Genomic DNA, 72089 nt, shown 5'->3' with positions numbered 1-72089 from the left:
AAAAATTGAACACAAGTGATATACACCTCGTTATCAGTCAATAACTGCATATTATGGTTGACAACCTTTCGTCCAATAGATATAGAAAATGACCAAGCATATATTACAGACTGAAAAATTGTGTGTGTGTTGGGAGGGGGGAGGGGGGGGGGGTCACATCGTTTTTATTTAATAAAAGCAACAGACAGGGGGCGAGCGAGATAGACTGTACTTTATTTCTTAGAAAATGTCAATCGACATTTGTGCTTATTGGAACACCTCGGCCATTTTCCATCGAAAACATCCTCGGATGTATGCCGGTGCTTAAGTTTAAGTAGTTCGTAAAATAAAATAATAATGACATTTGTTGATTGTTGTGCTTGAACGTATAATTTGTTTTAATAAGTTCAAATTGATTCCCACTGACGTGTATAATGGCTTGAATGATTAAGATTCCTAAGAGTAAAGTCCCTAGGCTTTACTGCTGATTTGAAATTACTACGCGATCTACTTGCAGCGTAGTGAAATGTTACGAATTCTGACACTGTAAACCGTCCATACATCTGATGTTTGCAATGGAAAATCACCGGGGTGCTCCCATAGTGTGTGTGCATTCACAAAATTAAATGTAAAACAAAACGCATGGTAATACTAAACCCTTCTAGCAAATGTATAAACATTTAACTTATGAACGACGTAAGATAAACTCTCTTTTAAATTGAAACTTAATCCTGTTGAACAAAAAGGTTTGCACTCTACGGTTGTAGTAACTTGCGGGTTTCTTTCGGTGAGGTCGAGAAAGTAAAACCTATTTAGCGGGTCTGTTGGGTATTTTCCACCGCGTTGCAGGTGTCGTCCTCGGCCTTGCCGTTTGACGTAATACTCGCATTTAGGTCATAACTAAAAAGGTGCCAGTTATGCACGTACATTTGTGTACACATGTTAATAGCTTTTGAACAGTATGTACTTATAATAGACAGCATACATTCGTTCTTATCAACAGATATAAAGTCAGTGCTTCCAGAGGAGTAATTTTCCATTCAAACTGCACTTTATTCCGTCTCCTGTATAATTTATATAGCATTGCGGTTAAGCAGAGTCGCTTCTCTATTTCTTTAGCATTAGTAATGTACTAGTCAATTGTAACCCCCCCCCCCTCCCAGGTCCGGAAAATAGCGGGGATTTTGACTATCGGTCCAACCAAGCCCGGGTAAATTTCCCGCCCTGCGTAGTTAAACGTAATGAATTCTGACAGTGTAAACCGTCAATACATTCGAGGATGATCTCGACGGAAAATTGCCAGAAGTGTTCCGATTGTGTTTGTGCATGACAGTGTTTCTTACAAAACAGGCACAAGATTAAAACTTTAACAAGTCTAACATTAAGCAAATTATGGATTTATCTCTTGTTTAAGTCGTTATATGAAATCACTTTTTCATTGAAACTAACATCTGTCGAAAAAATGCTCTCCTGAGTGTACTTCAGTGTGGCTTTTCGCCGTTGAGATCCAGAAAGTGCAACCTTTTTAGTTCTTTTTTTGTTTTGTTTACCAGGGGGGAGAATCGAGCTTAACCTTAGCATTCAAACAAGATGGCGGCGCCCATGTAAAAGGTGAGTTTTTCGGCGATTTAAAATTTTGGAAGCCAGTTTAGACACTGGCATATTGTGAAAAACCTGCTAGAGAAAATTCCACACCCATTGATACTTGGATCTCCATGAAACATGCTTTAGTTTTGTCAAACATTCGGACATCGGCATCGACTCGAGAGGAAAACGAACTAAAAGGCACGGCTAAGGTTAGGATCCCTCGATAATATTGGCCTGTTTTGACGATTAGCAACACTATTCATGATTGTTGTGTCAAGTTGGTGCAATATAAATGTGTATTGATCAAAAGTTATCCGTCTAGGAACCCGTAATGACGTATTTGCTTCAAAATTAGTATTTATGCACAATGCTAAGGAGCAGTGCACGCAAATAAGTGGCTAAGGTTAGGTGCCATTTATTGAGAGAGGCGTTCATTACCTACGGTAATTTTGTTTCGTGTTTGTATCTGTTCTTTCTGAGAGATTAAAGGTTTCCGTAACACTGTGCGACATCATCATTATCCAGATGAGGTATTTTGAACCTGCCAAATCTGATTTTGCTGTGTTTTCATCTAGATACAGTTGAGAAAAAAACTACAGTGACGCGATGTTGTGGATGAAAATCGTCTATTTTGTAGTTTTTGGTGTACCTGTTTAAATTTGAGGATGCATTTAAACAAGCAATAAAGAAATATTCACATTCATATTTAATCAATCGTTACCAGAAGCGAAACTGATCGCACTAAATTAGTACTTAAATTGTCAACGGTAGATCGGTCTTGTCAAAAATGTTGACAAAAGATTGTAATGATGATAAAGGTTTAAAGTAGATGAATGATGTTTCCTGTATACTCGTATTTGAAAATAATGTCTGGCTCGATCAAACATAGTTTAAACGGTTGCAGGCATAGGACGAATACAGTTATTCACATTCAATTGTGTACGCATGTTACTATAGTGACAATATGCACATGTGTAGCAAAGCCCATAACTATGTCTTTAATGATGGTCTAATTTATGCCACTTAAAAAAGTCAAGATTACATTATAACTTGACTAATCCCTGTGGCCCCCTGAACTCTGAACATTGATTCATTCGTACATAATCCTCTTTAGATCAAATATATATCCTAACGTGTATACATTTTATGTGTACGCAAAGAGTTTAGTGGGATCCGGGCAAGGCTCCCCGGTTATATATTAGTTATCTTTGTTGCCACTGGTGAAATATATGGTACTTCGGCTGTTAATTTCGCCGTAACTTCAAAACTGATCAAATATGTAGATTTTTTTCTCATTTTATGATCTTTTTCATTTACAGAGGTACTAGTTATTGGGAGAACGTTGTCACAACCCTTGATGAGAAAACTGAAGATTAATGACAATATACAGTCGACCCCCGTTTGCTCGAACTCGCTTGGCTCGAACTGGATGTAAAGGACCGATTTCTTTATACCGAATGTAATAATTCCCGCTTGGGTCGAATTTTCGGAGGCCGGAGATAATTTCCCCGGTCCCTGGGAGTTCGAGCCAACGGGATTTGACTGTGTGCCATTGTAACCACAACACAATGATAAACTAACTTTAATACAAACAGACGATAAGCGTCTGTTCCTGTCGAAATGTCAAATTCAATGTATTGTTTGTTTATATTGTAAATAAACCCATTCTTATATATGTCCATAATGTTTAAGCACTTAAAAATAATATACCTGAAATATAATGCTTGAATCCTATATAATAGTATTTATATTATTTTGCAATTAAGCACTTAAAAATAATATACCTTAAATCATATGAATTGATATTTGATTGTATTTTAACAAAGGTGTAAAATTGTACCTGAATGTACATCATTTTTGAAAGGACATCGTGGATATTTTGTCCCAGCCCTCACAGTGTGCGCGGAAGCTTAAATTCAGCAACAGATTCAGCCAGAATTCAAAACAGAGAAAAACATTATAATTATTAGTATTTTCATTGAGTTAAACAGTTTTACCCTACTGAAAATTTTGTATAAACCACAAAGTATAAATTGTCCAAACGCAAGCGTGTTACGAAGAATAAAAAAAACTTTTTCATATTTGCTTTCATAACGTTCATGTAAGAGTTCATATGAAGGATAATTGTTTATATCAGTGTTACAGAGTCATAAAGAAATAATGTGTAGGAAGTGAAATAATCCGTTGGTTGTCTTATGGTTTTTTTTGCGGGAGCAAGTTAATTATTTCTGTATTGGAGCTTTGGAGAGACCGGATATCCAAAAAGAGGGAATGGAATCTGTTATTGCATAGTCTTTTGATTTTGTTTCAGTGTACTTGCATATACATATAAACCACGGACATATACACCATATGTATATGTCCGTGGGACTTGTGAGTAAAATCTCAATAAAATTACCTCGTGAACACCACAAGTAAGTCAGTAAAGAGGTAAAAGAAGAGAGCTAGCAGTGGGAAAAGGATAATTGATAAAGAGGTCAAAACAGGTTGAGACAAAACAGAGAGCAGTAGAAAATGGTGGATGGGGAGAGGCTTCCGTGAAGAGATGGAGGAAAGGAGAGAGCAATGAAAAGGGGGGGGGGAGATCAGTGAAGAGATGGAGGAAAGGAGAGAGCAATGGAAAGGGGGGAGAGATCAGTGAAGAGATGAAGGAAAGGAGAGAGCAATGGAAAGGGGGGAGAGATCAGTGAAGAGATGAAGGAAAGGAGAGAGCAATGAAAGGGGGGGGGGGAGATCAGTGAAGAGATGGAGGAAAGGAGAGAGCAATGAAAAGGGGGGGGGAGATCAGTGAAGAGATGGAGGAAAGGAGAGAGCAATGGAAAGGGGGGAGAGATCAGTAAAGAGATGAAGGAAAGGAGAGAGCAATGGAAAGGGGGGAGAGATCAGTGAAGAGATGAAGGAAGGGAGAGAGCAATGAAAAGGGGGGGTCAGTGAAGAGATGGAGGAAAGGAGAGAGCAATGAAAAGGGGGGGGGGAGATCAGTGAAGAGATGGAGGAAAGGAGAGAGCAATGGAAAGGGGGGAGAGATCAGTGAAGGGATGAAGGAAAGGAGAGAGCAATGGAAAGGGGGGGGGGAGATCAGTGAAGAGATGGAGGAAAGGAGAGAGCAATGGAAAGGGGGGAGCGATCAGTGAAGGGATGAAGGAAAGGAGAGAGCAATGAAAAGGGGGAGAGATCAGTGAAGAGATGGAGGAAAGGAGAGAGCGATGGAAAGGGGGGAGAGATCAGTGAAGAGATGAAGGAAAGGAGAGAGCAATGAAAAGGGGGGGGGATCAGTGAAGAGATGGAGGAAAGGAGAGAGCAATGGAAAGGGGGGAGAGATCAGTGACGAGATGAAGGAAAGGAGAGAGCAATGGAAAGGGGGGAGAGATCAGTGAAGAGATGAAGGAAAGGAGGGAGTTATTGAAAAGAGGGGAAGAGACAAGTAACGGGAGGGGAGAAATAAGAGAGAACAGTGGAATAGGGAGATGAGTGAAGAGATCAGTAAAGGGATAAAGGAAAAGATATAGTTGTGGACAAGCGAGGTTTGGGTGAAGTCAGTGAAGGAATAAGGGAAAAGAGAAAACAGTGGAAAAGAGAGGATGGGGGAAGGTCAGTAAAGGGATGAGAGGAAAACAGGAGGAGAGGGGAGGGTTTGGAAAGGAGTGAGTGATAAGAGCAACGAAAGAAGCAGAAAAGGGAGAGCGATGAAAAGAGGGCGTTTAAAGGGGAGTGGAGAGGCGACTTCAAGATATAGAGTATAGATTTGACAGTTCTAGATCATACGCATCTTACAGGAAGGGGACAATTGGAAAAGAAGACAGATATTGTTTTACAACATTTTATGACGATTCTAAAAAAAAAAATCAATGCTGAAACGCCCCCCCCCCCGAATTCGGATCATCAGTTCACTTTGAACTGCCAGTTAAGTGTTGCCTTGTGAGTCATATTTTATTGTTCTCTTGTGTTAACATCAAGACATTCAAATTGTACTAACACTTACAAACACATCACAAAAAAGAACAAATATGTTGGGCTACACGTAATAACATCATAAGTTTCAGCCTTTCCAAGAAATCAAGGAATCTCGCCAATTGTTTGTAGTACACTTAGCGTATGCGGTAAGCACGTTTCGTATTTGTTCACCATTCGAAACACCTCGGCCATATTCCATCGAAAACATCCTCGGATGTATGCCAGTACATCAATAGAAGAAGTTAGTAAAATTAATATTAGTTATAATTAATTGTAGTGTTTTTACGTGTATTTTGTAGTACTAAGTTTAAACTGATTACCGGTGAAGTGTATCATTGCATTAATAAGTAAGATTCTCAAGAGTAAAGGCATTAGGTTTAACTTCAAATTGAAATTATTACGCCATCTACTTCCAGCGTAGTAAAATGTAAAGATTTCTGACATTGTAAACTGTCCAAGGTTGTTGTCGATGCAAAATGGCAAAAGTTCCGATTGATTTGTTCACAGGTATAACATCTAATTGCATCCTTACTTTACAAAACTGCGTTTGTAGAAGTATTTGCTAAAACGTAGTAGGCTAAACTGATGTAGCTCATGTCGTATTTTATTCACCCATGAGAAGTCCAGAAAATTCGGAACCCTGCTGGATTATGATTGTGAAGGCTGAGGAATTGTCGATGTATACCGAAGTGTACTGCTTTTCCTGAATGTACAGATAAATGATTGTACAACTATAATTTAAAAAAAGGTATACGACAAATATTCACATATTTGAAGGAACTCGCTCATCTTTTTGTACAAATTTGGTTTCACAATCAAGTATCTGAAAACACTTATTTTACAAAAAATCTCGTTGATACCGAAATTGTTGAAAAACAAAAAGACCAATTGAAGTATTAAAAATCTGATTCTAGTGGGGAGCGAACCCTCGCCGGTACAATTTATTTTTTTTTGTAGAAAAACAACAAACCTGAACGCCCACTAGGACTCTCTTAATTTGTGTGATAGTTCAACCTTTAAGTCTTTTGTTGAAAAGCGTTACTTATGCTATTCAAAATTGTGGACTTCAACGCCAATATTTGAGCATATTTCAACATTTATTGAATGGTTCCATCCCTCATTATCTTATTTTTGACTAAATGATTTACCAAACATTAAACATTCGTCATTAAAACATGTGCGTTTTACAAAACTTGATCAAGTCCCTTTAACAGATTTTAGTCAAGTTTACACCAAGTCGTTTCTGCTCGACAGCGAAGCCAGTTGTTATCTGAAATTAAGCACTCTGGACTCTATTTTTGCTGTAGAAACCTATTTAAGAGGCAGATATAACATGTCACTGGTTGGGCTTAAACCAACGACCTTATTGGTAACATGTGGATACCTAGACCACTCTCACCCTTTCACACACAATAAATAAATCTATGTCTCATTAGACCGACTGTTCAGATTTTGGTTTGAGTGGACAACGCGTTATCGTTGTTAAATTTCAAATTTGTATATCTCTGGACTGGTTTTCAATGTTGGATTTAATTAGATCTAAGAAAGATGAAGCTAATCGGATTACTTGTTATTAACTAGCTTTGATACTTTTTGAGTTATCACAGGACCAAATTGGCTATATTTTTAATAAGTCAAGGGTCATAACTCTGCATAACTTTGTCTGACGGAAAAATAAACCAACGTGCATAATCTCCATATTGCCCTCTTTCCACATACTAAGTTTCATTAACCTAGCTTTGATACTGTTTGAGTAATCACAGGATCAAATTGGTTATGTTTTTAATAAGTCAAGGGCCATAACTCTGCATAACTTCCGGCATATTATTGAACATTTACTTTCTCTCACAAATTAGAAAAAGCTATGAATATATCCCAACTTCGTACTTTTCAGAAGAACAAACACACGATACGCCTCAGGAAAAACATATTTATACCGAAAACGTTTGATGTGAATGGATTCCTGAGATGGTGTTGACCTGTTAAAAAGATAGTGATATTTAACCTAACAAATTCAAAAAATGATAAATCTGAAGATTTTTTTTTAACAATTTCGGTTAAATGTCACTAAATGTTTATCAGGTAATATGACACTAAAGCAGGAGTTCATTCAAATTAAACTACTGTAATTTCTACCAGTGAAAATCAGATCATATTCAATAGTTCGATCGCGACCTAGTCAAAATTAAACACTAGCGCACCAGTCAATTGTAACCACGGCACCCCCAGGTCCGGGGTTATACCGCGAATAGCCGGGGAAATGGGCCGTGTTTTTACCTTTCAGGAGGCCCCGCAGTGCCGGGTGAATGCGGCGGGTTTGTCTTCGCTTTAAATATAGCTGGGAATGGGCCTTACCTAGGGTCCCCGGGGTGCAGAGGGCATTTTGGCGGGGATTTTACCATCTGTCCCAGACTCCTCGGACCTGGGGGTGGGGGCGTGGTCAAAAATTGACTGGTGCGTAGTATACACTTTGTCATCAGTCAATAACTGCATAGTCTTTGGTTTACTTCGTTTTTACTACATGTATAAACAAAACCTTATCTATGCAATACCAGACATGCAGATTATTGAGCTATGACGTGCAGCCGACAAAGAAAAGAACATGTAAGATATGTAAAAACACGTACATGTTAGCACTATAATAAGCACTGGCTACAAAAGTAAACTGCCATCGACCGGCCAGGAAAACCCCCCAGAGATGTTTAACTCTGGAAACCTGTGCTCATTTGCAAAGTGTCGGCTCACAAAGTATGAATATTCAGCCTCATTCATTTGTCTGGATTCATTTTATGATTCACATACGACATAATGTGCAATGCAAACAAAATAAACGATGTAAACAGCGTGAAATCGACTGCTAAAATGACCACATAACAACTTCGTGAAATCCTCGTGCAAGACTGACCAATCAACACCTTACTGTTAAAACCCTCTCGTATTCCGATAGACAAAAATGTCACGCTATGCTATCGAAACACATGAAAATAGATATTATGGTTGATCACGTGACAACCTTTAGACAAATAAATATAGATATTGACCAAGCATATATTACAAACTAATAAATTGTGTGTGTGTGTGTGGGGGGGGGGGGGGGGTAACATACATATAGACATTACTTTATTCCTTAAAAATTGGCAATAGACATTTGTGCTAATAGGTACATCTAGACCACTTTCCATCTAAAACATCCTCGGATGTATGCCGGTGCTTCAGTTTAAGTTATTCGTAAAATGAATAATACTGACATTTATTGATTGTTGTGTTTTAACGTATTATTTGAATTAATAGTTCAAATTGATTCCCACTGGCGTGTATAATGGCATGAATAATTAAGATTCCTAAGAGTAAAGCCTCTAGGCTTCACTGCTGAATTGAAATTACTACGTGATGTACTTGCAGCGTAGTGAAATGATACGAATTTTGACATTCTAAACTTTTCATACATCTGAAGTTTGCGATGGAAAATCACCGAGGTGCTCCGATATTGTTTGTGCATTCACAAAATTAAAATGTAAACAAGACCAACAAAACCCATGGTAATATGTAACCCTTCTAGCAAATGTAAAAACATTTCGCTTATGAACGAGGTAAGATTATGAGTATCTTCCATGGCCGAGAGTGTAAGATAGGTTCATCTCAACCCGAGCGTTAAGTGTTTTGCGGAAACGAGGTTTACCGAGTTTCCGCAAAACACCCTACGCGAGGGCTGGGGTGAACCTATCTAACACGAGCGGCTATGGTAGATGCTTTTACCCCACCTCAGTTAAACAAAATTAAGTAAAATGTGTTTTTTGCTGGAACTCTGTTGTGCGTAGTGAAAATAAAAGCGTATGGATATGAGATAATTCGTGGTTGTCATGGATATGCGCGCAGTGATTCAGATTATGTTAATAGTCAAATCGGTCTTTAAATAGTTCTGAGGAGAGTGCAGCATTATTTATTGAAAGGCGCGTGAAAATTATTTTATGGTGACATTTCAATTGAGAAATAATTTATAAGCATTCTAAATATAACCACAAGACAAGGTTTCTTTGATGCTGCAGACGACAGACTTCAAAAAGGGAGGTAAATTACAATGTGATGACCATTAAAAAGGAGTTTCTTATGGGTACTTGTTTAATCTTTGCCCGTGGGCAAGATAAGAATTCAAGCATTGTTTAATCTTTGGATCTACTTATCTGAGGTGTAAGCAAAACTCTCTTTTAAATTGAAAGTATATCTTGTTTAACAAAAAGGTCTGCCCTGTACTGGTTTTTTTTGTAACTTGCTGATTTCTTTCCTAGGGGTCGAGAAAGTGCAACCTATTTAGCGGGTCTGTTGTATTTTTCCACAGCTCAAGTATCGTCCAAGGCATTTCCGTATAAGGTAATACTCGCATTTAGGTCTAAACCAAAAGAATTCCAGTTATTCACGTACACTTGTGAACGCATGTTAATAGATTTTGAACTGTATGCACTTGTAATAGACAACATACATTCGTTCTTATCAACAAATATAAAGTCAGGGCTTCCAGAGGAGTAATTTTGCTTTAAATTTGCACTTTATTCCATCATAAAATTTGTATCCTGTATAATATATTTTTTATAAACCAATGCGGTTTAGCAGAGTCGCTATTTTGTTCCTTTAACAATGGTGAACTGACATAATGTCTGCAACACCTCGTCCATTAGTAATCGTAAACAACATCTGATGTATGATGGTTCAACCCTAAAAGTAGTTTGTAAAAAATGAATAATATTATATTAATTATTTTTAATGTTTTACTTTTATTATGTCTTACTAAGCTGAGGTGTTTTATTACAAAAATAATTAAGAACTTTTTTGATAGAAAGGATATTAAAATATTTGTTAGCCTAAGAAGACAATGCTATTTTCTGCTTCTACACGTTTAAAATATTTACGAATTACCAGCATTTTGATGATGCAACATATTACGAAATAAAATCAGCGTTGCAACGTTCTTTAAAATTCCGTAATGTTAAAATTACGTCAGTGATTCAATCATAAAGATGGCATGAATGCACAGTTTTTTATGGGCTATGAAATATATTCATATCTCTTTGTCACAAAAGTTAATTAGAAACTAACGTCACTCACTTATTTATTTACATCGGTTGAAACCTGTGGTGACCCATGTGAGAGCCTCTTTGAAGTCACGTGATTCCTCACCCTGATTTTGCTTATGTATGAGGTAAAATGAGATCCGTTTAAATTCAATTTGTATCAAGTTGAACAAAACTTGGTACTGTTTCTGATGTTGTAACTTGTGTTTTTTTGTGAGATTTAGAAAGTGCAACCTATTTAGCTGGTGTGTTGGGAATTTTCCACAGCATTGCAGGTGTTGTCCACGGTCTTGCCGTATAAGCATATACTCGCATTTAGTTCATGACTAAAAAAGTTCCAGCTATTCACGTACACTTGTGTACGTGTGTTATTGGCAGTTGAACGGCATGTAGTTATTATTAACAACATTACATCCGTTCGTATCAACAAATGTAAAGTCAGGGCTTCAATGTCGTACGTTTATGCATCAGTCAATTGTAACCACGGCCCCCAAGGTCCGGGGGTATAGTGGGGATAGCCGGGAAAATGGGCCGTGTTTTACCATCCTGGTGGCCCGCAGTGCCGGGTGAATGCGGTTGTTTTGTGATCGCGCAAATATAGCGGGGAATGTGCCTTAATTAGGGCCCCTGGGGTGCAGGGACATTTGGCGGGGATTTTACCATCAGTTCGTTCACGCAGGGCGGGGGTTTTACCCGGGCTTGGCTAGACCGAAAGTCAAAGTCCCCGCTATTCCCCGGACCTGGAGGGGCCGTGGTTACAATTGACCGATGCATTACGAAAACCCGTAAGTTTTACATAAAGCCTATACTTATCGCCTCATTTTATTAACAGACATATCGACATGTCATTTTCATTCCAAGAGTTTTGGTCACTCGTTATAATTACAAGCATTTCTTAATCGGATCTATAAAAGTAATTTTGCATTCAAACTGTACTTTACCCCTTCATTAAGCTTATATCCTATATAATATAACTCTTATAACATTTTGGTTTAGCAGAGTCGCTACTTAGTTCCTTTAACAGTATAATGACATATTGTCATTCGGAACTCCTCGGCCATTTTAATCGAAAACAACCTCGGAAGTGTCGGTACATGAGTTGAAATAGTTCGTTCATTTTTGAATTGTGTCATTAATTAAATGTAGTGTTTCAGAGTTGTATTTATTGATCTAAGTTTAAACTGATTGCCAGTGAAGTGTATTATTGCAAACATAATTAAAATTCCCTAGAGTTCAGTCATAAAGTTTAACTTCTAAATAAAATTACTACGCGATCTACTTGCAGCGGACTTAAACGTACCTCTTTTTGAGTATGTAAACCGCCCAAATACATCCGATGTTGTTTTTGATAAAAATGACCGAGGAGCTCCGAATGGACATATTGTTTGCAACACCTCGTCCATTGGTAATCGAAAAACAACATCTGATGTATGACGGTGCAACCGTAAAAGTAGTTATTAAACATGAATAATAAATCAATTATATTAATTTATTGTAGTGTTGTAATGTGCAGTTTATATTTAATACCAAGTTCAAATTGATTTCACTGAAGTGAATTATTGCATAAATAATGAAGATTCCTAAGAGTAGAGTCCTTATTAAACTGCTAAATTGAAATTTCTACGCGATCAACGCGTAGTTAAACGTAATGAATTCTGACATTGTAAACCAATATACAATTTAACATTCGAGGTAGATCTCGACGGAAAATGGCCGTGGTTTTCCAATTGTGTTTGTGCATGACAATGTTTGTTACAAAACAGACATAAAACTAAAACTTTAGCAAGTCTAACATACCATGGTATTATGCAACCCTTAGAGGAAATTATGGATATTTCGCTTGTACAAGTCGTTGTATGGAATCGCTTTTTCATTGAAACTATAATCAGTCGTAAAAATGCTCTCCTACTATTGTGTACTTCAGTGTGGTATTTCTCCGTTGAGATCCAGAAAGTGCAACTTTTTTAGTTTTTTTTTCTCGAAATGTAGACTGTGAAATTTATTTTTCACAATTTAGGTGTCGAATCCGCCTTGTCGTATTAGGAAACACATATTCTTATTCATAACTAAAATCGTTCCAGCTTTTCACATTGAATATTGTAATCATGTAACTGGCAAGGCATACAACTATGTATTTAATAATGGTCTACTTATGCCACTTAGAGTTTTAAAAGCAAACAGTATAGTGTGATGGAATCAGTTGTTTGTTTGTTTTTGTTTGTTATCCCCCGCCGAATCGAAGGTTTCTGGAGGGGGAAATTGTTTTGGCGTTGTCCGTCCGTCCGTCATTCCGTCCGCCCTTCCGTCCGTCCGGAACCATATCTTGGTAGGCATTGATCAGAAAATGTTCAAACTTGGTCAGAATGTTCCCCTTGATCAAATCTCGACCACTTGTTTTTTTACGAATTATTGTGTTTCATTCATTTGATTATAATGATCAAAACAAAACAAATGCATAGAGTTATGGTACAGATAAAAATATTAGCTATGTTTTGCCGCTTTTATAAAGTGACACTCTTATTCAAAATTAATACATGTACATGTGTAACAAGCATATATTTTGAGTAATAAACTTTTAACTACTTACTAAATAATGCTTTTATGGAAAATATTAAATACTGATATCAAGACTGTAATAGTGTACTTAATAGCTGAAACGAAAAAAAATATTTAAATGATTGGTGAGTGCTAAAAGATTAACTGTGATCTACTGTAGTCTCATAAGGTAGATATCCCATGTTTTCGGCACCTTTCTTTCAAATTAAACTCGGTATCCATAAGAACCATTGTTTTTGACATTTATTCATACTTTTTGGTATAGCAAAACATTTGTATTTATTGTGGTAAATTTTAAATGGGATTAAGAGTGGATCTTTAACTTAGGAATGTTTGGATTCATAGCTATTAATTAAAACAAAACATTTATAATGGCTTATATTTTTATCTGTACCTAAATTATATTGATATTTTTGTTATAATCATTAACCTATGGATATTAATTGACACCCTTAACCCACCCCACCCGATAATTCGGATCATTGTTCAACATGTATAGTAAATGCACTTTGAACTGCCGGCTCAGTATTGCCTTGTTAGTTTAGTCGTATTTTATTGTTCTCTTGTGTAAACATCAAGACATTCAATTTGTACTAACACTTACAAACAAATCACCAAAAAGAACAAATATGTTGGGCTACACGTAATAACATCATAAGTTTCAGCCCTTCCCAGAATTCCAGGAGTGTCGCCAAATTGTTTGTAGTATACTTAGCGTATGCGGTAAGCACGTGTCGTATATGTTCACCATTCGAAACACCTCGGCTATTTTCCATCGAAAACATCCTCGGATGTATGCCAGTACACCAATAGAAGTAGTTCGTAAAATTAATATTAGTTTTAACTAATTGTAGTGTTTTTACGTGTATTTTGTAGTACTAAGTTTAAACTGATTGCCGGTGAAGTGTATCATTGCATGAATAAGTAAGATTCCCAAGAGTAAAGGCATTGGTTTTTTTTTATGGAAAATGGCCGAGAAGTTCCGATTGATTTGTTCACAGGTATAACATCTTATTGAATCCTAACTTTATTGCTAAAACGTTGAAGGCTGCCACTAATGTTGCTCATGTCGTATTTTATTCACCCATGAGAAGTCCAGAAAATTCGGAACCCTGCTGGATTACGATTGTGAAGGCTGAGGAATTGTCGATGTATACCGAAGTGTACTGCTTTTCCTGTAAGCACAGATACATGAAATGGTTGTACAACTATAATTTAAAAAAGGTATACGACAAATATTACATATTTTAAGGAACTCGCTCATCTTTTTGTACAAATTTTGTTTCACAATTAAGTATCTGAAAATACTTATTTTACAAAAAATATCGTTGATACCGAAATTCTTGAAAATATAAATAATCTCTTGACAATACTAACTATTTCACAGCATAATGTATTCATAAAAAGGTGAACACATGTATATTTGCCATTATATTTGCTGTTTTGTTCTGATTTTGTACTTTTACCAAGCTCAATGTTTTCCCAATTTGCAAGGCACAGGCGGTAAAACTATTTCTGCCTAGACCACTCTCAACCTTTCACACACGATAAGGACATCTTTGACTCATTGGACCGATTGTTCAGAACATCGTTATCGCTGTTATTTTTCATTTGATCTAAGAAAGATGTAGCAAATCGGATTACTTCTTATTAATAATTGACCAATAGAGTGAATGAAGTCAATGATGTATGACCGTAAGATTAATATAAGTTAAATATCAAATACCACTCTGGAAGTTTAATGAACACACGTGTGATATACAGTATTTCTTACAAAATGCAACTGTTCCAGCCGGTCTTGCCTTATTTAGATATGTGGGCACATCATCCGATAGCTCACATTTTGAAGTTCACAATGATGTCGTTAATCGCATTCTTAACTTTAACAAAGTTCGGAAGACTCGCCCCGATGTTTCAAAGCTGTTACCCGGTACAGAAAAACACGGGGATTACCGATGACCGCGCGCATGTGCATTCATTGACATTCTATTTCCGATGTGAACAGACGACAACAGTTAATTATAAGTCTAGTAATCGATTTTGAACCATTTTGAAGCCCATTTTACGACTCTAGACGAAGAAAAGCATTCGAAAAATACGAAACATAAAACTATTGATCCCCTTAAAAATACGATGAAATAAAATGATATCATGTACTTGTATTACCTTTAAATGAAGCAACCCATGGAGGGTAGTTGAAAAATATGTGTTGTTGAAATGCACACCCGCTATGGACTCGATGGAACTGGAAAGAAATTACAATAGCATCAAATTAAGGGCTCTTAAACAAATTAGATAAGCATTTGGACAAAAACGAGTATCAGTAGAGCGTTATTGCTTCAACAAATAAACGGGTATAGCATTATATTTAAGTGCATTAGTTTAAACGATATTTATTTTACAACGATTGTAAAGAACGATATATTAACATATATTAAGTCACTGTTGCTGAAACGATTTTCACGAGTTCCCAGAGCACAACCACTTGTCCAACTTGGCGACCATAAATCAAATTAATATTAACGTGTATAATATAAATACTCTGTAAAATATTGTACTCACGTATTAGTTAGGCATAATGAATCGATGCATATGATAACTCGTATATGTTCGTCACTTTTTAAACGCCCCTTCACTTTTCTTTTTGTGCGCATGCGTAAATGAAGAGTAGCGGTGAACTGGTAAATTCCTTCCTTTGGGACGTAAAATCGTCCTTCTTTGGCATTGAAAAGATCTCCTCTTTGGAAAGAACCATCACCGAAAGGCTGAAAGGTAAAATAAAATATATTTATTTTTTCGAAATATATTTATCAATAAAGCAAGGACGATATCTTAGATGAAAGTAAATAGGTACTACCTGCTTCTCTGTATGATCACTTACTGGATCCTTTTTATAATCGTTCACAGAATTCAAAACATTGCAACGTTTTCGTGATTGTAGATTACAACGAAGTAACATGTTAATGATTAAGATGGGCTCGTTCGCTACACACACTGATCCTATTCTAAAATTGATTTCCTTTATGTCATCGAACTACTAAATAACTTTATACAGTCGAACCCCGTTGGCTCGAACTCTCAGGGACCGGCGAAAATACTTCGAGCATCGGAAAATTCGAACAGGAATGCTTATCTTCAGCATATAGAAATGGGTGTTTAACATCCCATTCGAGCTAACGAGGAATTCGAGCCAAGCAAGTTCCAGCGAATGGGGTTCGTCTGTTTATTAAGACACCGAACGACAACGTTTTCAGCAACAGCAAATTAACCATTGAATTAAGTAATGCAAACTCCATGCACATTACGAACTATTTTTCCACGAAATTGAGCGAATATATATTGCTCCACAATGTTTGTGCAATACTACGACTCGATTCACCATTGTGTTTTACATTACCTGCTGAAATGATTTAAGTTCCATGAATGTTTTTCTTCTCGCCTTGGCGTTATTTTTCAATCGCATTGAAAATCCCGCGTATACCCTGGGTGTCGCCATTACAGTTGATGTCATATCCTGCTGGGGCAGGGCGTGGGATGAGTTACAATATACCTCGTGCTTCAAAAGAAAACAATAGGTTTGATGAATACTTAATTGCTGAAATTCTGAATATCAAATATTACAATTTGTTGTACATTTAAACAAGATGTAAATTTTAATTTGTTATTAGAAATGGTGTACATCGTTGGGTTGAAGGTATAGCCCCCCCCCCCCGCCCCCTCCTCTCCTTTGACATGTGTGTACTAAAAAACCGTTCATGACCAACCCGAATACTGCATCTTGACCTGTGACTTGACTGTGTATAGAAGGGTGTTGAAGCAACAATACACAAAATGCTTTCTGAGAGACTTCCGACGTAGCATTTATGACGCAATTTATCACGTGGTAAACACACACTGTATAAGCTTGAACGTGATTCGATAGCAACAATAAGACAATTCAACACGATTATATCTGAAGTTAATGAGTAAATTGATAATTGACCGCCAAGTAATTCTGAACATACACATGCACATTTATACATACGCAAAGGTTGATGTTACTTTGAATAACTCAATATACACGAAAGAACTTTTACTAAGCTATCAACAGTGTGTGTATACCACGTGATAAATTACGGCATACATGCTACGTCGGAAGGCAACATTTTGCTTAAAATAAAGACTTAAATCAAAGATAACTTTTCTTTTAAAACACTATTTTAAATGAAACAAAGGGCAGTCTAAAAAGCTTAAAGAGCCCCGCTTTTGTTTTATTACTGAATTTGATAAAGTGATCAGTTTCATCAAACACGACAAACCTGTTTCCAAAAATAATGTTTTGACAGTGCTCCGTCAGACGGCTGTATTGTGAAAAGGTTTGTCGGAGTGTTTTAAGAAACTAAACTCTCAATCAAACTCTGGTAAAAGACCGAAGGCAGGGCTCCGTAAGCGGCGTAGACTGCGCCATGTTTCATTTAAAACGGTAAACAATATTGCCTTCCTTCGTGGCATTTATGACGCAATTTATCACGTGGTATTCACACACTGATCAATAAAGATGCCCAAATTTCGAATTGAGGATGCAATAAAGCAATTGTGCAGGTAGGAAAGCAAGATGTACAAGTCAGGATGCGAGATGTACAAGTCAGGATGCGAGATGTACAAGTCAGAATGCGAGATGCACAAGTCAGGATGCTAGATGTACAAGTCAGAATGCGAGATGTACAAGTCAGGATGCGAGATGTACAAGTCAGAAAGCGAGATGTACAAGTCAGGATGCAAGATGTACAAGTCAGAATGCGAGATGTACAAGTCAGGATGCGAGATGTACAAGTCAGAATGCGAGATGTACAAGTCAGGATGCAAGATGTACAAGTCAGAATGCGAGATGTACAAGTCAGGATGCGAGATGTACAAGTCAGAATGCGAGATGTACAAGTCAGGATGCAAGATGAACAAGTCAGAATGCGAAATGTACAAGTCAGGATGCGAGATGTACAAGTCAGAATGCGAGATGTACAAGTCAGGATGCAAGATGTACAAGTCAGAATGCGAGATGTACAAGTCAGGATGCGAGATGTACAAGTCAGAATGCGAGATGCACAAGTCAGGATGCAAGATGAACAAGTCAGAATGCGAGATGTACAAGTCAGGATGCGAGATGTACAAGTCAGAATGCGAGATGTACAAGTCAGGATGCAAGATGTACAAGTCAGAATGCGAGATGTACAAGTCAGGATGCGAGATGTACAAGTCAGGATGCGAGATGCACAAGTTAGAAAGCACGATCTAATTTTGTACCGTACTCGTATGATGCCAAATGTCGATATAATGTGTATTGGGCACCATCCTGAGTCCCGGGTACATTTAAACCTCCAACCCTTGAATACCACGGATCAAAAATAGGGGCGGGGTACAGCTCCAGGGATAATGGTAAAAGTTTCTTAATGACATACAACAAATGAGCACTTTCTAAACACGATCATACCTAAATATCATTAAAAGAGTGTAATGGTTTACTACTTTTTTGAAAATATTTACCATTTCTGACAGCATCAGAGTCGCTCTTTTTTCTGCTGCCTCTGAAATACAACCAAAACAATAAGTTACTATGACGCATGATTTTGGTATTCGAGAAAACTGCTTGGACACACACACATACTTGAAAGTATGATGCAGATCCAAACAGTTGCACGTGGCCTACTTTAAGAAGTTGCCTGGAAAATTGTCAATTATAACCCAAGTGGATTTTTAGTTGCTATAATATGTTGAAATATCGTCTATAAATCATGATTAATAGTTGTTTTGTGTCCCATGACGTGATAAGCAGCCCATACACAGCTGTATGTTTTATGTTCAGGGTCAAGACTTATTTTACCAAACTGAGGCCACAAGCAATCTTCTTATAATAATAACATTTTCTATTTCCAAAGGCACAAATTACTTTCTATGTTTAAGAACGAGGAGCAATGCAAATCTTACATTTTTTACAAAATAGTACACAACAGGATAACGGACATTATGGGGTGTTTCAATTCATATCCAGGGGCATTATTTAACATGTTTTTCATAGAGAATTCATGTTCAAAATTGACAAATATTAGCTTTGTCCAAGATTCAACGCAAAAACCGACACTAAATTACCACGTTAATCTCCTATAAAGTGCTAAGCAATGAACAGAACATAATAACGACTTAGGTTTAGTGGTAAATATTTAATCAATTGCAGAAAATTCGTATCATTAACGTTCCTGAAACCAATACATATACTCATATCTTACGTCTGTGAGTAATTGTTGGCAAGAAAAAATGCTTTGACAAATTGGCTTGGAAAACCTTACATTAAATTTAAAGCTGCACTCTCACAGATGTACCGTTTTTCCAACTTTATTATCTTTTGTCTTTGAATGTGCAAATTAGTGCGTAAATATCTGCTTAGCAGTGATGAAAGACTGCTGACAAAATATCAGATCGCATCTTTACATAGTTCCGTCCCATTGATGCTGTATGCCTCTTTCTTAAACCGCTAGTAACGGTTTAAGCCATAAAACATTAAATTTGAATGGAAATATCAAGATCTGCGATCTGATCTTTTGTCAGCAGTCTTTCATCACTGGTAAGCAGATATTTACGATAAAAAATTCTAATTCCTAGATGAAAAATAAAAAAGTTGGAAAACCAGTACATCTGTGAGAGTGCAGCTTTAAGAACCATAGTACAACAATGTACTTAGAATACAATCTACATTTGCAATCATTCAGTACTAGGCTTCAAGTCTCACTTTTTAGCGATGTTAACTAATTTATTGTATGTATATCCAAATGTCTAAACCTTTTTGACATTTCTGTTATCCAAAGAATGATAAAAAAATGCATTTCTCGCAAGCACAAAAGGCCGAAAGTATAAAATAAATTTAGCGCACACGACGTCATTACGAAATTTTGCACATGACAATTAAGTGTTGGCTTTTATACAAATAATTTCTATTTTTTAACTTAAACTTTTTTGGAAGAAATATTTTTTTTTAAATCAGGATTTTATCAAACATTATCTGAGACTCTTATCATAATTATATACTTATTTTATTTTCTCTATTATTTAATCTTTAGTGGCACTGGGGCTTTAATCATTAAAAAACAACTTTCGAAGTTTAAAGGTCCGCCTACTGCCATTCACCCTATACACACTCACTGCGTCATGAGGTTGTCATTTTATTCGCTACGCTCACTCCGCCCATTCTTAATCATTAATATTTTACTTTATGTCATCTAAATTTAACATAAAACTCAATTATATCGCCTAGTTCAATACCAGATACCCCGAGTAACGTAAAACCTACAACTAACAACTTATGCTGAGAACTATGACTAGCACCTTGTACATCACAAAATGGAGATTTTTTTATAATTAACCCAGTTCATGACTGACGTGTGGCTCGTTAAGCAGATACCTTTACATTCTTTTATCATGCTATCCTTGTGTAATATATATCATTATGTGATCAGACCTCATTTGGTCACTGCTTAAAGGTCACACATTTTAGGTTAAGTTTTTCTAAGGGCTGTTCAATGGATACATACGTCACACGTCATGTAATTAGTGACGTGAGGTTACGAAACACAACTTTTATTGTCTATAATTATTATATACGTGTTTTTTTTAAAGGTTTTCTAAGGGCTGTTCAATGGATACATACGTCGCACGTCATGTCATTAGTGCCGTGAGGCTACGGAACACAACTTTTAATGTCTATAATTATTATTATATTTGTGTAGGCACGCGGATTATTATCTGAAAAATCGACGGAGTTGAAAAATACGTAACGAAGAAATTTCTCTACAATACATGTAGAAAATGTATTTTTGTGAATGTAAGGCTATCATCGTTCAATCTCGTATATTGCTGTTAATTGTATCATGTATGTGTTTGTCTTATATTTGTGTTATTGTTATCAATAAACTTGACTAAATAAGTTTGACACGAAGAAAATATGTAAATATCAGGGAGAATATATTAAAGGGACTCTTATGTGTTGGGTTTTGTGCTTCTATTTTTTGTCTTTCGGATGTACTAAATGTCCGTTGCCTTGAATTTATTCCCCTAGGTCCCGAAGACTTCGACATAACGAGTTTCGACTGCAAATTCTCTTGTAGGGGGTTATTTATGTAAAAACACACATGCACTACAGCAATCCCACATTTGAGGGTAGATACATGTCTAAGGAATGATTTTTATTTTTCGTGCGTTCATACAATATGAAATATGTTTTCAGCAAAAATAAAATAATAAAAAATGACGTCATAACACTGACCGGTTAAAGCAAAATGAGAGTCATATCTTTTCTATGGAAATGTCATGTAAATATGAAGGTTTGTTGCCAGTAACATTGGTCATCTTCGGCGTTATCAATAACTGAAACTACCACCTCTTTAAAACAAATCCATCGTCGGATACCCCCTACGCTATGCTTCGTTGTGTACCGTGGGAAATTTGGCTATGAAAATCTCGTTATAATGAATAATTAATGAGGCATTTTCATTGGGTCCGCAAAGATGCTTAAAGGTTGAAAAATATTCAGGCGCTTCCCGGAGTTAAACCGGGTCCGCCTTCTCAGTACTATAATATTTGGCGGTAATCAAGGCCATTAGGCCACGGACACTGTGATTGTATTTAACAATATTTCAGTGTAACATGCGAATCCATTTGAAGAAGAATTGTCAATCCTGCCTCATGCATATTCATTAAAACGATATTTTGTCAGTCAATTGTCCCACGGTTGCCGACGATGAGGAAAATCGTGATTCGATATGTTCTGTTTCAGGCGTTGGACTGCCTTGGGGCCATTCGTTTGAAACACATATACCAAAGCAATGCTGTATTTATAAGTGATACGTTTCTAATCTTTGGAAAATTATTAGTACATATTTATGCGAATTTACCTTTGATTAATGCCTCGACCTCTCTAAGTATCTCCTCCCTCGACACGCCCTGTCCCGGGGGTCCAGGAGGGCCCGGGGGTCCAGCAGGTCCTTGGGGTCCAAGCTTAAAATAAGAAAAGGATGACTTATTATATTAAGTTAAGAGCTATCCGACATTCATGTACACATAAGAAATAAATTATGTTATAATGTTATTCGCGCACGCATGCACGCACGCACTTACGCACGCACACACACAAACATACACAGACAGTTATTAAAACGGTAGGGTCGGCGAATTTATCACACAAAGAGTCGTGTAACCCGAACCTGATGTACTTTTCGGGCCTAAACAGTTAAACTTTCAAATCATGCTTCAAACAATCAATCAGGGGCCATAATTTGTATTTAGGATAACAAGGAGTTATGTAACCTGATTGTGTGATGGCCCGGAGCAACTGTGTGAAGTATTAGGAGTTATATGTGAAAATAGCAACTTTCCCTTAAACTTTAACCGGACGCCGCCGTCGAGGCGGGTAGTAAAGCCTCCTTATTCTTCGAATAGTCGAGCTAAAACGTGTTCATAATCTTATACTTCATTGCAGTTGATACATTACGGACAGTCGTTCAACTTCCAAGTAAATAAATTTTGTTTCTATAACATTATGCATATTAACTTTATTTCATACTGATCTCTGAATGTGATGAAAATCAATGATTTCCGAGTTCACCGAGATTATCAAAAAAAACTTTACATCACATAATTTATTAGAGTGTTAAAATTGAACCAGTACAGGTAAAAGACTTTCTAAACAAAAAATCAAAAAAGAATAATCTTTTTTTTTAATGGGATTTTTTTCTGAAGATTGGAAAAAATATTGGAAAAAATATTGGAAAAAATATCTTATATTTTGCTTTGGGAATGGGTCCGATAGTCGGACCCGTGGGTACTATAGAAAACCCCCTAATACTCTTTCACAATGGATCTATGAACAATACAATACCAAGAGTTCCACCGAATATACTCTTGTAATTGTCTTTCCTAATAGCTATGGATGTGTGGCTTTTCATGGAATGTCTAAATGTATATTTGATATAAGCCTTGTTTGTCATGTTCTCGAGCGGTTTGAATTTGAAACTTATCATTCCATTTAATCTTAGAACTACTTTCCAATTCTTAGGAATGGCTTGTTTTAATATGTTTATTTCTGCTGTCCAATTGCGTTTGTCTTAAAGCTTGTTTAGAATAGTGTTTGTCTCGATGTGTTATTTCTTTGCTTTAAGCAGCAACCACGTTTTATTAAATGCTAGAAACTAAAGGGCGTTCTTAGCGCTGAAAGGATGCATTAATACTATTAATTACGTGTTCTATATTAATACTCCAAATGTATGAGTAACGATGTACCACACACAGTGCAGGTTACACAATAACAACGATTACTGCGGCAACTTTCCATCGAAAACAACCTTGGATTTTTGCGGTACATCGGTCGAAGTAGTTCTTAATAATATCAATCCATTGTGGTGTTTTAGCGTGTAATTTTGATACTAAGTTAAAACTGAGTCCCCTTGAAGTATATTAATTGCATAAATAACTAAGCTTCCAAGGAGTAAACGTCCTTAGATTTAAATGCTTACTTGAAATTACTACGCGATCTACTTTCAACGTAGTTAAACGTTTAAAATATCTGACATTGTTAACCGCCCATATACATCCGAGGTTGTTTTCGATTGCTATATCTAGTGCGATAAAAGTTCCAAGTCATCAATATAAAAGCCATAGGTTTAGTGGTGGTATAGGTGTCTGCCTGTCACCCAACAGGTTCCGGGATCGATCCCCACCTGGTCCCAATATCTCGAATATACTTAAGTCAAATCTCAATCTCAATCTCAACTCATTTTACCATATAACATCAAAACTATTAAAACTCATATTAATTTTGTTTTTACATCTCTTAAGAGGTCATTTTATCACAATAAATCCTGATTGACCTTTGGTCAAGATTACAATGGAAAAATATTCTGCAGCTAAAAACTTACTTGAGTACAATCCGTTATTTTTATCCATTACTCATGCATATTTTTTTGCTCTACAATATTTTTTATTTGAGATAATGACATTTTTTTATCAACACATTCCATTACAAAAGTATGTTTTCACAAAGAATAAAAACTGCAAGATTTTGAATCATACTTGGTGGAATTATGTGGTAAAATGCGTTAAGTCTGAGATTGAGATTTGACTTAAGTATTTTCGTGATATCGGGGCCCAGGTGTACTTTCATGGCCTCTTAAAATGGACTTAAATACTAGTTTCTACCCAGGAAACGGACTTGAGAGTGATTCAGAAAACTCTAAGCTCACGTCTCACTCGAGGTAAAAGAAATGAGTTTAAACTAATCCGTTAAACACTGTAAGAACGAGAACAGCTAAGGGAAAATCGGCGTTTGTTTGATGTGGTTAACGACTGTCCGAGCACTAGAGCACTGCTTGTTATATAAATTTAAGGCATCTGTGAATAACCTTGACATATTACCAGGGCATTGTTTCCTTTCCGTTTTCGTTTCTTTTTCTTTCTGTCAGACTTATGTTTGTCCAAACGGTTAGAAAACGTCAACCAGCTGCTCTTCGGATCAATCTGGCTTCTCTGGCTTGGATCTGATACCTGAAAAAGCAGCATGTGAAGGTCAAGGTCACTGTTACTAAAAATAGAAAATAAATCATTCCCCTATTTAGCTTGAGCTACGATAATCAAGCTCCTCTGACTTGGATCCGGTTGCAGTAAAAGTAGCATTTAAAGGTCAAGGTTACTATTACAAATGGACTTAAAATAAATGAAAAAAAAAACACATTCTGCTTTTAACTTTGAGCTTTAATTGACGTATGGATCTATATGGGTCATTTGACTTAAGCTGATAACTGAACAATCAGAAAGTTACAATTGATTAATGCATAATGGTTAAGTTCAAAAACCGTTTCTTTATACAGGGATAGTTATTTTTTGTTTGGTTGTTGCTACAAGCAATAGTCACGACGAATACCTTTTGGCTGCGTTCCCAGCAGAGGCCCTTCCAAAAACAATATTGGTCTCCCATAATTGAGCGACAACCATGTCCTGCCAATACGCCTTAAACATGTGACCATCATTTCTCATTGATATGGAAACAGTCATACCAAAAGAGGTTAAAACTATTTGAACTAGTAGTTAATTGGTACATGTGTGGCATGGCTATGTATATGTATGTTTCCTTTGGAGCTCTGGCCTAGGCTGGTCTTCAAGTTTTGTCTTAATTGGATATAACAATGATGTAGCTAATCGGATTAGTGGTTATTAATAACTGACCAATAGAGTGAATGAAGTCAATGATGAATGACCAAAAGATTTACCTAAGTTGAATATTGAATACCACCCCTGGCCTTTGCTGGTATTTAATATTGGTCTTAATTGGATCTGTGACAGATGTAACTAATCGGACAACTGGTTTTTAATAACTGGCCAATAAAGTGAATGAGGTCAATGATGTATGACCAAAATTTTTACTTAAGTTGAATAGTGATTACCACCCCTGCTCTTTGCTGGTATTCAATATTGGTCTTAATTGGATCTAAGAACGATGTAGCTAATCGGATTACTGGTTATTAATAACTGACCAATAACGTACCATAATATTTACTTAAGTTGAAAAGTGAATACCACGTCTTGTGCATCTTTACAGGGGTTTTGTGAAATTGTTATTTACAGGACTTGTCCCGATATATTTCATTACAATATAATAGGTTTGAACGATATATTTTGTTCATTTTTCATTCATTTACGAAAGCGCTTTACTCATAAATTTGATGAAATTTGAAGGATTGTCAAATTCCAAATGGATGCGCACCGAACTTCAAATGACGCATGTAATGATTAATTGCAAATAGTTTGTCTAGAAATACTTCTGATAATGTGTTAATAAACTTCAACTTCAAAATCATGGCGAATCCAAGGGTTATCTCAAAATGTCCCAAGAAACTTAAGATAAGATAACAGAAACCTGGAACTATTTCCCCGTGGGATTAAAAAGCACCGTTGTTATCAAACCAGTGATACGGGAAATCAGTAAGAATCCTAATCAGTTTGGAATACACCACTTTCGGCCTTTTTAAATTATTTATAAACACGTCAATTTAAAACGAAGAAGGTGATTCATGTGAGAATATTGCTGATTTTACAACTTGGCTAAGATGCACTTAACAAACATTTTCTAATTGGTATTTTATGAAATGTTTGTAATTTTGAACATGTAAACACTGAACAATAACTCATTGGGCCGATTGTTCCGATATTTGTTAAAGTTAACAACGTTGTTAACTTCATCGTTGTTAACTTTATCGTTGTTAACTTTATCGTTGTTAACTTTATCGCTGTTAACTTTATCGTTGTTAACTTTATCGTTGTTAACTTTATCGTTGTTAACTTTATTTTTTTAAAGATCCTGAATTTTCATTGAAACTTTGAGATCTTAAGTATTTCTAACAAGATTTGAGACAACTGTGTCAGCTGTTCTCGTTTTATTCCCTATATATATGCACACATCATGAAATAGATTACCTTTTCATGTTAACAAGAATGCAATAACAACGTTATTAACTTTAACAAAAGTCTGAACAATCGGCTCATGAACATATTGAAGCAATAATACTTGTTTTCAAGTGAAACCATATTTGCAATATACAGTAGAAACCCGTTTTGTCGAAGTCGTCGGGACACGTGGAAATACTTCGAGATAACGAACATTCGACCTATTAAGGAAATGTGTAATATATGTTCGATAATTTGGATATCAGAGATCGACATAGCGATTTTTAAATGAAGATGCCCGTCGTGATTAACTAAGTTACAGCCCCTTATACAGTTTGTTTACTTTTTCTAAAAACTGTACAAAAACAACAAATTAAGACACGTCTTGATTTGGAACGCTTTATGCACAAGAACTGCTAAACCATGTAGAATTTTCATTACTAGGGAAGAAAATGGCCGCTAAAATATGAATTAAAAGAGAAATTCTGGGTATAAGATGTGTACGATGATAATGTAGTATGAGGGCAGGCCGAAGTAAAAATGTACGAGAGCTGGGATAAAACTTGGTGTGATGGAAGAAACATTGAAGAAAAAAACTGTTTCCAATGAATAGCTTCAGGTATAAATGACGTATAGTAGTAAAAAAAATTGTATTAAGCTTATGGGTAAATATCTATGGAATTGCCATTAGGTTTAGCTTTATTCGGTATAATTACACTTCTACAATAAATGGGGACAGACGGGCCGTCGGACACAAGGACAAAACTGCAACTTAATGTTCTTCCCAAACAAAAAACCTGTTAGCACAGTCAGTTTTGATAGAATTCAGTGTTGTTTTTTTTAAGATAATGTTTTTTGTTCTACAATCAATTTGGGTAAATAAAACGAAATAAAACGAAAAAACGGAAAACAATATAAATAAATATTTTCCTTGTTATGTATTCCGTGGCTAAAATTGAAAAAAAAAACGGGAACGGAAAAACCTTTCAATTTTTTTTCTATTCAGTCAAAAGAAAAACAATTTGTGTGTTACTTTTTCGTTTTTAATATTCAGTTGTAAAAAACACACGAAATGACGGTGCATTTATTTTACACGGAACGTTACGCTTAGGGTTCTTTAATAGCAACTTGGTCTAGGAAGTTTAAACCGGTTTGGTCAGAAACACATGTTGTTGATGATCAAGTGTTGTTCATGTACTTTTAGGTTGCACAGTCATGCTCTGATTCATTCTGTGAGATGACAAAAAGACACGAAACGGTAGTAAAATAAAACAAAAAAAAACAAAAAAACATTGTTTTCAAAACCTTCAGAATTTCGCAAATTTTGAACAAAAATCGTGTATTATATATTTATTGAAATAAGTTATTGTGTACTTTTAAAAGTGATATGATGATTATAGCACTTAATGCATACAATGACTTTACATAATTATATGGAATATTCATAACAGTGTTCATAAAACATCTTAGTGAAGCCGATGTAATTTAGTGAGAAAAATAATAAAGTTGAACCTCAAGAAAACTAACAAAGTCTTATACCCAAAACATGAACAAAATAAGTAAAAGATTCAAATAATGAAGGGGTGTTAATACAGTTAGTGAAAAAGCGGGTACTTTAAAAAGTCATTGTTACAATTTCGAAAACATTTAATGTGTTGAAAAAACAACAACACTTGGTCAAGGTAGCTTTATGAAAACGACCACTGGACCAAAAGTCATGGACACACGTCCTTGTAGTTCACTTGTTGCTTATGTATGTATGTATGTATGTGTGTGTGTGTGTGTGTGCGTGCGTGCGTGCGTGCGTGCGTGCGTGCGTGAGTGTATTTCTTTTGACCTTACGGTCAAGGATAACACGTAAAAGTGCAAGCACTTATTTCCAACGGAGTCCTTTTTTGATGAAGGGACAGTGGTGAGATACAAGGATGTCCGGGTGCTATACCCTAGCTCTTTTTCGAAGAGACCCCTTGGCTCTTTTATGTGCTCGATGTAAAGCACCGATACACGGGGTACAACTTTCCTGGGTTAAACAAGTACTGAGAACACCACTTTTCCAAGCACTACCCTTTAAATGCCGAGCGCCAGGCAAGGAAGCTACTTGTACCAAGAATGACGCGGCCAGGGATCGAACCCACGACCTCCCGCTCCGTAGACCGACTTTTAACCATTAGGCCACGGAGACGGTTTATATAAATGCATATTCCACATACACGCTCTGATTCATTCTGTGCGATGACATTTAGATACAATGTTGGTAAAATGAAACGAAACGCTGTTCACAAGCCCTTCACGATTTTGCCAGTTTGGAACACAAATCGTGTTTAATAAGGTTATACGAAGGCTTTATGCATACAATGACTTCACACATATGGAGTATTTTTGTAAATATGATATGATGTGTATAGCACTTTATGCATACAACGACTTTACATGTATGGAATATGTATGCAAAAAAACGCACACATTACAAGATATAATAGGCTGATTTTCATAAAACATCTTAAATCATTATCTATCTCTTGTCTTTTTCCTAACTGGTGATATATGTGTTGACATTGTCCAATTCTTATGGACATTAAGCAAAATAATATAAAAACCCATAGTAATAGCTGTATATCTTAAAGCTACACAAACTGATTGTTCAGACAACGTTTTTATTTTTGGTCTTGTAATGAGCCAATTTTTGCTTAACATTTGTCTGGAAACAAGTGATATTTATAAGACCGCTGACAAAAAAGCAGGTCCTAGATTTCGTAATTACGTTTAAAAAATAAAAATTGATGTTTTATGGGTAAAAGCGTTAGTTCAAGAAAATGATTTTTTCCACAGTTTACCAATAATTGATATCTGTTCTATTGTGAGTCTTAAAAGACAGAATAGAAGAGACTAATGCCAAAACGACCTGATTCTGAGACATTTTTTTTAAAAGTTCAAAATTTTCAATTTGTATTTAAAGAGTGCAGCTTTAAATCAGCATATTAAAACCTGATATTTAGAAGTTAAAATTAGAACAAGTAAACAAAAACTCCTAATTGAAACTGATAGCTAGAATAAAACAGCTCTATTAAAATGCAATAGTTTCTAGAAATTGAGATAAATAAGGTGGTGGTGTGTAAGCTTATTTATACTCGCACTCGGGCCTTGCCCATTCGGCGAGTGCTCCTATTACAATGTTAGTCATTTTAGTTTTTTTTGGAGCAAAGCACACAGACAGAATGTAACCCTGGTTAGAGCTACCCTGGTTCTTTAACGTAGTGTACCAGTGTATAGCACTGTCACACGGGACCCCCATTTAAAATCCCTCCCGGAAAACGTTTATTTTTTTATTTTATTTTTAGTGTTGCGGCGGGGAGCTATACCTGCGACCCATGGATTTACAGTCATCCCAAAATAGGTGATGACTTCCATTATCTTTTCGAGTGTAATCTTTTTGATGAAGAAAGGCAGAAATATTTTAAGCCATACTTTTTCAGTTACCCTATTTTCTTTTTAAACTAGAGAAAAAGTATGAAATCCCATCATAAAGGACAGATGTTTTACTTAATATTGTTTGTTAAAGCTGCACTCTCACAGAATGAACGTTATGCCAACGTTTTAATTTTTTGTCTTGGAACGAGCAAATTTTTGCGAAAATTCATGGAAACCAATTATATAAGACTGCTGACAAAAAATTAGATTGCAAATTTTTATATTTAAGTTATTTTTTTTTTATGTTTATGCCTTTTTCTTAAACCGTTAGTAACGGCTTAAGCCATAAAGCATTAATTTTCGAACGTAAATATGAAAATCTACGACCTGATGTTTTTTGTCAGCAATCTTTTATCACTGGTTTGCAGATATTTACGCAAAAATTTGCTCTTTCCAAGACAAAAAAAAAATCGTATATCTGTGAGAGTGCAGTTTTAAAGCATTTTTAATACAACATAGATGTATGACTTCACTGTTTACATATTTAAACCTTGTGCCATTTTGCTTTTAATTATAATAGCGTTTTATTGAATCTCCATTTCATTATATTTATGGTTTAAAAGGTTAGATATAAACAAACATGTTGTTGTTTTGGTCAAATATTGATATAAATGTCATACTAGTCAATGACGTAGTATTAAAAATGTAAATGGATAGCATATGTAATTATAATTAACCAAAACGTAGTAAAACAACTATTCCATAACAAGAAAACAAAACGCGTCACTCAGTTTCAATTTTATCCTTATTTTTGCATGATCGCGTAAATGACAGTTATTGAATATATTAAATACAACTGTATACTACACGTGGTTTCAAATAAAAGACACCTACTTCAGCTTTTGAAATGAAACTGATAGGGTTTAAGTGTTAACTCGTGGCCAAATGAACAGGTATGGAGTTGAATAGTGTTACATTGGGCTGTTTCTGTGTCACTTTTTAACTATCAGATAGTGTAGATGTATTTTCATGCGTCAAAGTATAATTAAATAACGTGAGTAAGTGACGAATGCCCCCGAAGTGCCACCCAGCTCAATGGAGTATGCAATTACTAATATGCCTTCTTTCAGGAATAACTATCATAGACATATGCGGGTCCCCATGATGGTTGACGTCAAGTGATGTAATAAGACGTATGAATATGGATCTTGCACCTTATTGTGTTCACATGTACCTGCGCAAATTAATACTAATATTCCATCCAGTGGCGTAGCTACATATACGCCTTGTAGGCCTAGGCTTACAACTTTTGTGAAAAATGATAAAATTTAAATAACTCAAAAATGCATTAAAACTAATAGCTATTCAAACACTTTGAACATTTTTTAACCCTGGCAAGTTTGTTGTTTATTCCAACTTCATGTACTTGTAGAGTGTTTTACTTGGCTTTATTGTAATCATTGCAAGTATAATTGAGTGTGTGTAATGTGCTTATAAAAGTCCCAAAACTCACATAGAATCATCGGGCCTACAAGTTTTTAAGGCCCTAGCTACGCCCCTGCCATCTCTGCATGATAAAGTTACAACCCCGACATGGTCAACTATACTGCCAGGCGTGTCCTGACTGTACGCAAATACGCAGTTGCGTAATGACATATTGACTGGTCGAAGTTTTTGTCACACACAAATAAAATCGAATTTGGAATAAAAACCGAAGGGGGGGGGGGGGGGGGGGTAAGGCATCGATCTGCGTAATCCCAACTTGGTCATAGATACGCACCTGACTGCACATGTCTATATGCAGCATTCCATATATCTAAACCAGTAAGTTTGGCCTTGAACTTTGAGGTAGGGACGTGGCTCTTTGGTGTGACGTACCACACGAATGTAATGGTTTTATTATTATTAATTAATGTGTGCCGCGAAACCTGTACAGTAACCGACTATAAGTTTTTCTGTCTAATTATCATTATGCTGATTAATGATATCCGCGCTATGGATCTGGACTAAGGAATGATTTTGCAATTTTGTATCGAGATAGTTCAATTTGATTTGGATTTGAAATATTGAGAAGGAATACGAGCAGAAAGGCCATTCAAATCCCGGATTGGCGAAATAAGCACTCAGAAACATTGCATTAAATAACATGGTAAATCTAAGAGCCCTTTTGCAAACACGGCGTAAGGTCAACTTTTAATTGAAAATTAATGGTCTATTACTTAACCGTAATGACGAGGTCTGTGAACAAAAACGATACATTGATCAATTCAACAATTAAAACCTATCGGATTTCTTTATAAGCACGGGCGTGGCTCTTTCGAAAAATGACACTTTAGTTTGAAAGAATGGAGCTTTCTTTTCAATGATTTGACAAAAATTCGGTGAATTTAGCAATTACCCAAAACTATTTAATAATATGAACAGTGACAAGTCATTGCACAATCGCAATCATGGTTTTAGGCCTGTTTGATTATTTCCTCTTAAGATATGACCATTTACTCTTTGTGTTATTAGTCAGGTGCGTAGCTTACTATACGCGAGTACGCGGCTGAATCCACATGATTCCAACATAAAAAATAGCCAAAGTTGCAGTATGCCTACTACCACATGATCCTGAAACTGTCCATTTTCCAGAACCAAATAAAGCACCCCAGAACGCCTTAAATGCACCAGATCCCAGTATGGTTTTCAAAACTTTCTGAGGGGGCATGTCCCTGGACACCCTTAGCACAATTATGAATCCACATGAAAAGAGGGCTAGCTACGCCCCTGTTAGTATATGTTTATATCATGTTTGTCGCTATAATTATGTTTGTGACGGCCATAGACATTCATATGCTGTTTGTTGCCAATAAACGTTGCCCTTGAATTGAAAGACTGCTATTTTCATTCCGCCAAATTGGAATGATCCCTATACTGGATTGTGTGCTGTTATTAGTATGACCGTACTTAAACTTTCTATAAATTGTCACCTTCTACAAACACTGAAAATTTAATATTTTTAAAACGATTTGGTTCAACTTACTTTTTTCATATAATACTGTAGAAAATAAGAATGTTGTTCATCCTGCCTTCGCCAAAAGCCTCTCATGCCAGAGAGATGGACTCAGGATAGAATGTTAAAAATACAATAAAACAAGCCCAGTGGTCCATTATTGAAAAATATACCCTGCTAAGGGGCACAAGGTGATGGCTAAAACGAAAATTTACTAAAGGCACACACATATAAACAACACATGCACAAATGCAAATACCGCAAAACCACACACTCATCAAAAGAGCTTTGCCGATAAATAATGGATTACCGCCTTCGAACCCCAGTCTACTAGGGTATGTACTACGCGGATATTTGAGTTTGCATTATCATTTTGCTTGTTTGTTAATTCGGGAAGTTTTCTAAAACGTGTTTGAATTTGAAAATACCTAAAACTATTTTTTTTTTTCAAATTTACAGAAGACCACAAAACATGCTGACTCGAACTCGCTTTGCTCGCCTTCCTCGTTGGCTCGAACTGGGAGTAAAAACCCTAATTTTTTCTCTACTAAATTTAAAAATTCCCGCTTTGCTCGAATTTCTTGAGGCTCGAGGTATTTTCGCCGGTTCCTGGGAGTTCGAGCCAACGGGGTTCGACCGATGCTTGATTTTGAAGTAAAAAGCCATGATTAATTACTAGTTTGTTGACTATACCCAACCCACGTCACAAAAAGTGTGTTTGTTTTAGTTGTTGTTTAAACCCGCTTGTAAGGAAAAGCAGTAAGTAGAAGGAAACAAATATTACCACCGAAATATATATAAAAAAAAACAAACACACACACACACAAAGGGATTGCGGGTATTGTCGGATAAGGTAAAGGAATTTAAATTACCACCAGAGAGGACAATAAACATATTGGGTTCGCCGGTAATTTTGTGAGTCGGTCGAGTTCAGCCGAAAAAGTAAAAAAAAAAAACACCGGTGAAGATGAAAAAATAAACAGGTATTTTTGTTAGTCGGTCGAGTTCAGCGGAAAAGTAAACAAATAACACCGGTGAAGATAAAAAAACAAACAGGTAATTTTGTAAGTCAGTCGGGTAAGGCAAAAAAAGGTAAAATATCACCGAAGAAGACATCAAACATCTCGCGGGTATATTTGTAAGTCGGCCGGGGGTAAAATAAACACATCAGAGAAGACATCAAACAGTGAGTTCGAAGGTATATTTGTAAGTCAGTCGGGTAAGGCCGAAAAAGATAAAAATAAAACCGAAGAAGACATCAAACAGCGGGTTTGCGCGTATATCGGTAAGTCAGTCGGGTAAAGTAAAAAAAACACCAGACATCAAACGTGTATTCGCGTGTATATTTTATTTTTATTTTAAGTCCGAAAAGGGTAAAAATAAAACCGAAGAAGACATCAAACATCTCGCGGGTATATTTGTAAGTCAGCAGGGTAAGGCCGAACAAAAAGGAATAACATCACCGAAGATGACATCAAACATCGGGTTTGCGGGTATATATGCAAGTCGGTCGGGTAAGATTAAAAAATGTAAAACCGGAAAAAAACGATAAACAACTGGTGGCTAAAAAGACCTAACAGACTAATAATTAATTGTGTTCTGCAACTTACTGGATACGAAAAGATCAGGACATCCAGGACCATGGTATACCATTGAATTAATGTTTAATCATCATGACCATTAATTGCATACTGATACTCGAAGTAGACAAACAATTCACACAGTATCAATGATATCAATCCGGGCTATTTGATATGAAAACAAAACATGGTCATCTATTTTAGTCCACAGTTCTTCTAATGCAATTAATTTTAACATGGCGATGACAGGATTTGTCAGACAGATTATTGCTCAAACTGAGCCACCTCGCGTGCACGCTGGTATCTGACCCGAATTGATTTCAATCGGAATTTTATAGACCAGCAAAATATTATTGTAGATATCAATGACGATAATGTTTAATATGCGTTTTAATAATGGGGTTCTTTAGTCTCTCATTCTTAAAACAATATCTTGTCTTCCGGTCTTAGGGTGACTAAGAGTTGCGTTTGAGAATTAGACTTAATGTATTTTGTAATATGCAGTTAGATGTACAACAGACTAGCAAACTAATTCAAACTGCTAAAAGCTTCACTCTCACAGATTTACCGTTTTGACGACTTTTTTTAAATTTTTGTCTTGGAATGAGTTTTTGCGTAAATATCTGCAAACAAGTGATATAAGACTGCTGACAAAAGATCAGATCGCATATTTTCATATTTGCATTCGAAAATTAATATTTTATGGCTAAAAGCGTTACTAACGGTTTAAGAAAAATGGATAAAACATCAATTTTTGAACTTAAATATGAAAATATGGTGTCCATGCATTTTCGCAAAAATTGGCACGTTCCAAGACAAAAAAATAATCCAGTTGTTAAAATTGTCAATCTGTGAGAGTGCAGCTTTAAGGTATTAGCCGCGTAATACACACTTTTTTAAAAGCTTTAACCGACAATATAGTTATAATCACGGTACACTATGGGACTTTTATCCAAATTTTGAAGATTTTTTACCGTGAATTAACGAAGAACCCAAAACATCGATATCGATGGAAAATGGCCGAGGAGTTCCCAATGCCCTAAGAAGTATCAATTTTACCTTACTCTGAAAACCAATTTAAGTATGTTTAACTAATAGAAAGGTATTACAAGTTTCTTTAGACCTCTTTACTTTTGTATTTCTTTTGAACAAATATATACGGAAGACTTCGCATTAAAAACGGATGACGTAACACCTTTGTGGAAATGGTACGCAAATCAAACATTAGACTACGTTTGAAAAGTTATTTAAGTCGTCGGCAAACAAACTCCCAGAAAGTCGTCGGTGGTTTGGCGCCTCTCACCCGGGGGTAAGCACCAATATGTCAATGTCGCTAGAAAGGTAGATACAGTTCTTAAAAGCATTAAACGCCGGCAAGTATTTGCACAGGTAAAAATGAAGCACCTCCAACACAGGCGCTGAAGATTAAAAGTTTTTAACTTTCGGTGGCAAAAATTAATTCAAACTAATTGTGATGCCTTTAGTTAGAATGGTCTTCAAATATTGGCCTCTAAAGTTATTATGACTTGTTTAACCCGAAATTTTATATCGGCATTATTTTTTTATTCGAAGTAGGAATTGAGTTTACTTAATTTTATGAACACCACTTTTTAGACACCAAACAGCATCTAGGAGATACTAATTTGAACCTCAAGCCTCGGAAAACTCGAGCAAAGCGGGAATTTTTACCTTCAGTATAAAGAAATCCAGTTCGAGCCAACAAGGAATTCGAGCCAACGGGGTTCGACTGTACTACTTAAATCCACCAAAATACACATTATGAAGATGGTTGTAGCTCAATATCAAATAAGCAGGCTTAATAACGGTATTGCCCTTAGCCCTCGAATTTTGGGCGCCTAAGGAAAAGCCACATTGCAACAATTGCTGCCAATGAACGGATGATATTATAATTAGGGACCTTTCTTGGAAATTAGCTACGGCATTACCTTTTACATGTTGATATTGCATGTATATACAGTCGAACCCCGTTTTGCTCGAACTCGCTTGGCTCGATTTTCTCTTTGGATCGGAAGGACCGATTTTTTTTAATGTAAGAATTCCTCGAGCCAACGGAATTCGACTGTATTATATGTGACATGTTAAATTCACGTTACCATGAAAGTATTTATATTCTATGAGACTATGTTCCTTGTGGGTATACGTCAGATAAACATGTTATGTTCTGATCTGTTTTGTTCTGTCTGTATTACCTTCATCTGTATCTTGTAAGTTTCCAGGTCGTGACAGTAAGAGGGCGGTTTTCGCACCTAGGGATCGCGTAGATTCTTGCTGAAGCGATACCTAGTTTTCCAGTAAAGTAAAACCCCTTTTGATTTACAGTTTATTTCTATGATAATTGAATTGCATTCTAGGCACGATTGAAATGATAAGACACCCAGTCTTTCAGTGTAGACAAACCCCTTCATATTCTCAGTTTAGTTCAGTTTTGATGTAATTGACATGACCGCAGTCTTTCACTTAACACAAAGCGCTTCCATTTCACAGTTAAGTTCAATAATGAATTAATTAACATGACGCCCAGTCTTTCAGTGTGGCCAAAACCCTCCCTATTCACAGTTTAGTTAAATAATAAATTAATTAAGATGACGCCCAGTTTTTCAGATAACACAAAGCCCTCCCAATTCACAGTTAAGTTCTGTTAATGTATAATTGACATGACGCCCAGTTTTCCGTGTAGCCCAAACCCTCCCTTCTCACAGTTTAGTTCATCTATGGTGTTACTAACATCACGCCCGGTTTTCAGTTTACACATAACCCTGCCCCACAGTTTGGTTCAGTAATAATTTAATTGACGTCACACCCAGTTTTTTCCGTGTACTCCCAAAATCATCCCTATATTAATATATAACCGTTCAGCCAATGGATACATTAACTAGTTAATATAAGTTTAAATAGCTGTTTCCAAAAACCCACTTTTAGCACTTGTTGCATCAGGTCGGTATTATAAACTACCGTAAGTGTCTTCCCTTAAATTCTCAATATATTAACCTTTATTTTACAAAATAAAAAAATAGTTTATTGGGGGTATCATAAAGATAATTTCCTTAAAAAATTGGCCGTTACGGCAACTTTTTTTATCTATTTTTGTCTTTGAATGAGCCATTTTTTACTAAAATATCTGGAAACCAGTGATATAAGACTGCTGTCAAAAGTTCAGACCGCAGTTTTCATAATCACTGTTTTAAATTTTTAGCCCGCTTCAAATTCCTTATCAAACGTCAGCACATACAGGGCTGAGGCACAAGTTCAACGACGTCATTTCAGAAATGACGTTACGTTCGCATACAATTTAGTGCGTTTTTCTGAAAACAACAACAACGATTCAAAGTCATTTTATATTATTATAAGGCATAGAATAGTCGGGAACTCAAAAAAGGAATGTTTCAGTGAATAGTTCACTTGTGGCTACGCCACTCGTGAAAAATAACTTTGGTGCCTACTCGGTGAAATCTATTCCGATCTTATAAATACATCAAAATTATATTTCATGAATGACGTAGCCACGGGTAAAATGTTTACTTTTGCTGTTCACGAGATGGATTGAATTTCGGAAATAAGGTTGTTGAAATTATGTCCCGGACATGAGCGCGATGCCGTGTGATTTGAGGGTGAGAGTGGGCTTTTATTTCGAAAGAGGAAAAGATATGAAAATGTTATTTCACTGTTTGAAAGCATGTGTTATTCTTATTTTACTGGTAAATCTCTATAAACCACAGTTAAACATTAACTATCAAACGAATCATAGCGTATGAAAAGTACTTCGATACTTTTTTTTAAAATTTTATACGATTTTTTCAGTGGTCAACATTTTATTTTGTCCAATTAGAAGGCCGTATTTCTAAAGTTTTCCAATACATTTGTTTCAGTGAATCAGCAGTTAACCGTTGTTGATTTAAATCAGGTGAAGCGATAAATGTATACAGTGTCTGTACCATTTAGTAGGTAGTTGACACATCAAAATATAGACCACTAACAATTTATAGATTGCTAGAACGTACTTACAAAACATAATTCAGTGCCGTGTGCATGAGGTATTTTTGTCTGATAAAAAAAGTTGTAAAAAAGGTATATCTGTGAGAGTGCAGCTTTAAACTGACAGTAGAAAAATTTTGTTATCAATTTTTGTCTCATGGTATTCTTTTATCTAAACATTTACCAACTGACACCTATTTTGACATTTTGTATCTTTCAAAGACCTTCAAAATCTAAAATTTCAAACACGCCAATGTAAACACACACACTGAAATCCCTATCAAGTTGTCAGTTAAGTAGATTATTATTTGTTTACTTTTCCGTTGAAAATCATCATCATAATTTCATATAAGGCCAAAAAAAAATGTTTGGTTAGGGTAACATCCTTTTCAAAACTTGGTAGGGTAGGTAGGCTTTTTATTTTTTTATAAGGCTTAATATAAGAATGTCATTTTCATCATTGGATAATGTTTTTAAAGTTATCTTCTGTATAAACATTTATGGTTTTAAACTACATATTGAAAAGCAATTAAAAAAAATAATATTTTTTAGTTTTTCATTTTTTTTTTTATCAAATTGACTATAAAAATGGTAGGGTCGGCGCCTATTCCGTAGGTAGGGTCGGGTTACCCGAACCAAATGTATTCTTTAACCCTTAGGCTGCTGATGGCGATTTTAAAGGCTTTGCAAACAGCTTGGAACCAGACCAGGCACCGAGTAACTCGGCGCCTGGTCAGGTTCCAAGCTGTTTGCCACTCTGTCAATATATCCCCAAAGTTTTAAGTAAATTGAAAGAAATTTAGAATAAAGCAGACGACATTTTTGAGCAGACAACAATTTACCCAGCATGCAAAGGGTTAAAGGCCTAAACTAAGAACCCACGCGTTGAATTACCCACTGATCAATGATGCACTAGACAACCGTAATGCTGGTCAAAAATCCAACCTTTAAATACATTGTCTTGATATTAAAAAAACTGTGAAACTCGCTAATTAGAATTCGTCTTTGAAGGTATTTGTCCTTCAAGATTTATACAGTTCATCTGTGTTATCGTTTTCAAGAAAATAACAACAACAAAACATTTTCAACTTGTTTTCCAAAAACAAAATTGTTTTAGTAAAACTGAACACAAGTTTCCCTAAATTTACATACTTTTGATTTCGTTTGATTTTCGTATACGGCAGTGCTAGCCGGAAGGTTAATAATGTAAAACATTCAAAATGAGATGGTTGTCGTATAAAGTACATTTTATACTCAAAATGTTTTTAACTTGTTTGCCAAAACTTGTCCGAAAAAGAAATAAATAAAATTGATATAAACATCCCTGAATTGACGTAATTTTGTTTTAGCTACAATACGTCTTTCGCCTACACTTGTCTAACTAAGCTTTTCCGAAGTACGTATAACAGGGAAAAGGAACATATATATATATGTACAGAGTTGTCACAACTTTTCCAACATTAAAATAACTAAGAAATAAAACTGTTATAAACATCTTTGAATTGGCGTTAGTTTGTTCCAGCTATACGTCTTTCGCCTACACTTGTCAAACAAACCTTACCCGAAAGACGTATTACGGGAAAAACATACATATATATGTACAGGGTTGTCACAACTTACCTCAAAAATAAAATAACATACGATTAAAATTGAAACAAACATCCATGATTTTGACGTACCTTTGTTCCAGCAATACGTCTTAAGCTTACAAATGTCAATCTAAGTTTACCCAAAATACTTATAACAGAAACAAAGTACATATATGTACAGGGTTGTCATTTGTTATAAAGACATTCTGAATAAGAGGTAATTCTAAAAAAAAACAACGGGAAATGCAACACTGTCAGCACGCCTTAGTGTTTGCGCAAATGTTACCGCTAATGGGATCGCCGAACGGATTCTAATCTAATCGTTTCGAAAACTTCCAGAGAAAACGACCAGTAACATTTCATTTACCCATTGAATCGGTAACATTCCATTTACATATTTACCCATGGAATCGGTAACATTTCATTACCCACTTATTCGGTAACATTTCATTTATCTATTTACCCATGGAATCGGTAACACTTCATTACCCACTAATTCGATAACATTTCATTTACCTATTTACCCATGGAATCGGTAACATCTCATTTACCTATTTACCCATGAAATTTTATTTACCTGGTTACCCATGGAATCGGTAACATTTTATTTACCTGGTAACCCATGGAATCGGTAACATCTCAATTACCTATTTACCCATGGAATCGGTAACATTTTATTTACCTATTTACCCATGGAATCGGTAACATCTTATTTACCTGGTAACCCATGGAATCGGTAACATCTCAATTACCTATTTACCCATGGAATCGGTAACATTTTATTTACCTGGTAACCCATGGAATCGGTAACATCTCATTTACCTATTTACCCATGGAATTTTATTTACCTGGTTACCCATGGAATCGGTAACATCTCATTTACCTATTTACCCATGAAATCGGTAACATTTCATTTCCCTATTTACCTACTAACTCGGTAACATTTCATTGACCTTTTTACCCATGGCATCGGTAACATTTCATTTACCTATTTACTCATGGAATCGGTAACATTTCATTACCCACTAATTCGGTAACATTTCATTTACCTATTTACCCATGAAATCGGTAACATTTCATTTCCCTATTTACCTACTAACTCGGTAACATTTCATTTTCCTATTTACCCATGAAATCGGTAACATTTCATTTCCCTATTTACCTACTAACTCGGTAACATTTCATTGACCTTTTTACCCATGGCATCGGTAACATTTCATTTACCTATTTACTCATGGAATCGGTAACATTTCATTACCCACTAATTCGGTAACATTTCATTTTCCTATTTACCCATGAAATCGGTAACATTTCATTTCCCTATTTACCTACTAACTCGGTAACATTTCATTGACCTTTTTACCCATGGCATCGGTAACATTTCATTTACCTATTTACTCATGGAATCGGTAACATTTCATTACCCACTAATTCGGTAACATTTCATTTACCTATTTACCAATGGGATTGGTAACATTTCATTTACCTATTTACCCATGGAATCGGTCATTTACCTATTTACCCACTAATTCGGTAACATTTCATTAACCCATGGAATCGGTAACAGTTCATTTACCCACCAATTCGGTAATATTTTGTTTACCCACTAATTCGGTAACATTTCATTGACCTACGAATTTGGTAACATTCCATTTACCCACGAATTTGGTGACACTTCAGTTACCTATTTATTATAAATGCAACACTTCCACGCCTTAATATGTTCGGTTCAGTAACAGCAGTTGGTAATACAACAGATTCAACACCCCAATATATTCGGCTCAGTAAGATAAATTGTAAAAACAACAGATTCAACGCCAAAACAGGTTTGGTTTGAAATAATTGCAAATTGTAAATACGACAGATCCAACACCCCAATATGTTTGTTTAAGCAACAGCAATTGTAAATACAACAGATTCAACGCCCCAATATGTTTGTTTAAGTAACATCAATTGTAAATACAACAGATTCAACGCCCCAATATGTTTGTTTAAGTAACAGCAATTGTAAATACAACAGATTCAACGCCCCAATATGTTTGTTTAAGTAATATCAATTGTAAATACAACAGATTCAAAGCCCCAATATGTTTGTTAAAGTAACATCAATTGTAAATACAACAGATTCAAAGCCCCAATATGTTTGTTTAAGTAACATCAATTGTAAATACAACAGATTCAACGCCCCAATATGTTTGTTTTAGTAACAGCAATTGTAAATACAACATATTCAACGCCCCAATATGTTTGGTTCGTGAAAAGCAATTGTAAATCTAACAGATTCAAAGCCCCAATATGTTTGGTTAATGAACAACAATTGTAAATACAACAGATTCAACACCCCGATATGTTTGGTTCAGTAACATCAATTGTAAATGCAACAGATTCAACGCCCCGATATGTTTGGTTCAGTAACATCAATTGTAAATACAACATATTCAACGTCCCAATATGTTTGGTGCAGTAACATCAATTGTAAATACAACAGATTCAACGCCCCAATATGTTTGGTTCAGTAACATCAATTGTAAATACAACAGATTCAACGTCCCAATATGTTTGGTGCAGTAACATCAATTGTAAATACAACAGATTCAACGCCCCAATATGTTTGGTTCAGTAACATCAATTGTAAATACAACAGATTCAACGCCCCAATATGTTTGGTTCAGTAACATCAATTGTAAATACAACAGATTCAACGCCCCGATATGTTTGGTTCAGTAACATCAGTTGTAAATACAACAGATTCAACGCCCCGATATGTTTGGTTCAGTAACATCAATTGTAAATACAACAGATTCAACGCCCCAATATGTTTGGTTCATTAACATCAGTTGTAAATACAACAGATTCAACGCCCCGATATGTTCAGTTCATTAACAGCAATTGTAAATACAACAAATTCAACGCCCCAATATGCTTTGTTCATGAACATCAATTGTATTGAACAGATTCAACGTCCAATATATTCGGTTCATGAACAGCAATAATGATTGTCAATACAACAAATTCAACGCCCCAAATGTTTGGTTCATGAACAGCAATTGTATTGAACAAATTCAACGCCTAATATTTTTGGTTTATAAACAGCAATTGTAAATGCAACACTTTCATCGTCCACTGTATTCTCATCATATTTTCCAATTTACTAATGACGATATTTTATTGCCTTCTGTGTTCCGTGTATCTTTGTCCGGTCCTCATTAGATATTTATGCTTTTTTACAGGTGTGGTTACATGAATAGATGTTAGAGTGGATTTAACTTAGGGGTGCACGTACTTGGCATTCGCTCCACCCTCAGAATCGAATTTTAAACGGGTTAAAATGCTGGCATGGGGGATTGGGGTACTCTCAGATCAAGTCAGAAAAGGTGCATTTTAAGGGTATTTTATTCCTTTTTTCTCCGTTATTGACATAAAAAGTTTTGGTCGATTTTTGTATGGGGGAGGGGGGGGGGGGGCGTGTCGGGTGTGCATGCCCCTACCCTAATGCACTAATGTTTAATGAATCCGACCATTTTTATAGATCATTTAACCTGATATGTGATATATTTAACCTGGTATTGATTCCTGATATAATTAATGTACAAATTAAATTGCCGAACGCACATTAAAGATAAAGTTAATGCAATTGTAATTTTTCATCTATGCTTTGTTACTGAAATGATGTATTGTGCAATCGTTCATGACCATAAAAGCTTTTGTGTCATAAAAGACTGAGTAAAGAAGAACGTTTCTTCAGTGAAATTGTAGCAATTAAACGATATATTTTTCAAACAGGCTAACATGACTTGTGATCAATGCATGAACTATTTTATGGCTAAAGCATATCATTTAACGTCTGGTAAAACTATTATTTCACTCATAAACTTTTTCAAATGGTACCAAAATAGGGTATGAAAAATAACCTAATTATACATGGGTTTTCTCAAACAATTTCACGTATCGGGCCGACTTCTGGGCTTTATATTGTCTTTATTTTGCATTTTCTACAAAGGAATACTTGCAAATTTATCTGCATCTTTTCACCACTTCCATTTTCTCTTCCATTTCGCTATAAATGCTTAGGCCTATATAAATTAATTGCCAGATTTTCATCCCCTTAATTTTAATGGTGGCGGGGAAAACACTAACTTTATTTTTTTTATTTTTTCAAAGATGACTGTTTCACCGTTGAATATGCGTTCATGCTCTTTTTATTGCACAAGGGACCTTATAAACGTGTTTCTATGACCAACTACGAGCACCATCGTAACAATTTTCCCCGTCCTTTTTTACATGTATTTTTATCTATAAACACCGTAGGTATGAATAAACCCCGTTCCCGGACAGTACCGGACCGGTACGAAAATACAGACCCTAGATCAACATTTTTATTTGAGTCAATAAAATTTAAGGAGCGGTGAAAAAAGAGGGGGCGAGCGGGGATGAAAATCTAGCAATTAATTTATAGTCGCCTTGTCTTTGCTTACGGTAAAGTTAATCTTTTACAAGCACTTCAATATTACCAAAGACTATTGAGGGATTTGTTTACATTCCCTGCCGTGTCAAAAGGTTCATTATTGGCTGTGTTTATGTCAATGAAACGCAAGAAAGGCATTCTAAATATTTCATTAACGTGAACAATATTCTTCATGATTGTGATTAAATGAAAATTTACTCGGGTATAAAAAGTTAATTAATCGAATGATATTAAATGTTGTTTCTATCAAAAATGTTTAATTACACAAAAAAATTATATTTTCATACGTAGAGCTGTCATGAATCAAGTAACCGTTCAGTGATGATAAACTTAATATAAGATTACGACTTCCTAATAGATCATGAAATGTCCGTTTTAGGAATGGAGTCGATTAGACGTTAATTTAGCATAACAGATTAGAAAAACAACAACAACAAGTTCTTAATGAAACCAATACCTATCACAATAAAAGACTGAAAGAAATATGAATAGAAATAGGTTTCCACACAAATGAGAATGAAATCCAAGAACTGAGAGATCAAACACCGCACGAAATATCCAGAAAAGGAAAGAATACGTTAAAATACCATGGTATATTTAGAAATATAAATCCGATTCAGACGAGTCTTATACCATAATTAAATAAATCATTAAATAACGTAATCATATAATTCTGATGCTTCAAAGGCAATACCGGACTAGTAGCAGCAGTAGTAGCAGCTGTTGTTATTGTCGTAGTTTTTGTTGTTGTTCTTGTTGTTGTTGTTGGTGGTGGTGGTGGTGGTGGTGTAATAATTGTACAGTTTTCTTCTGCACACACATAACACCCATTCAAATGTTACCAAAATTATTTTGGGTCAGCTGGCAATCAAAATTCACATAGCTGTGTATCGCTTTCATTTGCAATACAGCTAACAGTCTCCCATTTTTAATGGCACATTATCGCGAAATCTGAGACGTTGTAAAAATGAAACTTGCCAATAAAGGTTATATCGTTAAGTTAAGTATCAATCGTTGAACATTTTATGTCAGTTATAGGTTGTTATAGTCTTTGAAATAGTAGTTTAAACTTACCATGCAGCTTTGAAAGATGTATTAAACTGTCACGTCTTTTGTTGATAAAAGAACTGATTGCATCATTTGTCTTGCATTTTTTTACTTAATGAAATACCCTTTCATTTAGTGTTGCAATAAATATTTAAATATTGTTTTTTAAGCATTTTTCCTCTTCTTCAGTCTTTAAGTTATGTTTTTCGGTGTGAATTGAGTCCATTTGCATAGGGTTTAAACGCAAGGTTTCCAAAATGATTCGTAAGGCCCAAGGTAGCCAATGCTCTATTTGATATATTTCTTAAATTCCTACATGCATACATGATAATTAATAGAACATGTCCATTAACTGTTGTTGCTGTTGTTCTTGTTGTTGTTGCTTTCTTCAAAATATTTAACTACCAAATAGGCGTTCTAACGAATATCAAAATGTATGATTATGAAAATGATAATTTAAATAATGTAAACATGAAAACAACTCCTTATATATATATATATATCAGTGCGGATTTAAATCCAAGTAGATAACTATGGTTTTTTACATTATTTTTTAAGTATCTAAAGTTGATTGAATACTACTCAAAATACATAAACTCGTATAGAAAAGAAGATTTAACGTTCCCGACGCCATTGCAAAATTGCCTTAATATTTATTTCAAAAGGATCACCGAAAGTTGTTTAAAGGTATTATAGGTTAAATGTCACTAGAAGAATTACAGGTCATATGAAACCAAAGCAGGAGTTCATTCCCATCAATCTACTGTGGACCTACAGAAAATGATATCAGTTGTGTGTCTGAAGCTTTGTGGAATTGTCAAAATCACTGTTGCATAATTCTGAAAAAAAATGTTGTCTGATATCAATATTCAAATGCTTCAATCATATATAGAAATATTAGCAAAAGTATTGTTAGTGAGATGCATTCGGAGCTCCTCGGCATAAAATTGCCGAGGAGTTCCGAATGCCTGAGATGTTGGTTAAATGTCTCGCACGTGCTGATGATTGACAGATGCCATTTGCTTTTTCGGTCAATGAGTGCGAATAGCGACAGACAGAAGACAGACGCGAGGATTACATCCTAAAAGGTTGGTTTACTTGATTGTTTAAATGCGTTTATAATATTTATTTATAATTTGCGGTAAACACATCGTATATCTGTTTACAGAATGTTGATTATAATATTCGGGTGATAACATTTATGTTTTCCTTTGAACAAAAACGTAACCGGGAACAGCATTGGTAATTGAGGCCATTATAGATTGACAGCAGGTTGATGCTTTTTTTCGTTTCGTTAACTTTTCTTCAATGAATAAAAACGACAAAAATAATGCACAAAAACAGCAAAATGACGAAAGTATGACCGTTAAATCATTCCATTTAACGATGTCCAGAAACTGTTAAACAGGGGGTCAAGCCCAGTAGCCTACACTTTGATGAAGACCCTGTTTAGAGGCATAACGTCGAAGCCTAGCAGACGCAGAACCAGAGACACAAAACGTCACAAACACAACAAAGACTGACTACATGGTGAGGAGTCACGTGACTTAAAGGGGTTCTCACATGGGTCACCACGGGTCACAACCGACGTATACAAACAAGTAAGTGAGAAGCCCGTGCAGACGCTGAACGAGAGACACATATCTTGACAAAAACAGACTACAGCGATTAATAAATAAAATGTTTGGGTACCGCCTTGGGACGGTCAGAGAAATATGAGTTCACTGGGGTTAAACTGGTTTAGGAGTACTTATGCACCAGTCAATTGTAATCACGGCCCCTCCAGGTCCGGGGAATAGCAGGGACATTGACTTTCGGTCCAGACAAGCCCGGGTAAACCCCACGCCCTGCGGGAACGAACTGATGGTAAAAACCCGCCAAATGCCCCAGGACCCCCAGGGACCCTAAGTAAGGCACATTCCCCGCTATATTTGTCGCGAATACAAAACCACCGCATTAACCCGGCACTGCGGGGCCACCGGGAAGGTAAACACACAGCCATTTCCCCGGCTATCCCTGGTATACCCCCGCACCTTGGGGACCGTGGTTACAATTGACTGGTGCATTACTCAAATCCACACTTTATCGTTGTGTTATGTTCTTTTTATTTGGTGTTGGTCTTTACTAGTGTTTTGTTTGAATCATACTTATAACAAAGCATAATGCTACTATAAATACTTTCATCTTTGGATAGTATCAGCGATCAGAGTTGATGGGAAGAGTAATAACGCTACCATTACTACAACTGTAGTTATTGGCAATGTGGATGCGTAAAAGTACATACTAATGGAACTATAATTGCAAATGAAATTATCGGATAGTTTCAGCGTTCAAAATGGATGAAGAATAGTATGTACTGATGATTCTGTAATTGCAACTGATTGTCGAATATTATCAACGATCAAAGTGGATGGAAAAAATATATAATCATCCAATAATTACATCCGATATTTTGCTCTCATGATGATTGGATTTGATACATTGTAAGGTCTGACTATTACAGCATAATGTAAACAATTTTATAATAAATGAAATAATAACAATACAAAATGCTGTTTCAACAGCACCAGCATTTAATTGAGGACGCCAATTATCAACATTTTACACTACTGCCAATGTTTCTATAACTAAATAACTAGAAATGATAAGCTATCTATTCATTGGACCCTTTAAGCTACACTCTCACAGACTGATTGTTTTGACAACTATTTTATTTATTTTTTGTCTTGGAATGAGCCAATATTGCGTAAATCTCTGGGAACTATTGATTTGATACTGCTGACAAAAGCGCAGATCGTAGTTTTCATGTTTACGTTTGAAAATTGGTGTTCAATGGCTTAAGGCGTTACTCACGCTTTAAGAAAAATGTGTTTTTCAGCAGTTAATCAGACAATTGAGATGTGTTCTAATGTGAGTAATAAATCTTGTTTGACTGAAATGAAGGCGCTGATGCCAAAATGAGCTGTTTCCGAGACAAGTTGTGAGTGTGCAGCTTTAAATATACAAACAATATAAGAAAGAAATAACGTACCTCATTTCCTGTTCTCAAATTCAGTATATCATCCGGATCTAAATCCTCAAAATCATCTGCGTCGTGATCATTGTTGAAATTTGATGATGAGCCATGACGTCTGGCCAAGCTAGTGACGTCATTTCCGTCAGACCGATGTGTTCTCGTGCGTTGCCTAGCAGCGCTTGAAAGTGTTAATGGTGACACAAGAACTTGCACTACAAACACACAGTTGACAAATTGTAAAATGTTTAAAGTCCACATTTTCGTTTACTGTTTCTCTTTATGGAAGTTTAGAGTATTTTAATTCGTCATGCTTGTGATAGATAATCGACAGAACAGTGTTGCATCAAATAATAATAATTTGTCACGCGACAGTTTTTTTAACATTTCCAAATTTTTTCACGCAGTTTTGATGCGAGTGTTCGGTAGTAATCAAGTCTTTGTTACTTCAGTGTAACAGAGCATATTTCGAACGTTACTTGCGACACTTCTAGTTAAAAAAACAACAACAAAAACAATTGACATTTTAATATCCCACTTTGTCATATATTACACACGCACCGTGTGCATATAGTGTAAGATTCATGAAACAATATGGTAAATAAACGGCTTTAAAACCATTTATCAAATATATCACAAACTTTAATTTCACTGTTCATTTGAATCAGAACGGTGCATCTTTATCCTAGACAATATTCGTATATCACATTTCCCTACAATTATTTAATATCTTTCTGCCAGGTTTAACACTTTATTCGTCAGTCATGAGCATTAATCACAACTTTAATGATGTTATAAATAAATAACACAAATTTAATGACTACGCTAAATAATAAAATATAAGGATATTAAAATCCGAAATAGTTTCAGACGTCAGAGTCTTAAATAACTAAAGACCCAAAACACAATATTCCGATGAATTCCTTACATCCCCAAAAACAGCACAAACCAACTTGCAAACTATCTCACACCTTCTGTCAAGATAGAAGGAACCATTGTAGTAAACGAAGTAGAGTTTATTTGATCAGCGGACTCGCTTCGTAACTTATGATACTGCGGTCCTACTAGTCCTATTGTATGCTAAACTGATGTGCGTGAAGTTAGCACCGTAGCACCGTATCACCATATCACCGCGGGGACGCGGTGCTAGCACCGTATCACCATCAAAATCAATACAATAAGAGCATTAATCTCGAAGAAACATGTAAGGCTCGTTCTCGCAGAAACGAGCAAGGGGACCATAGGGACCTATGTCACTGTGTAGCCGAGACCTGGCCCTAGGTGATGGCACATGTGAATACCCTAGGATTTTAGGCAGGCTATGCGGGATAGGGACATGAACTCGACCCCCCGTGCCAATTTGGCCCATATTCAGACACTGTTATGGTGCGGATGCCTTAAAAACGAGCAAGGGGACCAATGGCACTGTATCCAAGGGTTACCTGGCGGTGTGATACATTCGGGGAAACTGTTAATACTACGAGGATTTTAGTCTGGCCCCGTCCTTAGCCCAACATTGTGCGTATATGGGCAATATCAGCCCTACTGACCCCTACCATACATGTAAGGCTCGTTCTCGCAGAAACGAGCAAGGGGACCATAGGGACCTATGTCACTGTGTAGCCGAGACCTGGCCCTAGGTGATGGCACATGTGAATACCCTAGGATTTTAGGCAGGCTATGCGGGATAGGGACATGAACTCGACCCCCCGTGCCAATTTGGCCCATATTCAGACACTGTTATGGTGCGGATGCCTTAAAAACGAGCAAGGGGACCAATGGCACTGTATCCAAGGGTTACCTGGCGGTGTGATACATTCGGGGAAACTGTTAATACTACGAGGATTTTAGTCTGGCCCCGTCCTTAGCCCAACATTGTGCGTATATGGGCAATATCAGCCCTACTGACCCCTACCATACATGTAAGGCTCGTTCTCGCAGAAACGAGCAAGGGGACCATAGGGACCTATGTCACTGTGTAGCCGAGACCTGGCCCTAGGTGATGGCACATGTGAATACCCTAGGATTTTAGGCAGGCTATGCGGGATAGGGACATGAACTCGACCCCCCGTGCCAATTTGGCCCATATTCAGACACTGTTATGGTGCGGATGCCTTAAAAACGAGCAAGGGGACCAATGGCACTGTATCCAAGGGTTACCTGGCGGTGTGATACATTCGGGGAAACTGTTAATACTACGAGGATTTTAGTCTGGCCCCGTCCTTAGCCCAACATTGTGCGTATATGGGCAATATCAGCCCTACTGACCCCTACCATACATGTAAGGCTCGTTCTCGCAGAAACGAGCAAGGGGACCATAGGGACCTATGTCACTGTGTAGCCGAGACCTGGCCCTAGGTGATGGCACATGTGAATACCCTAGGATTTTAGGCAGGCTATGCGGGATAGGGACATGAACTCGACCCCCCGTGCCAATTTGGCCCATATTCAGACACTGTTATGGTGCGGATGCCTTAAAAACGAGCAAGGGGACCAATGGCACTGTATCCAAGGGTTACCTGGCGGTGTGATACATTCGGGGAAACTGTTAATACTACGAGGATTTTAGTCTGGCCCCGTCCTTAGCCCAACATTGTGCGTATATGGGCAATATCAGCCCTACTGACCCCTACCATACATGTAAGGCTCGTTCTCGCAGAAACGAGCAAGGGGACCATAGGGACCTATGTCACTGTGTAGCCGAGACCTGGCCCTAGGTGATGGCACATGTGAATACCCTAGGATTTTAGGCAGGCTATGCGGGATAGGGACATGAACTCGACCCCCCGTGCCAATTTGGCCCATATTCAGACACTGTTATGGTGCGGATGCCTTAAAAACGAGCAAGGGGACCAATGGCACTGTATCCAAGGGTTACCTGGCGGTGTGATACATTCGGGGAAACTGTTAATACTACGAGGATTTTAGTCTGGCCCCGTCCTTAGCCCAACATTGTGCGTATATGGGCAATATCAGCCCTACTGACCCCTACCATACATGTAAGGCTCGTTCTCGCAGAAACGAGCAAGGGGACCATAGGGACCTATGTCACTGTGTAGCCGAGACCTGGCCCTAGGTGATGGCACATGTGAATACCCTAGGATTTTAGGCAGGCTATGCGGGATAGGGACATGAACTCGACCCCCCGTGCCAATTTGGCCCATATTCAGACACTGTTATGGTGCGGATGCCTTAAAAACGAGCAAGGGGACCAATGGCACTGTATCCAAGGGTTACCTGGCGGTGTGATACATTCGGGGAAACTGTTAATACTACGAGGATTTTAGTCTGGCCCCGTCCTTAGCCCAACATTGTGCGTATATGGGCAATATCAGCCCTACTGACCCCTACCATACATGTAAGGCTCGTTCTCGCAGAAACGAGCAAGGGGACCATAGGGACCTATGTCACTGTGTAGCCGAGACCTGGCCCTAGGTGATGGCACATGTGAATACCCTAGGATTTTAGGCAGGCTATGCGGGATAGGGACATGAACTCGACCCCCCGTGCCAATTTGGCCCATATTCAGACACTGTTATGGTGCGGATGCCTTAAAAACGAGCAAGGGGACCAATGGCACTGTATCCAAGGGTTACCTGGCGGTGTGATACATTCGGGGAAACTGTTAATACTACGAGGATTTTAGTCTGGCCCCGTCCTTAGCCCAACATTGTGCGTATATGGGCAATATCAGCCCTACTGACCCCTACCATACATGTAAGGCTCGTTCTCGCAGAAACGAGCAAGGGGACCATAGGGACCTATGTCACTGTGTAGCCGAGACCTGGCCCTAGGTGATGGCACATGTGAATACCCTAGGATTTTAGGCAGGCTATGCGGGATAGGGACATGAACTCGACCCCCCGTGCCAATTTGGCCCATATTCAGACACTGTTATGGTGCGGATGCCTTAAAAACGAGCAAGGGGACCAATGGCACTGTATCCAAGGGTTACCTGGCGGTGTGATACATTCGGGGAAACTGTTAATACTACGAGGATTTTAGTCTGGCCCCGTCCTTAGCCCAACATTGTGCGTATATGGGCAATATCAGCCCTACTGACCCCTACCATACATGTAAGGCTCGTTCTCGCAGAAACGAGCAAGGGGACCATAGGGACCTATGTCACTGTGTAGCCGAGACCTGGCCCTAGGTGATGGCACATGTGAATACCCTAGGATTTTAGGCAGGCTATGCGGGATAGGGACATGAACTCGACCCCCCGTGCCAATTTGGCCCATATTCAGACACTGTTATGGTGCGGATGCCTTAAAAACGAGCAAGGGGACCAATGGCACTGTATCCAAGGGTTACCTGGCGGTGTGATACATTCGGGGAAACTGTTAATACTACGAGGATTTTAGTCTGGCCCCGTCCTTAGCCCAACATTGTGCGTATATGGGCAATATCAGCCCTACTGACCCCTACCATACATGTAAGGCTCGTTCTCGCAGAAACGAGCAAGGGGACCATAGGGACCTATGTCACTGTGTAGCCGAGACCTGGCCCTAGGTGATGGCACATGTGAATACCCTAGGATTTTAGGCAGGCTATGCGGGATAGGGACATGAACTCGACCCCCCGTGCCAATTTGGCCCATATTCAGACACTGTTATGGTGCGGATGCCTTAAAAACGAGCAAGGGGACCAATGGCACTGTATCCAAGGGTTACCTGGCGGTGTGATACATTCGGGGAAACTGTTAATACTACGAGGATTTTAGTCTGGCCCCGTCCTTAGCCCAACATTGTGCGTATATGGGCAATATCAGCCCTACTGACCCCTACCATACATGTAAGGCTCGTTCTCGCAGAAACGAGCAAGGGGACCATAGGGACCTATGTCACTGTGTAGCCGAGACCTGGCCCTAGGTGATGGCACATGTGAATACCCTAGGATTTTAGGCAGGCTATGCGGGATAGGGACATGAACTCGACCCCCCGTGCCAATTTGGCCCATATTCAGACACTGTTATGGTGCGGATGCCTTAAAAACGAGCAAGGGGACCAATGGCACTGTATCCAAGGGTTACCTGGCGGTGTGATACATTCGGGGAAACTGTTAATACTACGAGGATTTTAGTCTGGCCCCGTCCTTAGCCCAACATTGTGCGTATATGGGCAATATCAGCCCTACTGACCCCTACCATACATGTAAGGCTCGTTCTCGCAGAAACGAGCAAGGGGACCATAGGGACCTATGTCACTGTGTAGCCGAGACCTGGCCCTAGGTGATGGCACATGTGAATACCCTAGGATTTTAGGCAGGCTATGCGGGATAGGGACATGAACTCGACCCCCCGTGCCAATTTGGCCCATATTCAGACACTGTTATGGTGCGGATGCCTTAAAAACGAGCAAGGGGACCAATGGCACTGTATCCAAGGGTTACCTGGCGGTGTGATACATTCGGGGAAACTGTTAATACTACGAGGATTTTAGTCTGGCCCCGTCCTTAGCCCAACATTGTGCGTATATGGGCAATATCAGCCCTACTGACCCCTACCATACATGTAAGGCTCGTTCTCGCAGAAACGAGCAAGGGGACCATAGGGACCTATGTCACTGTGTAGCCGAGACCTGGCCCTAGGTGATGGCACATGTGAATACCCTAGGATTTTAGGCAGGCTATGCGGGATAGGGACATGAACTCGACCCCCCGTGCCAATTTGGCCCATATTCAGACACTGTTATGGTGCGGATGCCTTAAAAACGAGCAAGGGGACCAATGGCACTGTATCCAAGGGTTACCTGGCGGTGTGATACATTCGGGGAAACTGTTAATACTACGAGGATTTTAGTCTGGCCCCGTCCTTAGCCCAACATTGTGCGTATATGGGCAATATCAGCCCTACTGACCCCTACCATACATGTAAGGCTCGTTCTCGCAGAAACGAGCAAGGGGACCATAGGGACCTATGTCACTGTGTAGCCGAGACCTGGCCCTAGGTGATGGCACATGTGAATACCCTAGGATTTTAGGCAGGCTATGCGGGATAGGGACATGAACTCGACCCCCCGTGCCAATTTGGCCCATATTCAGACACTGTTATGGTGCGGATGCCTTAAAAACGAGCAAGGGGACCAATGGCACTGTATCCAAGGGTTACCTGGCGGTGTGATACATTCGGGGAAACTGTTAATACTACGAGGATTTTAGTCTGGCCCCGTCCTTAGCCCAACATTGTGCGTATATGGGCAATATCAGCCCTACTGACCCCTACCATACATGTAAGGCTCGTTCTCGCAGAAACGAGCAAGGGGACCATAGGGACCTATGTCACTGTGTAGCCGAGACCTGGCCCTAGGTGATGGCACATGTGAATACCCTAGGATTTTAGGCAGGCTATGCGGGATAGGGACATGAACTCGACCCCCCGTGCCAATTTGGCCCATATTCAGACACTGTTATGGTGCGGATGCCTTAAAAACGAGCAAGGGGACCAATGGCACTGTATCCAAGGGTTACCTGGCGGTGTGATACATTCGGGGAAACTGTTAATACTACGAGGATTTTAGTCTGGCCCCGTCCTTAGCCCAACATTGTGCGTATATGGGCAATATCAGCCCTACTGACCCCTACCATACATGTAAGGCTCGTTCTCGCAGAAACGAGCAAGGGGACCATAGGGACCTATGTCACTGTGTAGCCGAGACCTGGCCCTAGGTGATGGCACATGTGAATACCCTAGGATTTTAGGCAGGCTATGCGGGATAGGGACATGAACTCGACCCCCCGTGCCAATTTGGCCCATATTCAGACACTGTTATGGTGCGGATGCCTTAAAAACGAGCAAGGGGACCAATGGCACTGTATCCAAGGGTTACCTGGCGGTGTGATACATTCGGGGAAACTGTTAATACTACGAGGATTTTAGTCTGGCCCCGTCCTTAGCCCAACATTGTGCGTATATGGGCAATATCAGCCCTACTGACCCCTACCATACATGTAAGGCTCGTTCTCGCAGAAACGAGCAAGGGGACCATAGGGACCTATGTCACTGTGTAGCCGAGACCTGGCCCTAGGTGATGGCACATGTGAATACCCTAGGATTTTAGGCAGGCTATGCGGGATAGGGACATGAACTCGACCCCCCGTGCCAATTTGGCCCATATTCAGACACTGTTATGGTGCGGATGCCTTAAAAACGAGCAAGGGGACCAATGGCACTGTATCCAAGGGTTACCTGGCGGTGTGATACATTCGGGGAAACTGTTAATACTACGAGGATTTTAGTCTGGCCCCGTCCTTAGCCCAACATTGTGCGTATATGGGCAATATCAGCCCTACTGACCCCTACCATACATGTAAGGCTCGTTCTCGCAGAAACGAGCAAGGGGACCATAGGGACCTATGTCACTGTGTAGCCGAGACCTGGCCCTAGGTGATGGCACATGTGAATACCCTAGGATTTTAGGCAGGCTATGCGGGATAGGGACATGAACTCGACCCCCCGTGCCAATTTGGCCCATATTCAGACACTGTTATGGTGCGGATGCCTTAAAAACGAGCAAGGGGACCAATGGCACTGTATCCAAGGGTTACCTGGCGGTGTGATACATTCGGGGAAACTGTTAATACTACGAGGATTTTAGTCTGGCCCCGTCCTTAGCCCAACATTGTGCGTATATGGGCAATATCAGCCCTACTGACCCCTACCATACATGTAAGGCTCGTTCTCGCAGAAACGAGCAAGGGGACCATAGGGACCTATGTCACTGTGTAGCCGAGACCTGGCCCTAGGTGATGGCACATGTGAATACCCTAGGATTTTAGGCAGGCTATGCGGGATAGGGACATGAACTCGACCCCCCGTGCCAATTTGGCCCATATTCAGACACTGTTATGGTGCGGATGCCTTAAAAACGAGCAAGGGGACCAATGGCACTGTATCCAAGGGTTACCTGGCGGTGTGATACATTCGGGGAAACTGTTAATACTACGAGGATTTTAGTCTGGCCCCGTCCTTAGCCCAACATTGTGCGTATATGGGCAATATCAGCCCTACTGACCCCTACCATACATGTAAGGCTCGTTCTCGCAGAAACGAGCAAGGGGACCATAGGGACCTATGTCACTGTGTAGCCGAGACCTGGCCCTAGGTGATGGCACATGTGAATACCCTAGGATTTTAGGCAGGCTATGCGGGATAGGGACATGAACTCGACCCCCCGTGCCAATTTGGCCCATATTCAGACACTGTTATGGTGCGGATGCCTTAAAAACGAGCAAGGGGACCAATGGCACTGTATCCAAGGGTTACCTGGCGGTGTGATACATTCGGGGAAACTGTTAATACTACGAGGATTTTAGTCTGGCCCCGTCCTTAGCCCAACATTGTGCGTATATGGGCAATATCAGCCCTACTGACCCCTACCATACATGTAAGGCTCGTTCTCGCAGAAACGAGCAAGGGGACCATAGGGACCTATGTCACTGTGTAGCCGAGACCTGGCCCTAGGTGATGGCACATGTGAATACCCTAGGATTTTAGGCAGGCTATGCGGGATAGGGACATGAACTCGACCCCCCGTGCCAATTTGGCCCATATTCAGACACTGTTATGGTGCGGATGCCTTAAAAACGAGCAAGGGGACCAATGGCACTGTATCCAAGGGTTACCTGGCGGTGTGATACATTCGGGGAAACTGTTAATACTACGAGGATTTTAGTCTGGCCCCGTCCTTAGCCCAACATTGTGCGTATATGGGCAATATCAGCCCTACTGACCCCTACCATACATGTAAGGCTCGTTCTCGCAGAAACGAGCAAGGGGACCATAGGGACCTATGTCACTGTGTAGCCGAGACCTGGCCCTAGGTGATGGCACATGTGAATACCCTAGGATTTTAGGCAGGCTATGCGGGATAGGGACATGAACTCGACCCCCCGTGCCAATTTGGCCCATATTCAGACACTGTTATGGTGCGGATGCCTTAAAAACGAGCAAGGGGACCAATGGCACTGTATCCAAGGGTTACCTGGCGGTGTGATACATTCGGGGAAACTGTTAATACTACGAGGATTTTAGTCTGGCCCCGTCCTTAGCCCAACATTGTGCGTATATGGGCAATATCAGCCCTACTGACCCCTACCATACATGTAAGGCTCGTTCTCGCAGAAACGAGCAAGGGGACCATAGGGACCTATGTCACTGTGTAGCCGAGACCTGGCCCTAGGTGATGGCACATGTGAATACCCTAGGATTTTAGGCAGGCTATGCGGGATAGGGACATGAACTCGACCCCCCGTGCCAATTTGGCCCATATTCAGACACTGTTATGGTGCGGATGCCTTAAAAACGAGCAAGGGGACCAATGGCACTGTATCCAAGGGTTACCTGGCGGTGTGATACATTCGGGGAAACTGTTAATACTACGAGGATTTTAGTCTGGCCCCGTCCTTAGCCCAACATTGTGCGTATATGGGCAATATCAGCCCTACTGACCCCTACCATACATGTAAGGCTCGTTCTCGCAGAAACGAGCAAGGGGACCATAGGGACCTATGTCACTGTGTAGCCGAGACCTGGCCCTAGGTGATGGCACATGTGAATACCCTAGGATTTTAGGCAGGCTATGCGGGATAGGGACATGAACTCGACCCCCCGTGCCAATTTGGCCCATATTCAGACACTGTTATGGTGCGGATGCCTTAAAAACGAGCAAGGGGACCAATGGCACTGTATCCAAGGGTTACCTGGCGGTGTGATACATTCGGGGAAACTGTTAATACTACGAGGATTTTAGTCTGGCCCCGTCCTTAGCCCAACATTGTGCGTATATGGGCAATATCAGCCCTACTGACCCCTACCATACATGTAAGGCTCGTTCTCGCAGAAACGAGCAAGGGGACCATAGGGACCTATGTCACTGTGTAGCCGAGACCTGGCCCTAGGTGATGGCACATGTGAATACCCTAGGATTTTAGGCAGGCTATGCGGGATAGGGACATGAACTCGACCCCCCGTGCCAATTTGGCCCATATTCAGACACTGTTATGGTGCGGATGCCTTAAAACGAGCAAGGGGACCAATGGCACTGTATCCAAGGGTTACCTGGCGGTGTGATACATTCGGGGAAACTGTTAATACTACGAGGATTTTAGTCTGGCCCCGTCCTTAGCCCAACATTGTGCGTATATGGGCAATATCAGCCCTACTGACCCCTACCATACATGTAAGGCTCGTTCTCGCAGAAACGAGCAAGGGGACCATAGGGACCTATGTCACTGTGTAGCCGAGACCTGGCCCTAGGTGATGGCACATGTGAATACCCTAGGATTTTAGGCAGGCTATGCGGGATAGGGACATGAACTCGACCCCCCGTGCCAATTTGGCCCATATTCAGACACTGTTATGGTGCGGATGCCTTAAAAACGAGCAAGGGGACCAATGGCACTGTATCCAAGGGTTACCTGGCGGTGTGATACATTCGGGGAAACTGTTAATACTACGAGGATTTTAGTCTGGCCCCGTCCTTAGCCCAACATTGTGCGTATATGGGCAATATCAGCCCTACTGACCCCTACCATACATGTAAGGCTCGTTCTCGCAGAAACGAGCAAGGGGACCATAGGGACCTATGTCACTGTGTAGCCGAGACCTGGCCCTAGGTGATGGCACATGTGAATACCCTAGGATTTTAGGCAGGCTATGCGGGATAGGGACATGAACTCGACCCCCCGTGCCAATTTGGCCCATATTCAGACACTGTTATGGTGCGGATGCCTTAAAAACGAGCAAGGGGACCAATGGCACTGTATCCAAGGGTTACCTGGCGGTGTGATACATTCGGGGAAACTGTTAATACTACGAGGATTTTAGTCTGGCCCCGTCCTTAGCCCAACATTGTGCGTATATGGGCAATATCAGCCCTACTGACCCCTACCATACATGTAAGGCTCGTTCTCGCAGAAACGAGCAAGGGGACCATAGGGACCTATGTCACTGTGTAGCCGAGACCTGGCCCTAGGTGATGGCACATGTGAATACCCTAGGATTTTAGGCAGGCTATGCGGGATAGGGACATGAACTCGACCCCCCGTGCCAATTTGGCCCATATTCAGACACTGTTATGGTGCGGATGCCTTAAAAACGAGCAAGGGGACCAATGGCACTGTATCCAAGGGTTACCTGGCGGTGTGATACATTCGGGGAAACTGTTAATACTACGAGGATTTTAGTCTGGCCCCGTCCTTAGCCCAACATTGTGCGTATATGGGCAATATCAGCCCTACTGACCCCTACCATACATGTAAGGCTCGTTCTCGCAGAAACGAGCAAGGGGACCATAGGGACCTATGTCACTGTGTAGCCGAGACCTGGCCCTAGGTGATGGCACATGTGAATACCCTAGGATTTTAGGCAGGCTATGCGGGATAGGGACATGAACTCGACCCCCCGTGCCAATTTGGCCCATATTCAGACACTGTTATGGTGCGGATGCCTTAAAAACGAGCAAGGGGACCAATGGCACTGTATCCAAGGGTTACCTGGCGGTGTGATACATTCGGGGAAACTGTTAATACTACGAGGATTTTAGTCTGGCCCCGTCCTTAGCCCAACATTGTGCGTATATGGGCAATATCAGCCCTACTGACCCCTACCATACATGTAAGGCTCGTTCTCGCAGAAACGAGCAAGGGGACCATAGGGACCTATGTCACTGTGTAGCCGAGACCTGGCCCTAGGTGATGGCACATGTGAATACCCTAGGATTTTAGGCAGGCTATGCGGGATAGGGACATGAACTCGACCCCCCGTGCCAATTTGGCCCATATTCAGACACTGTTATGGTGCGGATGCCTTAAAAACGAGCAAGGGGACCAATGGCACTGTATCCAAGGGTTACCTGGCGGTGTGATACATTCGGGGAAACTGTTAATACTACGAGGATTTTAGTCTGGCCCCGTCCTTAGCCCAACATTGTGCGTATATGGGCAATATCAGCCCTACTGACCCCTACCATACATGTAAGGCTCGTTCTCGCAGAAACGAGCAAGGGGACCATAGGGACCTATGTCACTGTGTAGCCGAGACCTGGCCCTAGGTGATGGCACATGTGAATACCCTAGGATTTTAGGCAGGCTATGCGGGATAGGGACATGAACTCGACCCCCCGTGCCAATTTGGCCCATATTCAGACACTGTTATGGTGCGGATGCCTTAAAAACGAGCAAGGGGACCAATGGCACTGTATCCAAGGGTTACCTGGCGGTGTGATACATTCGGGGGAAACTGTTAATACTACGAGGATTTTAGTCTGGCCCCGTCCTTAGCCCAACATTGTGCGTATATGGGCAATATCAGCCCTACTGACCCCTACCATACATGTAAGGCTCGTTCTCGCAGAAACGAGCAAGGGGACCATAGGGACCTATGTCACTGTGTAGCCGAGACCTGGCCCTAGGTGATGGCACATGTGAATACCCTAGGATTTTAGGCAGGCTATGCGGGATAGGGACATGAACTCGACCCCCCGTGCCAATTTGGCCCATATTCAGACACTGTTATGGTGCGGATGCCTTAAAAACGAGCAAGGGGACCAATGGCACTGTATCCAAGGGTTACCTGGCGGTGTGATACATTCGGGGAAACTGTTAATACTACGAGGATTTTAGTCTGGCCCCGTCCTTAGCCCAACATTGTGCGTATATGGGCAATATCAGCCCTACTGACCCCTACCATACATGTAAGGCTCGTTCTCGCAGAAACGAGCAAGGGGACCATAGGGACCTATGTCACTGTGTAGCCGAGACCTGGCCCTAGGTGATGGCACATGTGAATACCCTAGGATTTTAGGCAGGCTATGCGGGATAGGGACATGAACTCGACCCCCCGTGCCAATTTGGCCCATATTCAGACACTGTTATGGTGCGGATGCCTTAAAAACGAGCAAGGGGACCAATGGCACTGTATCCAAGGGTTACCTGGCGGTGTGATACATTCGGGGAAACTGTTAATACTACGAGGATTTTAGTCTGGCCCCGTCCTTAGCCCAACATTGTGCGTATAGGGCAATATCAGCCCTACTGACCCCTACCATACATGTAAGGCTCGTTCTCGCAGAAACGAGCAAGGGGACCATAGGGACCTATGTCACTGTGTAGCCGAGACCTGGCCCTAGGTGATGGCACATGTGAATACCCTAGGATTTTAGGCAGGCTATGCGGGATAGGGACATGAACTCGACCCCCCGTGCCAATTTGGCCCATATTCAGACACTGTTATGGTGCGGATGCCTTAAAAACGAGCAAGGGGACCAATGGCACTGTATCCAAGGGTTACCTGGCGGTGTGATACATTCGGGGAAACTGTTAATACTACGAGGATTTTAGTCTGGCCCCGTCCTTAGCCCAACATTGTGCGTATATGGGCAATATCAGCCCTACTGACCCCTACCATACATGTAAGGCTCGTTCTCGCAGAAACGAGCAAGGGGACCATAGGGACCTATGTCACTGTGTAGCCGAGACCTGGCCCTAGGTGATGGCACATGTGAATACCCTAGGATTTTAGGCAGGCTATGCGGGATAGGGACATGAACTCGACCCCCCGTGCCAATTTGGCCCATATTCAGACACTGTTATGGTGCGGATGCCTTAAAAACGAGCAAGGGGACCAATGGCACTGTATCCAAGGGTTACCTGGCGGTGTGATACATTCGGGGAAACTGTTAATACTACGAGGATTTTAGTCTGGCCCCGTCCTTAGCCCAACATTGTGCGTATATGGGCAATATCAGCCCTACTGACCCTACCATACATGTAAGGCTCGTTCTCGCAGAAACGAGCAAGGGGACCATAGGGACCTATGTCACTGTGTAGCCGAGACCTGGCCCTAGGTGATGGCACATGTGAATACCCTAGGATTTTAGGCAGGCTATGCGGGATAGGGACATGAACTCGACCCCCCGTGCCAATTTGGCCCATATTCAGACACTGTTATGGTGCGGATGCCTTAAAAACGAGCAAGGGGACCAATGGCACTGTATCCAAGGGTTACCTGGCGGTGTGATACATTCGGGGAAACTGTTAATACTACGAGGATTTTAGTCTGGCCCCGTCCTTAGCCCAACATTGTGCGTATATGGGCAATATCAGCCCTACTGACCCCTACCATACATGTAAGGCTCGTTCTCGCAGAAACGAGCAAGGGGACCATAGGGACCTATGTCACCATGTAGCAGAGACCGAGTCCTAGATGATAGTACATATGAATAACGTAAGATTTTCGGCAGGCTATGCGTGATAGGGACATGGTCAATGCTCTCAATGCCAAATTCATTAAATGTTATTGTGCAAAAACCTCAAAACGAGCTAGGGACCAAAGCGACCTTTGTCAGCTTGTTGATTAGACCTATCCTAGGTGATAGTACATATGAATTACCTATAATTTTAAGCAGGCTATGCGATATAGGGACATGGAAAATCCCCTTATGCCTATTTGCCTCATATTTAAATGTTATGGTGAAAAAACCTTAAAACGATCAAGTGGACCATAGCGCCCTATGACAGTTCGTTGCGTAGTCCTAGTCCTAGGTGATAGTATATATTAATTACCTAGGATTTTAGGCAGGCTATGCAAGATAGGGACATGGAAAAGGCTCCCATTTTCAATTTGTCTAATATTCATTACATGTTATGGTGCAGAAACTTTAAAACGAGCAAGGGGACCATAGCGACCTATGTCAGCTTGTATCTTAGACCTAGTCCTAGGTGATAGTATTTATGAATTACCTAGGATTTTAGGCAGATTGTGCGAGATAGAGACATGGAAAAGCTCCCAATGCCTATTTTTACCTCATATTCATTAAGGTTATGTGCTGAAACCTTAAAACGAGCCAGGGGACCACAGCGACTGATGTCAGCTCGTTGCTTAGACCTAATCCAATATGTTAGTACATATGAATTACACAGGATTTTAGGCAGGCTATGCGAGATTGGGACATGGAAAAGGCTCACAATGCCTATTTTACCTCATACTCATTAAAGTTATGGTGCAGAAACCTTGAAACAGACAAGGAGACCATAGCGACCTATGTCAGCGTGTATCTTAGACCTAGTCCTAGGTGATAATGCATTTAAATTACCTAGGATTTTAGGCAGGCTATGCGAGATGGGGATATGGAAAAAGGGTCCCAATGCTCATTTGCTTCATATTCATTACATGTTATGATGCAGAAAACTTAAAACAAGAAACGGGACCAAAGCGACCTATGTCATTGTTTAGCAGAAACCTAATCTTAGATATGAATAACCTAGGATTTTAGGCAGGCTATGTGGGATGGTGACGCGGAAAAGGCTCCCAATGTCTATTTGACTCATATTCATTATATGCTATGGTGCAGAAACCTTAAACGAGAAACGGGACCATATCGACCTATTTCACCTTATAGACGAGACCTAGTCGTAGGTGATAGAACATATGAGTAACCTATGATTTTAGGCAGACTATGCGTGATAGGGACATGGAAAAGGCTCCATATTCCTATTTGCGGCATAGTCATTAACTGGTAATGGCGCGGAAAAATTAAAACGATCAAGGGTACCATATCGACCTATGCCATAATGTAGTCGAGACCTAGTCCTAGGACATAGTGCATATGAATAACCTAGGATATTAGGCATGCTATGCGAGTTGGGGACTAGGAAAATGCTCCCAATGGCTTTTGACCTATATTCATTACATATTATGGTGCAGAAAACTTAAAACAAACGAGAAACGGGACCAAAGCGACCTATGTCATCGTTTAGCCGATACCTAGTCTTAGGTGATATAACAGGATTTTAGGCAGGCTATGTGTGATGGGGACATGGAAAAGGCTCCCAATGTCTATTTGACACATATTCGTTACATGTTATGGTTCAGAAACCTTAAAACGACAAACGGGACCATAGCAACCTATGTCACCTTATAGACGAGATCTTGTCCTATGTGATACTTCATATGAATAACCTCGTATTGTAGGCATGCTATGCGAGATAGAGACATGGAAAATGCTCCCAATGCCTATTTGCCACATATTCATTACAAGTTATGGTGCGGAAACATTACAACGAGCAAGTGGACCATAACGACCTATGTCAGCGTGTAGCTAAGACCTAGTCCTAGGCAGGCTATGCAGGAAAGGGACATGGAAAGGCTACCAATGTCTATTTCCCTCATAATCTGGCATTGCGCGGAAACCTTAAAACGAGTAAGGGGACATAGTGACTTACGTTACTAAGTAGACTTGACCTTTCCCAGATGATGGTTTATGTGAATATATAGGCAGGTTATGCGGGATAGGGAAATGAAAATGACTCCCAATTCCTATTTACCCAATATACAACTAAAACGGTGCGAAACCCTTAACACGAGCAAGCGCACGAAGGGACCTATGGCACTTTGTAGCCCAGACCTCGCTTTAAGTGATAACATCGCTGAATTACCAAGAATTTTAGGCAGGCTTCGAGGGAAAGGGGCATGAAATAAGCTCCAAATGCCTTCATTGCATTAATAACAAACAGCGAAAACATGAACACGAACACATATACCATAGCGTCCCAAATCGCGACCTGGCCATACACGGTGAGTGAACATATGAATATCATAGGAATTTATGCAGGCTATGCGGGATAGGGACATGAAATTTGCTCCTAATGGATATTTAGTTATTTATATTCTGGCATTGTTATGGTGCGGAAACCTTACAACACTCAAAGAGATCATAGCGACCTTAGTCACTGTGTAGCCGAGACTTTACCCCAGATGATTCCATATGTGAATTAGTTAGGATTTAAGGCAGATTTTGCGGGAAAGGGGCATTTAAAGAATCCCAAGTACTATTTAGCCAATATACAACTTTTATGGTGCGATAACATTACAATGAGTAGTAACCTATGACACTTTGTAGCCAATATTTGGCTTGAAGTGATGGTATATGGATCAACCTAGGCAACTTATGCTAGGCTAGATAGGGACATGAAAAATACTTCCAATGCCTACCTGGCATTACTAACATGTTATGGTGCGGAAACCTTTAAACGAGAAAGGAGACCATAGCGACCTATGTCACCGTTTAGCCGAGACCTGGCCATACTCGGTGTTGAAACATGAAAATATCCTATGCTATGCGGGATAGGGACATAAAATATGCCCATTATGCATATTAGTAATTTACCCGATATTCTTGCAGCGTTATTGTTTGTTTGTTATTGTGTGGAAACATTAAAACGTGCACTGCGACAATATGGACATATGTCACTGTTCAGCCGAGACCTTGCACCAAATGATGGCATATATTTGAATAACCTAGGATTTTAGGCAAGTTATGCAGGATAGGACATGATAAGACTCCCAATACCTAATATCCAATATACAACTGTTATGGTGCGATAACCTTAAAACAAGCAAGCGAACCATAGGGACCATTGCCACTGTATAGCCGAGACTGGTTTAAGTTTATGGCATATGTGAATCACTTAGGATTGTAGGGTGATAATGCGGGATAGGGACATGAAATAAGCTTCCAACACCTACCTGACCCACATACTTACCCTTTATGTTGCGGAATCCTTACAACGAACAAGGGTACCATATCGACCAATATCACAGTGTAACTGAGACCTGGCCCTTGGTGAGGCCTTATGTGAATAACTTCGGATTTTCGAAAGACTATTCGAGATAGGGACATACATTTGGTTCTTAATGCGTGTTTAATGTGTGTATATAAATGTGCCTGTCATAGGCAATTAAATAAATAAATAGGTCCAGCTTTTATTTGTATTTAGAGTTACTACGGTGTTAACACCTAATTGTGTGATGGCCGTAAACGACAGTGCACTTTAGTATTTACTTAAGAAATGAATTGCAGGGTTCGGACTCCACACACTTTGACAAGCCCAATTGCGTTCATACCCCGATAATGATATCAACCCGCAATTAATTCCTTATATTTACACCAATAGTTCATTATTTCATTCAAGAATCGTTAAAAAAATACTTCATTTCATTTAAGAAATCCTTTCAGTAATGCTTCCTTACACATTCTGTATGTGAATCACTTAGGATTTTAGGGTGATAATGCGGGATAGGACATGAAATAAGCTTCCAACACCTACCTGACCCACATACTTACCCTTTATGTTGCGGAATCCTTACAATGACCAAGGGTACCATATCGACCAATATCACAGTGTAACTGAGACCTGGCTCTTGGTGAGGCCTTATGTGAATAACTTTTTCGAAAGGCTATTCGAGATAGGGACATACATTTGGTTCTTAATGCGTGTTTAATGTGTGTATAAATGTGCCTGTCATAGGCAATTAAATAAATAAATAGGTCCAGCTTTTATTTGTATTTAGGGTTATTACGATGTCTACCTTATTGTGTGATGGCCGTAAACAACAGTGGACTTTAGTATTTACTTAAGGAATGAATTGCTGGGTTGATGTCATTATCGGGGTATGAACGCAATTGGGCTGGTCAAAGTGTGTGAAGCCCTAAACTGTGGACTCTGCTGTATAATTAACATAAATACACTGTCATATCGATCATAACATTGACATAATACCTTTGGGTGTGCACCGTCTTCCATGGAATCCCAAAGTATGTTGTTAAAATTATAAAGCCAAAAGGGGGTTGAGGCCTAGGGTACCCTAATAAGAATTGCTATTGCAGTAAGGGGCGGTCCACGATTTGATATTTCCTAGGGATCACAACTTAGTCTTGATCCGTCTTCCCCTTGAAGCATAGAATATGCGGCATAAATAAATAAGGAGATTTGAGGGTTCTTACGCTATAATATCGCTATGTCTAAATTCAGTCTTGAACTGTGCACTTTGGTGTAATATTTGTTTATTTATATGGACATAAAACATTAATTTTATGGCGTCACATTGGGAATGTGACGTCTTCCATGTTAGCCGAAAATATGTTAACACCTAAACAAATGCGCGGCTAAAATAATTCTAAAACTGTGCATTTTGTAATACATACACATGACAGAGGCTTGGAACTATCCCGGAATACGGTGAAGATGTTTGCCGTTACATAATGTCGTATCCCGGAAGCAATGCTGATTTGTGATAAATGCATATTTATATACTTGATGTATGCTTATTAATGACAGGCTTTGATAAATTACCGCTTCAAATGGCCACATTCAGGAAAGGATACTAACACATTCATAAGTTTACAAAATGTTACCATATTTTTAAATATAATTCATTCAAGAAATATATTGTATATATGTAGCATACGTTTATAGACCTAAACATAAAGATAATGCTACTTATCTTTATCTAAAAGTAAACATATTGGATACTCAAAACACTGCTAAACGAAAAGCCCTCTTTTCCCCTGTAAGTAATCACTGTTTTCTCTCCTGCACCTCTTATACCATCCAAAATGTTACCCCTGTGTACCCTCCGTTAATACGGATGTTCGGTAGCAGTCAATCGTTTAGTCATCATTCGATTGTTCATCGTAAGATGCAAATCGGGGATCCCAAATTTCTATCTATAAGGCATTGAAGGTAAATTTCGGCAATATCTGTCTCTAAAAAAATATAGCTATTGTTTTTGTTAAACAGGTACTATGTTACGACTGTTTCTTATATAGGGCCAATTTAAGATTGAACGTTTTGACACCTTTTTTGTCTTGGAACGAGAATATTTTTGCGTAAATATTTGCAAACTAATGGTAAAAGACGCTGAATAAAGATCAGATCGCAGCTTTACATATTTCCGTCCCAAAATTTATTTTTATGCATTTTTCTTAAACCGTTAGTAACGGTTTAAGCCATAAAACATTAAATTTGGAATGGAAATATGAAGATCTGCGATCTGATTTTTTGTCAGCAGTCTTTAATCACTGGTAAGCAGATATTTACGCAATATTTTCCAATTCCAAGACAATTGTTTTTTTAAGAAATGGAATAACGGTAAATCTGTGAGAGGGCAGCTTTAAACCTGATGTCTGCAACCCGGTGTTAATCAATCTCCAACGCAGTGTTCTCAATAATTTACATTTCATTTACCAAAAAACGATTTTTTTTTCTATTGACACGGGATTTTCATGTTGTGTGCTCAAACACCTTAGCGATGTATATTCATGTGTTCGTTCATTATGCTCAGACCAGAGTTTCCCCAGATCAATGGCCTATGTGAGGTTGAAGTGATTCCAAATTCCTACCACTCTGGCAATATTCATGTTAATTGAACATAAACTCGTGAATGCCTCGAACATGAGCCATCACAGCATATTGAGGCATAAGGCAATGCTCACATGTTAATGTGCTCAAACCAGACTTTTCCGAATACAATGGTATATTTGAGGTTGAAGAAATTCCAAATGCCGACCACTCTAGCATAGTGGCAAAGCCATGATAATTTTAAGCAAGCGTATCAATGCCTAGAACATGAGCCATAAAAGAGTATTATTATTATCTATAGTTCACATTATAGGCCCTGAACCTAGTTATTATTACACTTTCTGTTAAGGACCTCTTAGTCGAATAATCGGGTCAGTCCGTCCCAAAAATGGCTTTTGCAGCAGCAAAGTTCAATTTTCGAGCTCTATTTTCGGCTATTCAGTACAACAGCTCCAGCGAAATAAATTGATCATAAAGTAGGCCTCGTGGCCTAGTTCATCCCTACACTTATCGTTATGTCCCCTAGGTAAATTTTTTGGGTCAGTTTGTCCCTATCCCGCATAGCCTGCCTAAAATCCTAGGGTATTCACATGTGCCATCACCTAGGGCCAGGTCTCGGCTACACAGTGACATAGGTCCCTATGGTCCCCTTGCTCGTTTCTGCGAGAACGAGCCTTACATGTATGGTAGGGGTCAGTAGGGCTTATATTGCCCATATACGCACAATGTTGGGCTAAGGACGGGGCCAGACTAAAATCCTCGTAGTATTAACAGTTTCCCCGAATGTATCACACCGCCAGGTAACCCTTGGATACAGTGCCATTGGTCCCCTTGCTCGTTTTTAAGGCATCCGCACCATAACAGTGTCTGAATATGGGCCAAATTGGCATGGGGGATCGAGTTCATGTCCCTATCCCGCATAGCCTGCCTAAAATCCTAGGGTATTCACATGTGCCATCACCTAGGGCCAGGTCTCGGCTACACAGTGACATAGGTCCCTATGGTCCCCTTGCTCGTTTCTGCGAGAACGAGCCTTACATGTATGGTAGGGGTCAGTAGGGCTTATATTGCCCATATACGCACAATGTTGGGCTAAGGACGGGGCCAGACTAAAATCCTCGTAGTATTAACAGTTTCCCCGAATGTATCACACCGCCAGGTAACCCTTGGATACAGTGCCATTGGTCCCCTTGCTCGTTTTTAAGGCATCCGCACCATAACAGTGTCTGAATATGGGCCAAATTGGCATGGGGGATCGAGTTCATGTCCCTATCCCGCATAGCCTGCCTAAAATCCTAGGGTATTCACATGTGCCATCACCTAGGGCCAGGTCTCGGCTACAAAGTGACATAGGTCCCTATGGTCCCCTTGTTCGTTTCTGCGAGAACGAGCCTTACATGTTTCTTCGAGATTAATGCTCTTATTGTATTGATTTTGATGGTGATACGGAGCTAGCACCGCATCCCCGCGGTGATATGGTGATACGGTGCTACGGTGCTAACTTCACGCACATCTAGAAACACCCTACATTTTAAATCTGAAGCTAAGCTTTAAAGCTGTACTCTCACAGATTGAACGTTTTGACACTTTTTTTTGTCTTGGAACGAGAATATTTTTGCGTAAATATCTGCAAACCAATGGTAAAGGACTGCTGACTAAAGATCAGATCGTAGCTTTACATATTTCCGTCCCAAAATTTATGTTTTATGCATTTTTCTTAAACCGTTAGTAACGGTTTAAGCCATAAAACATTAAATTTGGAATGGAAATATGAAGATCTGCGATCTGATTTTTTGTCAGCAGTCTTTAATCACTGGTAAGCAGATATTTACGCAATATTTTCCAATTCCAAGACAATTGTTTTTTTAAGAAATGGAATAACGGTAAATCTGTGAGAGGGCAGCTTTAAACCTGATGTCTGCAACCCGGTGTTAATCAATCACCAACGCAGTGTTCTCAATAATTTACATTTCATTTACCAAAATAACGTTGTTTTTTTCTATTGACACGGGATTTTCATGTTGTGTGCTCAAACACCTTAGCGATGTATATTCATGTGTTCGTTCATTATGCTCAGACCAGAGTTTCCCCAGATCAATGGCCTATGTGAGGTTGAAGTGATTCCAAATTCCTACCACTCTGGCAATATTCATGTTAATTGAACATAAACTCGTGAATGCCTCGAACATGAGCCATCACAGCATATTGAGGCATAAGGCAATGCTCACATGTTAATGTGCTCAAACCAGACTTTTCCGAATACAATGGTATATTTGAGGTTGAAGAGATTCCAAATGCCGACCACTCTAGCATAGTGGCAAACGCCATGATAATTTTAAGCAAACGTATCAATGCCTAGAACATGAGCCATGAAAGAGTATTATTATTATCTATAGTTCACATTATAGGCCCTGAACCTAGTTATCATTACACTTTCTGTAAAGGACCTCTTAGTCGAATAATCGGGTCAGTCCGTCCCAGAAATGGCTTTTGCAGCAGCAAAGTTCAATTTTCGAGCTCTATTTTCGGCTATTCAGTACAACAGCTCCAGCGAAATAAATTGATCATAAAGTAGGCCTCGTGGCCTAGTTCATCCCTACACTTATCGTTATGTCTTTTAGATAAATTTTTTGGGTCAGTTTGTCCTATCCCGCATAGCCTGCCTAAAATCCTAGGGTATTCACATGTGCCATCACCTAGGGCCAGGTTTCGGCTACACAGTGACATAGGTCCCTATGGTCCCCTTACTCGTTTCTGCGAGAACGAGCCTTACATGTATGGTAGGGGTCAGTAGGGCTTATATTGCCCATATACGCACAATGTTGGGCTAAGGACGGGGCCAGACTAAAATCCTCGTAGTATTAACAGTTTCCCCGAATGTATCACACCGCCAGGTAACCCTTGGATACAGTGCCATTGGTCCCCTTGCTCGTTTTTAAGGCATCCGCACCATAACAGTGTCTGAATATGGGCCAAATTGGCATGGGGGATCGAGTTCATGTCCCTATCCCGCATAGCCTGCCTAAAATCCTAGGGTATTCACATGTGCCATAACCTAGGGCCAGGTCTCGGCTACACAGTGACAAAGGTCCCTATGGTCCCCTTGCTCGTTTCTGCGAGAACGAGCCTTACATGTATGGTAGGGGTCAGTAGGGCTTATATTGCCCATATACGCACAATTTTGGGCTAAGGACGGGGCCAGACTAAAATCCTCGTAGTATTAACAGTTTCCCCGAATGTATCACACCGCCAGGTAACCC

The 72089-nt window shown here is 39.2% G+C and overlaps 2 protein-coding genes across 2 annotated transcripts in view; one reads left to right on the top strand and one right to left on the bottom strand.

Annotated features, from left to right (window-relative positions):
* Nucleotides 1-2943, top strand: part of LOC128246106 (paired mesoderm homeobox protein 2-like) — a 12843-nt gene extending 9900 nt beyond the window's left edge. Inside the window, exon 4 of the mRNA XM_052964309.1 lies at nt 2886-2943. Within this exon, the coding sequence (XP_052820269.1) occupies nt 2886-2943 (58 nt within the window). The remainder of the gene's footprint in view (nt 1-2885) is intronic.
* Nucleotides 2944-13577: 10634 nt separating this feature from the next.
* On the bottom strand, nt 13578-49720 carry LOC128203288 (adipolin-like). The gene is made up of 8 exons (XM_052904638.1): nt 48709-49720; nt 24576-24704; nt 22061-22163; nt 18663-18703; nt 16540-16698; nt 15705-15907; nt 15309-15387; nt 13578-14317 (listed from the first exon to the last, which is right to left on the bottom strand). Exons 1-8 carry the CDS (start codon nt 48949-48951, stop codon nt 14219-14221), a joined length of 1056 nt encoding a protein of 351 aa, XP_052760598.1. The 5' UTR covers nt 48952-49720; the 3' UTR covers nt 13578-14218.
* Between the last annotated feature and the right edge of the window lie 22369 nt (nt 49721-72089).

Source organism: Mya arenaria, chromosome 9, assembly GCF_026914265.1.
Source record: "Mya arenaria isolate MELC-2E11 chromosome 9, ASM2691426v1".
Classification (NCBI taxonomy): Eukaryota; Metazoa; Mollusca; class Bivalvia; order Myida; family Myidae; genus Mya; species Mya arenaria.
Note: the sequence above shows the minus strand (reverse complement) of the source record. Positions and strands in the feature narration are given on the sequence as shown.

Coding starts and splice junctions, on each gene's coding strand:
- LOC128203288 (XM_052904638.1), bottom strand. CDS start 48,951: ATGTGGACTTTAAACATTTTACAATTTGTCAACTGTGTGTTTGTAGTG. Junction 24,705..48,708: donor ATTTGAGAACAGGAAATGAG/GTACGTTATTTC, acceptor CTGCTTTTTCAG/GTATCAGATCCAAGCCAGAG. Junction 16,699..18,662: donor CTCTGATGCTGTCAGAAATG/GTAAATATTTTC, acceptor TTTCTTTTGAAG/CACGAGGTATATTGTAACTC.